Source organism: Panthera leo, chromosome C1 (assembly GCF_018350215.1).
Source record: "Panthera leo isolate Ple1 chromosome C1, P.leo_Ple1_pat1.1, whole genome shotgun sequence".
Taxonomy (NCBI): domain Eukaryota; kingdom Metazoa; phylum Chordata; class Mammalia; order Carnivora; family Felidae; genus Panthera; species Panthera leo.
The window spans coordinates 90,558,789-90,630,877 of NC_056686.1; positions in this window are offsets into that span (position 1 = coordinate 90,558,789).

Genomic DNA, 72,089 nt, shown 5'->3' on the forward strand with positions numbered 1-72,089 from the left:
AAGCTGCATAGTGTTTCCTTGTGCTAAATAATTAATTACATATCTCTAAAAATGTTCCACTTTATTGATTTACTGGGAAGGCTTTTCCATGTTTGCTACTTGGTTCACAAAGCCCTGCCATTCTGACAGCTATAATTAGGAATGAGTGGGATTTCTAAATTTGAAATATTATTTGCTTGGCAATTAACATAACTTTTAATATAAATGTGTGAGTGGGTTTGAATAAGTTCCTTTAAAAAAAACACCTCCTACAAGAATATAAAATATGAGATCCTTGAGTATAGACATTCACCACAATCTCACTGAATCTCACCCTTCTCCCACTTCTACTAGAATTGGAAAGATCAGCCTGGGGATTCTTCTACTTTGGAAAGGCAGCCTCTGCTGATGGGCTTTCCACATTCATCTCAGGTCTACCAGGCCTTGACAGGAATCTGCCCAAGGAGCAGGCCGGCTCCCATTAATCATTCAGCTCTTCAGTGGGTCACTGCCAAGTGCCAGGCATTGTACTTCCTTCTTCAAATGCAAATATGAATAAAGAAAACTTGTTTCCTAATGACTTAGGAACCTCTTCTAACGGGAACCATTGTTGCTCCCAGATTGCTAAAAATGCAAAAATTTTCTTTTTTTCTTAAAAAAAATTAAACTACAAATAATAATGCAAGTGGAGGACTTTGGGTTTAGATAAAAATTTAAAGCTCTCTTGTTTAAATTCTGCCCTGATACTTTGAAGTAATAACCATTTTTATTTGGTTTTCTGTAGAAGCTTTCAAAATGTTGTTACAGGGTAAAAGATTGAGTAGGACTAAAAGATTCTGATAAACAATGGCATCAATCGTTTAACAAAGAAGTAGGTTTTACATACAGATAAAATATCTAATGCAGAAGGACACCAAGTTAGAGTACCATCAACTTATAAAAACCAAAATTCACTTTCTGAAGACTCTGTTTATTTTTTTTTTCATTTATTTATTTTTGAGAGACAGAGAAAGCACAAGTAGGTAGGGGCAGAGAGAGAAGGAGACAGAATCCAAAGCAGGCTCCAGGCTCCAAGCTGTCAGCACAGAGCCTGACACAGGGCTCGAACTCACAAACTGAGACCATGACCTGAGCTGAAGTCAGACGCTTAACCCACTGAGCCACCCAGGTGCCCCTGAAGACCTCTGTTTATACCAATATGGATGTATATGGGAACACAGAAGGCTTGACAGTTTCAGCTCATTCATTATCCAAAGCAATTGCCATTATAAGGAACAGTCTTTGAGGTTGTTCACTATATGACAATATGTTTTGACTAAGCATTCAGTATTAGGGATAATTAAGCAAAATTAAGCATATCAAAAGCTTTCAGATCCACCAGGAGTTCCTTTAGTGTTTTAAAGACACCCCACTGAGAAAAGACACAGCCCTCTCTTCTTGTCTCAAACAGGGTTCCATCAAATCCCCTCAGCAAAAATCCTGAGAAAATAGTATGTGAGCGATATTATGAGAATATGTTGGTATCATTTCACTGGGAGATTAATAAGTTCTCTGTGGGGTGGCTCAAATTTTAAAACACATTGCATTTTTATGCTGATGATGAATGGCAGTCATTGTTCTCCTTAAAGACAAAACAAAAAGAAAATGGGATAAGAATGAACACAAAATGGTTTTATAACGTATAAAAGGAATAATGTCCTTAGAGAAGCAACCAATAATTATTGGAATCTATTACAGGAATTTGTTTCTCTAGAGGTGGCAAACTAGAAACCTCTGGACTGAATCTGGCCATCAGACACATTCCTCTTTGCCTGTACTATATTTTAAAACATTGAGAGATGCCATGTGAACATTCAGATTTCATGCTTCTATCAAATGATACGGCAGTGCTTGCTCTTATAACTGCCTGACTGCAATCAGGTGGAGCTGAGCAGTGGCTGTCTTGTACACACTGGACATGCTGTCTCTGGTTTAGCCTGGTCTGTTTAACTTCCCATTGTCTGATTCTCTGCCTGCTTCATACATATATTTTGCCTGTGTGACCCTCATAAGTAGCTGTTTTCAACCCCTATTTCTTTCATCCATCCCAGCTAGTCACTATGTGCTATATTTATGCTTCTCAAGTTTTGAAAATATATTAGTTCCTTTTCCTCTTCAATCTTCACAAAGTCAGAGAATGAAGTAGCAATGCGTTCAAAAGCTTCAGTCTCCAAAAAATGAGAATATAAGCAATACAAAGCAAACAGCCCATAAAGTCCAAAATCTCTGGGAAGCCATAGGGTTAAAATATTCAGCTTAAGAGCATTCAGTGTCTTCTGAGAACGCCATAGGAGTAGTAAAAAAAAAAAAAAAAAAAAAAAAAAAAAGGTTTTCTGTATTTCCACCTTCTTGTTAAGGGCTGGATGCAAATCAACACAGGGTGAAATCTAGGAATCTCTCAAGGTCAGATCTGTCCAAGTTCCATGTCACTCTTCAGATGTGGGTAGAAAACATCTTGTTGTTTGATAAAGCAAAGACATAAAATACTTTCAATAAATAATCCTTTCCAGGAACAATCATAGATTTGCACTAGGTAAACCCTAGACCATTCTAACATTCAAGTTCAGTTGACCAAACTACTGTCAGGAATAGAAAAGTGAATCACTGTATTGCACACCTGAAACTAATATAAAACTGTATGTTAACTCTACTGGAATTTAAAATAAAGAAAGCCAAAAAAAAAAAAAAATCTGGTACCAACTCAGCTTGTGAAGTATTTGAGGCATCTCCTAGAACAGTGCTTTGCAAGCTTTATTTTGCACATGAATCATCAGGGGTTTTTATTCAATAGGTCCAGAATGGGGCCTAGGATTTGCATTTCTAACAAACTGTCAGATGATGCTGATACTGCTGGTTCTAGAACACAAGTTGAGTATTCATGGTGCAGAATAATCTCATCTAACCTACCTTTTCCTTGATTCTTTCAGTAGCTCCCAAGGGGTTGGATAATGTCACTGACGCATGATGGATTTGACTTGTTATCCTCTTTGTCTGTTTGGGCAGCTATAACAAAATACCATAAACTGGGTGGCTTACAAACAACAGAAACTTTTTTCTCTCAGTTCTGGAGGTTGGAAGTCTAAGATCAGAGTACCAGCGTGGTCAGTTTCCAGGTTGCAGACTGCCACATTCTTGCTGTGTCTGCACATGGTGGAAGGGGTTAGGGAGCTCTGGGGTCTCTTTTTTAATTACAAAAATCCCATCTGTGAGTACTCCACTCTTGTGACTTAAGCATCTCCCAAAGGCCCCCACCCCCTAATATCATCACTTTAAGCATTAGGATTTCAACATATAAATTTTGTTTATTTATTTTTTTCATTTTTGAGACAGAGAGAGAGAGTGGGGGAGAGGATCAGAGGGAAAGGAAAAGAATCTTAAGCAGGCTCCTCGCTCAGCGTGGAGCCCAAGATGGGGATCCACCCATGACCCTGGAATCATCACCTGAGCCAAAGTCAAGAGTCAAATGCTCAACTGACCGAGCCACCCAGGCACCCCTCAACATATCAGTTTTGAGGGGATACAAACATTTAGACCAAAGCAGCAATTAAAGTAACAGAGAGAGAGAGAGAGTGCAAAATTGGGTGCTGGGATAAGCATATGTCTGAGAAACCATTCATGTAACAGTTGTAAATTGTTCAGATTGAATTTACAAACATCATAATGGTTGATGAATAAGTATGGTTACCAATATCTGATAATAAATGTTATAGTTCCAAATATATGTCTTTAGATTAAACATGATTTGGTTTAATTTCTAGTGGTTGTCATAAATAAAAATCAAGTGATGTTAATGATTTCACAGGTTTGTTCTGTGTTGTTCTGATTGTGAATTAATTTTAATGATCATTGTAAGTGATTGTTAGTAAGTCACAGTTAGGCAATTGCTAATTTTAGATCACCCCAATGCTCTAAAAATTCAAATTAATTTGCAGTTTATCAATATTTATATATTAATAAAAATGCTAATTTTTCATACAATTGACATAGCACTTAAATAGATTGTTGGTACTCTTCCAAGTTATATAAGTTAAAACAACTGGTCGGTTCTAGATTTTTTGGTGTGATAAATTCCATCTGGCTAATGCAATGGAGAGATTTCAAAGTCATTTCTTTGGTCCAGATTTCAGAATCAATCCTTTAGTATTCTTATGTCTTCCTTTCCTGCGAGGTAACCAATTTAAGTGAAATAAAGCGATTTTTAATGGAATAGACTGTTCAAATGACCCTATTTCCTGAAGAGGGCATTTTCATGAATATTTATTTAATCTCTTTTACTTTTCTCAGGTTTTATTTTAAATTATGTTCACCAGTATAACCTCGGGAGTTGAAAAATCTATTTTTTCATGAAGGCATTGAATAATAAACATATACCTGTTGCATAAGTTTCTAAGAGATTCCTATAACTTGCTTTTAAAATATTCATGTAATGCCATCCAGCCACAAATAACAGTTATACCTCCTCTTTCCTTTAGATTTTTGAAAAATAGGGTAGGAAAAAAAAAAAACACAACATAACTGAAATATAAAACCAAATAATTATATTATTTAGAAAGCTATTACAAATATGAAGTATTGATATGTTCATCATGAAATGGGTAGATATGCATATATACTGAATGCAAAATTTGTCTCTCTGAAATACATAAACAACATAAATGGTTTACATAAAAAGTTTGAAGACTGTTCATCCCATAGAGGAAGTTTGGGCAATTTTTACATAAACTTAGGGAAGAATAACACATTTATAAGTTTTCCTTACATCTGCTTAAATCAGAAACATTAAAATCTTTATTTAAATTCTAATTTGGAAGTGTTTTGAGTAGCTTAAAATAATTAGTAAGTAAATTTGGTCCATGATGATCCTTTTCCTAGAAGACCATCATTGTTCGAGTTAGTAAGAGAGAGGAAAAAAAAATACGTATTTTCCAAAAGATACTCTATTAGGATTCCTGCAAGTGCTAACAAAGAAAATAGAAAACAAATAGCACTGGGCTTGTGGATACAGATTTTTTTAATTACCATTAAGTACACACACGGCTCTGGCCAAAGCCACGATATCTTGCCCCTCCAGCTGCTGCCAGGGAAATCCTGTCCTATGCATCCTAGGCTTAAAATCATAACCAGCTCACCTTTCACAGAACCAATGTTAAAAATGGTATTTAATAAGAGAACTTGGCCTGAGAACTTTGAATCATTTTGAGCTGCTTTTTTTTTTAATTTTTTTAAAATGTTTTTATTTATTTTTTAGAGGCAGAGACAGAGCATGAGCCGGGAGGGGACAGAGAGAGAGAGGGAAACACAGAATCCGAAACAGGTTCCAGGTTCTCAGCTGTCAGCACAGAGCCCAACATGGAGCTCAGACTCTCAAACTGTGAGGTATGACCTGAGCTGAAGTCAGATACTTAATCGACTGAGCTACCCAGGTGCCCCTGAGCTGCTTTTAACTATCACTTTGTACACGTTTAACACCAGAAGTGCTCTGGGCTTTAATGAGCATATCGCCTGTACATAGTCTGGAGCCTGCTAAGTTAGTGAACTTTCCCTCTTCCCAGCTTCTGTATCTTCTATGGGTAGGACACCATGAAATGATGAATGAGCAGTGCCTAGCATCATGCCCATAAAGTAAACATTTCCTTTCTTCCTCACTCATTGTTCTCCCCACAACCTATTCTAGGAATCCCTGAAACAGATGGCTGCTTGAAGTTGTTTGTCCTTATAGTAAATAACTCACCTCTCAATTTTAGATTAACAAAGTTTTTTATTATTTATTTTTGAGAGCAAGAGAGAGAGAGAGAGAGAGAGCACAAGCAGGGGAGGGGCAGAGAGATTGGGAGGGAGACACAGAATTCAAAGCAGGCTCCAGGCTTCCAGCTGTCAACACAGAGCGCAACACGGGCTCAAACTCAGGAACCATGAGATCATGACCTGAGCTGAAGCCGGATGCCCAACTGACTGAACCACCCAGATGTCCCTCAATTTTCGACTTTAGAGCCAGAAAACCCAAATGTGAACCTTTGAGCTAACGCTGTATGAGTTACAAATGTGCTCAGTTTCCTTATTAGTAAAATAAGAAAAATGATAATCCCTACTCTGTGAGGCTGTTATGAAAAATCAAATGAGGTAATGTATGTGAAAGTGCTTGGTGAGCCAGTTCGGCTAACAATTATGAAAGCAGGCTACAAGCTAATTCTAAATTCAAAGGTGGATACCTCCGTAAGCCCTACTAGAACAGCCAGCAATGTCAAAAAATAAAAAAATAATAAAATGAAGTAACTAGCCCCTAAGCAAATTTCTGTCTTTATACATTTCTTTCTCTAGAAAACCAAATGCCGAGTGGAAAGGCGGCTCCAGCACTGTATAAAAAGCAACACAGTGCCCGATCCATTTCAATGCAAAACCTGGAATCAAATTGCTATTTCTCTTCACCTTGATATTCCATTCTCAGTACTGTGGATAAAGGCCACAGGCATTAAGTCTGGTTCACCTTGGAATTTCCCATCAACCTTCAAAAAGGAACCAAAGCACAGCAAGGTCTGAACTTATTTTGTTCATAGTATGAGATCGCAAAGAACTGACTTAACAGCTCTTCATGTGAAAACATCCTGAGGCTTTCAGTCGACTATAAATTCAATATAATCTTACTCTGTGAAACATCTGAAAATAATACTAATAAAAAATAACAATAATAATGATAACGGTTAATATTTTTGAGTACTTACAATATACCAAGTGTTACTCAAAGAGATTCCCATGCACTAACTTATTTAATCCTCCTAATTATACTATGAGGTAGGTATTATCGTAATTCTCATTTTCCAGATAAGTAATTGACAATACCAGCTACTACTGACTGCAAGCTTTTTTTGTAAGCTAACCTAGATGCTTTATGAGCTAGTTCCATCAAATTCTGTCAGAAAGAAGAAACACATACAATCCATGTCATGTATACAGTATATAAAGGGAAGTAAAATAGGAAGATGAATAACTATTTAAAAGAAAGTGACATGAAGCATAAGACATACGCAAATGAAAATGTTCTTAGAGCTTAGAGAAGAAGAGTCATTGCTATCTGGGAAGATACCTAGAAGTCTCTATGGAAAAGACATGTCTGAGACCTGGACTTTCAAGGAAGGATGGTCTCAAGTAGTCTGAAATGAAGAGAATTCTGAGGAAAAGAACAAAACAAGATATAGACGTGACAAAGTGTAGGGCATTTTGAGAAACTGTGGTAACACCATCATGACTGAAGAAGTCTGGTGTGATGGGGCATGGGGTTGCTGGAGGGTAGGGAGATGGTAATAGGAGAAAAGGAAGAGAAGATAGGAAGGAAAATCAGGGAGGATTATGACAGTCAGGCTAGAATGGTGAAGAAGTCACTAAGTAGAGGAGACCCATGACAAAAACTGTCTTTTGGAAATATTTATCTGGCAGCTGTATTAAATGTATTGAAGAGGGCACAGCTTAGAGATAGACATATGAGTATGTCTAACCAAACCAACAAGCAAACCAGAAACTAGCAATAGTGGAAAAAAGAGGTGAATTCATGAAATGTTGTAAAGGTAAGCTCAAGTCTTTGGCCACTAATTTGATGTGAGTGGGTCAGCTTCACTTATAGTGACGTTTGAGCTTAGGTGAATTTATGGAGCTATTTATTCAATCTAAAATTATGGAATATTTATGCCTACCTGGACAAAGTACTGTGTGTTAGGCACTGGAGATACAGAGGTAAATGATTCCCAGCCTTGGGTGAATGGAAGAAGATTAATACCAGGTCTAGGTGGGAAACAGTCAGAAAGAGAAGTAGATAATGGCAAGGATAGATGCAGGTATGGAAACACTGAGTTTGAAGACCTGGCTAAAAATCCAGGAAGATGTGTCTAATAAATAGATAAAACTTGTCACAGCCCAGCTTTACCATCCTCTTTAAGAAGTACTTTCCTAACTCATTCAACCAACATCTTTTTGAGTGCCATCTATGTATGTAGATCACTGCACAAGACTCTGAGGCTACAAGTATCTAAGTGCTATTGACTTTACTTGATTTATATCTCTCTGATCTGCCCATCTTTCTTTATCCCCCCAGGTATCCTACTTCAGGCCTCCATCTCCTCTCAAATCAGTCAGTACCCTTACCTGCAGTCTTAGCCCTCTACAAATCTATTCTCTATACTGGAGCTTGAGTGGTCTTCTAAAACACAAATCTGATTGTGTCCCTCCCTTGTAAAACACCTTCCAAAACACCAGCTTAAAGAATAAAGCCCAAATCGTTCAGCATGATCCACAACTCCTGCTTCCTGTTCACCTCGCCAGCATTTTCTCTCAATACGATTCTCCCCTTATGCTAGACTTTAGTAACACATTCAGATTTTTCAACTATGCTGTTCTCTCTGTTACTGCCAAGTCTCCTAGGATGCAATTCTTTCTGTATGCACTACTCTAGTTCCCTCTTCATCTGCCTGACCACATTTTATATTTCAGTTATCAATTTATTTTTTTAATATAATTTATTGTCAAGTTAGCTAACATACAGTGTATACAAGGTGCTCTTGGCTCCGGGAGTAGATTCCCAGTGCCCATCCCAACAAGTGTCCTCCTCAATGCCCATCACCCATTTCCTCTCCCTTCATGCCCTCCCAACAACCCTCAGTTTGTTCTCTGTAAGAGAACTCTTATGGTTTAAGAGTTTAAGAGTCTCTTATGGTTTGCCTCCCTCTCTGTTTGTAACTATTTTTCCCCTTGCCTTCCCCCATGGTCTTCTGTTAAGTTTCTCACATTCCACACATGAGTGAAAACATATGATATCTGTCTTTCTCTGAATGACTTATTTCACTTATCATAATACCCTCCAGTTCTATCCACAATGGAATACTACTCGGCAATGAAAAAGAATTCAGTTATCAGGTTAGACACCCCTTCCTATACCTCAAGATATAGATCAGATCCTCCTATAAAGCACTTCATAACAGTATATTTCTCCAATCATAGCACTTACCATACTAAATTTTCATTTCCTGTTAATTCTTAAGTATCTGTCACCTACTAGTTAGTATATCATGAACTCCTTGAAGTCAAGGATTACATTTTATAATCTCTGTATGCCTTATATATTTCAAGTTGACTTTACCATGGTAGAAATTCAAGTAAATTTTGGCTAAGTGAAAAAGTGAATAAAAGTCAGTGTAGTGATAGATACACTATCACATCTAATTTTCCCAGCAACCTTGTTATATTAATAGATGAGGAATATGAGACTTTTGCAGCTTAGCTTCCAAGCTAATTTTCTAAAATTCTAGCTAGATGTAATAAATTCATGATAGTTTATATCATATGCCTCCCCAAAATATTCACTCCAATCAACTCTGATAGTTTAAAACAGAATTCCTCTTGGGCAGGACATGGACCACCTTCCTAAGAACAACTTAGGGTGCTAATTAAACATACAGATTCCTGAGCCCTGCCCAGAACTCTTTCATCAAAATGTCTTGACTGACAAAGTTTGAGAAGTGCTAGAATAAAAGAACAAAAGAATTCTCATTTACACTGACCTGAAAGATTCATTTCCTGTAATGCAACAAAAATCCAAACTGTTGTCCTTGACAAAATTATAATAACATCTGTTCTCAGGAATCTCTATTTTAGGATCTAGGCATATTTCAATTACCAGTTAAGGAACAGAAATTTAAAAAAAACTGCATTCCTTGAGCACTTCTTACATAAATATTGTTCTGTCTTTATTCTGTAAGGCAATCACATTTTTGACATTATTTAGTAATGCATTGCCCCCTTGCAGGAGCATAATTGATCCTTTGATAGGACACTAAGCTTGTGCTGGGAAGAGGATGTATTTACTGTCTAAGTACATCCATATTTAGAAAGACGCAGCTGATGAGGCAAGTGCTGCCCAGATTAATAGGTCACCAAAAAACAAGAAAACTTAGCTTATTCAGAGGTCTATTAAGAAAGACCTTTGGAATTACATTTTAAGTTCATCATTAAAAATGTAGTTAGTACTAGTAAATGATCAAATTCTCATACTTTTATTGTCTATGTGTTCATAACAAACTGTGATTATGGAACTGGGTGGGAATTCCATTTATCAATAACAGAAGGTTTACCCTGTGAGAATATACCATTTGTTCTCTATTTGAATGGCTTATGAGGGAAACACCTCATGGTGGTTGGAAATTCATCAGTCACAAGGGCTTGCAGGACTACAGTATGAACGCTGGTCCTGGAGACACCATTTTGTCATTCAGTTGTGTCATGTTCTGTATTAGTAAAAGTTCTTCTGATTGTAAGCAATAAAAAGCAATTCTGGCTTACCTCAACAAAAAGAGAACTTATTGAAAAGACATTAAGATATCTCACAGATTTCAAGGAAGAGTTCAAAATAAAAATAGGCCCCTGAAGGTAAAAGATAGGAACAAGTTATGGAATTTCAGTAGCAGACCATGCTGTCATCAATGTATCTCAAAATTCAACTTAGTCTTTTTGTTTTTAAGTTCAAAAATTTATTTTTTTAAATTTTTTTAATGTTTTTATTTATTTTTGAGAGAGAGAGAGAGAGAGAGAGAGAGAGAGAGAGAGAGATGGAGCACAAGACGGGGAGGCGCAGAGAAAGAGGAGACAAAGAATCCTAAGCAGGCTCTAGGCTCTGAGCTGACAGCAGAGAGTCCAATGTGGGGCTCGAACTCATGAATCACGAGATCATGACCTGAGCCAAAATCAGATGCTTAACCAACTGAGCCACCCAGATGCCCCCTAAGTTCAAAATTTTAAATTCTAGAGAAGCAGAGTAGTTTGTTGACCCATTCCTCTTCCAGTGTGATTGAACTGAAGTGAAAGATATCTGATCAACAAGAATACTATATACAAAGTCAAGAAAGAGATGATAGAATGGGAAAAAATGTCTGCAATGTCCAAAACTGACAAGACACTTATAATCAGAATACACAAGGAACTCCTAAAAATTAGCTAAGAAAAAAATTATCTAATAGGAAAAAGGATACAAGTAATACGAAACAGAAAATCCCAAAATTTATGAAGCATGTGAAGAGATGTTAAAACATCCTAGTAATCAGACATGCAAATCAAAGCCAGAATAAGAAATCGATCTAAACCTATTAGTTCAGCACAAATTAGAAAGGCGGTAATGCCAAGTGTTGGCAGTAATGTGGGGCTGCAGGAATCTTCAGCATTATTGTTGGGAGTGTGAACTAGAGCAGCTATTCTGAAGAACAATCTGGCTCTGCACAGTCAAAATAGTATGTGTACAACTTACCATTTCCAATTCTATTTTGGCTATATATCCCCAAGAAGCTTGTACATAAGTCCCAAAGGGGACATGTGCAAGGATATTCCCTGCAGTGTTTTTTGTGGAGGCAAACTTGAGTGTCTATTACTGGAAGAGCAATAGGTAAAATGTTCTGAATGCACACCATGGAGTTTAATGCACCGTTAAAAGCAACGTCTTTGATGTAATCATAGCAACATGGATAGATTTAAAGGCATTGCTCAGACTGAAAAGCAGAGGCTAAATAAAATATGTTATACAATGCTACTTATACTAATTAAAATTGTATACTAACAAAACAAAAATACACATTTTGCCAGAGTATGTGCCAACAAAAAGATACATGTATACGTGTGAAAATTTGCCTATGGTGGAGAAAGGGAGGAAGATGGGAGTTTGGAATGGAGATACAACAGAATCATTAAATAAATGAAACAAGGAAGGGGATGTGTATGGATCAAAGGTGATAGTGAACCATGAGATAAGTAGTTAACCGTACTACTCATCACCTGCCTATGTATTTACATAGGTTTCATTAATGAAAATTGTATTAAAGAAATTAAAATAGAAGTCCATTTAAACATATGATCTTGATTATATAAAGAAGAATCTAGTTTGAGGGGTAAGGAAGCTAGATATGAACAGAGATTAAAAACAGCTACTCTCAGGGCACCTAGGTGGCTTAGTTGGCTGAGTGTCTAACTCATGATTTGGGCTCAGGTTATGATCCCAGGGCCATGGGATGGAGCCCCACATTGGGCTCCACACTGAGGCACTGAGCATGAAGCCAGATTAAGATCCTCTCTCCCTTTTCCCCTCCCCTGAGTCCATGCTCACTCACGCTCTCTCTCTCTCTCTCTCTCTCAAAACATAAAAAAACTTAGCTACTCTCAACTTTTGAAAATTTGTGTGATCCACAATTCCTTTTAATATTCCAATACATTTTACAATGGTCTTACTTTATTACCACATTTTCCTAAAACCACACAGGAACTAATTTTAATTGAACAAACTGTATACACATTTTCTTTCCAGCCTAATCTTTCCTTACATTTGTATTGATTTTTACATCCACATGATGATCAATTCAACTTTCGATATCACTTAGTGACCCTTCCATGAATCAGCCAACAGCTTCCCGTGCCTTGTGTCATTCATGCACAAGCTTCACCTTATCCTAGACCTCATTGTCTCATGGTTTTCTTCTTTAGAGGCCTCTAATAACTTCTTTACAATGTATTCTGCTACTTCCTCCCATTCATCAGCCCTGCTACTTTTCACTGTCACTGGTTGTTCAATAGCTCAAAGAATAAACTATTAAGAAACTTGATTACTATTGATACCTTGACACCATAGTCACGGAATTCAACATCTAAAATCTTACCACTTCTGTCTTAGCAGACAGCCTCATTTCAGACTTTATTAAGGATATTGAGTTCTGTAACCACCCTGCCCCTCAATTTCCCAAATGTTGATCATTATCCCTATCTACTCATCCTTTTATCACTTCACAGGAGCAGAAATCTTTTCTCGTATCTAACTTCACCTCAGTAATAAATCCCAAAACTTTCAATTCCTGAGAAACTTGCTCCCATTTTATCTCATCTCTCTTAGTGGCTCCTGTTTCTCTGTCTTCATTGGGTTTTTCTTCAAGCATACTTAAGTCTTCTCTCATCTTGAAAATAATTTTTGCACTCAAATCATCCTTCCAGCCTAAACTTCTCTCTTCCTGATCCTATGGAAGGACTGGCTATATTTCTTTTTTTATATATTTTTTTAAGTTTTTATTCATTTTTGAGAGACAGAGAGAGACAGAGTGTGAGCAGGGGAGGGGCAGAGAGAGAGGGAGACACAGAATCTGAAGCAGGCTCCAGGCTCTGAGCTGTCAGTACAGAGCCCAACATGGAACTTGAACCCATGAGCCGTGAGATCATGACCTGAGCTGAAGTCAGATACTTAACTGATTGAGCCATCCAGGTGCCCCAGGACTGGCTGTATTTCTTAAATGAGGCATTTAGACACATAGCATCGTGTTGTGGCTTAATAATTTTTTGTTTGTTTGTTTTGGGTAATTGTTCACTTTACATACCTCCCCTACCCAAACACACACATACATACATGGGCACACATACAATTGATTTCTTAGACAGAATGTGAACTCTGTGTTAAAATGTTAGGGACATTGTCTCTGTAGACATACCCTTAAATAGCAAAGACCCAGAAATATGAATTATTTACAAGTCTTTCCTGGATAATTTCCACTGCTTCCTGAGTTCTCTGTTTCTCCCCCACTCCAACCTTCTCTCTTTTTAAATATCTGTATTTCTCTATTGTCTGGAAAATAAAGTTCATCACTTTGGCGTGACACATCATCCTTTAGCATAGCATATAATCTGTTTCAAAATGTACCCCAAATCCTCTCTCCAGTTTCAGCTTCTCTCAGAACCCTTATTTTCCCCTATGTGTTCCATGTCCTAGCTGTATCAAACTAAGCATTTACTAAAAAACAATCTGCTACCTTTTTGTCTCATTTTTATGCTTTCTACATTCTGGCCTACCTACCTGGAATATCTGTTTTTATCTCTACCTAGTAAACTTGTATTCAGCCTTTAAGATCTTTCTCTAATATCGTCTTCCTTGTGATTTTCATAGGCATTAGGTGAATAGTAACATTCTTTCTGTTCCCATGGCATTCTGTTAGCACCCTGTTGTTCTGTATCATAACACGCATCATACTTTATAGTAATGACCTAAAGAATATCTGACTTAACCACCAGAATGCAAGCATATACAGTCTATCTTATTAATCACTATATCACCAGCATGGAAGTGACTGCCTATTATATAATAACCTGTAAAGCCTCATTGAATGAATAGCAGAAAGAATGAATGAATTCGTTGTATTCATCTTTACATGTCTTCCACTTTATCCACTACCCATAAAATTGTTCCAGAGCAAGAGTTAGTGCTCAATAAAAAGTTGTTGAGTAGATCAACAGAGGGATAAATGAATGTGTTTATTACATTTTTCTTTGTCTAGGCTTTATCAAACCACTCCCCTTCCCATATGAAATTGTTATTAACCATTAAAATTGATAAGACACTGACCTGTCTCAGCTTTATGGACCCCTGACACATTCAAAAATGTGTTGAATATATTTATATTTATGTAGTATGTAAATATGTAAAATATATTTATAAATTTATTTTGGGGAAGTTTACTTTTTATTGTTATTATATTAGGGGCATAGAAATGGATTAATCATAATCCTTGGTTCATGAACATTATCATTATCAGTTATTAATGTCCTTTTGAATTTGATTTGTCTGATTATTTGTACATTTATTTACTGAATGGGTTTCAATGAATCCATCAAACCAGCTAAGGATAGAGTATTGCCAGTGGCTTATATCTATCTCTGCATTACTTCTTATTCTACACCTCCCCTTCCTCACTGTGCCACAGTAACCTCTATACTGAATTTTGTTTTTATCATTCCCTTGCTTTGTTGTTTTTTGTTTCTCCTTTATCACATATAGATGAACACTTGCTTTAGAACTATATAAAAAGTGTGTCATACTGTATATATTCTTTTGGGAATTTCTTTGTTTCCTGAGCATTACATTCCTGTTTTTCCTACAGTTATATTTTTTTCTTCTGGAATGATTAAAATCCATTGTATTATAATTAGATTATTAGTTATAGGAGAGCAATGTCTCCTTTCTGAGAAGTCTGACTCCTCTTAGACATGTGATTTCCAAACACTTATTCAGTGATAAAATTAGTATATTTTTAGATTGAGACTTAAAGGTTATATCTAAACTCTAAGCACATTGCTCATTGATTTATTTTTTTAAATAAGACATAAAGTTTTAAGCATATGAGTCTGTAGCTAACTACCCAAATACATCTGGGATTACTTTATGGCTCACTAACAAGAACACAATCTCTTCTTGTCTAATTTGTACTTTCAAGAAGCATATTTTTAGCCTGCCTACTGTGCACCTGGCACTGATTATAATTTCAGGTACTCCTTTTGTTTGGTCATTTTCCTGACTTACCTTTTACCAACCAATCACATAAAGGATGAACTCTACCTGTCAGTAATCCAGTGTACGGTGGCTGATATATAATTCTCATACCCAATAGAAAATGATTTTAGCATGAGACAAAAGCAGGGAAAGCAACAGCAAATCTTAATGTGGTACCATGACATTGACTCTAAAGAGGTAAAAGGCTGCACATTGTTACAGTGAAAGACACAGGCTTTAGTACCTGGCTCTGCCATTTTTTTGTCTGAGTATTCTTAAGCAAATTACTTAACCTCTCTATACCTCAGTTTGTTCATCTATGTAAAGAGATTAACAACAGGGTTGTCACAAAGATGAAATGATTTAATATTTATGAAGTTCTCAGAAAAATGTCTGTTACATAATACAAGCCAATATAAGTATGTGATAGGTAAATAAATGATTTTACTGGTATTTCATATTTGCTTGATTCTAACTTTATCTGCATTTAGATTCCTTCTAAAAGAGTAATAATAGCAGTATGTTGGCACTCTACGAGGATTTTTTTCTGTTGGAAACCATGATATCCTATCCAACAATGCAACTCTGATATAAGACTATGCTCTTGATAATTATGGGTTGGAATTTGGTTTTGCATATATGCAAATTTCAGGTGAGGCCACTGTGTTGACCTAACTCATTCATGCAGTTATGCAATGAATATTTATCGAGCTTTTAGTTTATGCAGAGAACTGTGCAAGTGCTTCAGTGAATATAAAGATAAACCAGACATGGGACTTGACTTTGAGCTGCTTACAATCTAGTAGCACAGATGACATGAAGATGTCATATAACAAGTGAAGGTAAATTGTTATGGGACTCGGGAGAGGGACATCTTTTACCCAGATAGAGGTACCAAGAATTCCTAAGGAGAATGCAGTTGAGGTAGATCCTAAAGGATGAGCGAAGTATGTAAAGGAAAAATGTTTCCAGTGTGAGAGCACAGGATTGTGTAATTGGGCAGCAAGTTAGCCAAGTTTGTCAATATGGGAAGTAAGAATAAATCAGGCTAAAAGGTAAACTAAGACTAGATACGAATAGCTTGTCATAATTAAGCATATATTATGCTCTAGGCACTGTGCTGACTGTTCTAAATATATTCTTGTATTTAATTCTCACAATAGCCCTGTGAATAGGTACTAATATTATCCCTTTTTTGTAGATGAAGATGCTGAAGGTCAAAGAGGTTAAGAAGATCTCTAATGTCCCCCACTAGCAAGTAGGAGATTTGGGTTTTCAGTTAGGTCACTCAGAAACTAGTCTCAGATGAAACCTATAAGACACTGCCTGAAATTAGTCTTGAATTAATTTAAGATTTTCATTTTTCATTTGTGTTATATAGCTAAGGCCCCAAAAAAGGAAAGATTTGAGTTCTAAATAAGTATTAAAATCCTTGCTATGCAGAGATACTATTTGGAAAAAGGTGCCAAGCCCATATAAAAGAATGTGTATCTGGGATGCTTTTATTGCCGTTAACTCCTTGCACACTCTGATGGAGATTACCGTGCAGGACATTCCTATATAGGGAGTGTTCTTGGCATCAACACCTATGGAAGGAAAAAGATAAAAGCAGGATTGGGTACAAGAAATTTTTCTATAATGAAGTCTCAACAAAGTCCTCAGCTCACGCCTTAGAGTGCTTTGCTGCCAAGATGGCTTTTAGAGTTATCGCAACTTGAGTTGAGGGGACCAGGAGACTTTTTACCCACTTGTTCACCAGTCATTGGATGGGATCTAGTCCTAGAAGGAGTATGACCTTGGACACAGAAAATTCTTCAGTTCAGGTATTCTCAAAGGTGGCTGACAACTGGGGACTGTCTGTTGGTAGCACTCCGTGGAAATAAGTCCTTCATTGCTAAAGAAGAATCTTCTCGAAAAAGGCTTATCACCATTTCCACCACAGGTAACAGATTAACCCCCAAATCTCAAAGACTTAACACAAGAGGAATCAATTTCTTTTTCACATGAAGTCCAATTGGCATTGGGATTCAGTGGTTGCTCTGGCCATGCCATCATTCTTGAACCTAGGGTCATTCTGTCTGTGGCTTCTCCTACCTTTCCATTCATCCAGCAGAGGGTGAGGAAAGAGTAGAGAATCAAAAAGGAGATTGCCATAAACCAAGGTTGGAAGTAATATATATCACTCTTGCCCATCTTCCAGGGGGCAGAAATCACATGAACATACTTACCTGAAAGGGAAACTAGAAAATGTAGTTAATCTGTGTGCTCAGAAAGAAAGAGAAATGCATTTTGACACAGCTAGCCAGTCTTTGCTGAAAGGACTTTCTCAATAATACTAATTTTTCTGTCTTTTTATTGTACTATGCAATGTGCTTTCCAGATGATTCAGCATGGAACTCAGCATACATGGAATTCCTTAGTATTGAATGGCATCTTTGAGATCAGGGAGACCTAACGACTGACCTAGACTTCAACAGAACTTAGAAAATGTGTAAGTGCATTTACACATTTAAATGCACTTTAAATGATTAAAATGATTAAAATGATTGGTCAAAAGTGTATGTTTATTGTACTCATTTACCTCAAGTCTGTCCTTCTTCCCCAGTGCTCTCCTTCCAAAAAAATTATACTGTAAAACATTTGGTCTATTTACAGTAATATTCTCTTACAAAGATAACCATACTTATTCTTCTTTTGGTTAGACTTTTTAGAGTTTGGGGCCACGAGTTAAGAGGGTATCACCATCAGTGCTTACTACTGGAAACACTACAATATACACTACTGAAAATTCTTCAGTGAGTAAAGGGCAAGTGGCAAGAACATAGTAAATACCACAATTTTATATTCATAAAATTCTAAGTTTCTAATCAACATTTATCCTAAAGCTAGCAGGAAAAGGAATACATTACTTACTTTTTGGACTTATCTCTAGCTCAGATGGGCTGGCATGCAATAATATACCATGCTGGCATGCTTATTTCCTTGAGCTATACTATACAGCCACTTCTCTCCTTCACTTAAATCGCTGTATTTCTAAAATAACATCCTGACACTTTTTATCCTCTATGTGTATCATTCCAGCACTTTCCTCTTCCAACTGTAGCATGAAATGTGTATTAACAAGTATGAGACATCCAGGGATTGTTTCATACAAGGGAACCAGCGCTGCAGTAAAAGCAACTTGAAAAACTCAAACTTGTTATTTCTCCTCTTTCTGCCTTGAATGAGCTTTAGGGTCAGACTCTTCAGGTCCATATGTTGCTACCTTCTAAACACTGTGTGTAGGGGCAAATCATTTTACCTTTATACTCTTCGGTCTTTTTATCTATAGAACAGGGGTAATGGAATGCCTGGATGGCTCAGTCAGTTGAGCATCCGACTCGGTTTTGGTTCAGGTCATGATCTCATGGTTCATGAGATTGGTTCCTGAGACTGAGTCCCTGTCTGACTCTGTGCTGATAGTGGGAGCCCATTTGAGATTCTCTCTCTCCCTCTTTCTCTGCCCTGACCCCACTCATTCTCTCTGTCTCTCTCAATATAAATAAATCAATATAAAAAAGAACAGAGGTAATGATAATGTGATATTGTGATTTATAATAAGAAATATATATTTGGTCTTTGTTTCAGTTTCTGGCACAGAGCTCATAAAACCATTGGAATTTCCTAAGGGCCTACAGCTTCTAGGGTGTCTTTTTGTATGTTAATTAAGTGACTTTTGGAAAGCATCTAAAGATGGGTGTTGGTTGCCAGAGGACCCAGCCAAGTGATTAAAGGGCTGGAACTTTCAGTCACCCTCCTGAACTCCTGAGAGGGTAGAGGGCCTGAAGATGGAATCAATTGCCAATGGCCAATGATTTAACCAGTCATGCCTGGGTAATGAAGTCTCCTAAAAACCCAGAGTTCAGAGAACTTCCAGGATGGTGAACACTTGGAGATGCAGGGAGATGTACTTGGAGAGTGCACAGAAACTCTACATCCTTTCCCCATAACTTGCCCTATGCATCTCTTCCATATTGTTGTTCCTAAGTTATATTCTTTTATGATAAACCAGTGATCTACTAAGTAAAATATTTCTCTGAGTTCTGTGATTTGCTCTAATAAATTAATCAAGCCAAAGGAGAGAATCTTTGGAAGCTTTGATCTATAGCCTTTAGTCAGAAGCACAGGTGATAATCTGTGGGGTCGAGTGGGGGACAAGTCTTGTAGGACTGAACCCCTAACCCTTAACCTTAACCTAATCTGATGCTATCTCTGCATAGATAGTGTCAGGAGCGAGGTGAATTGTAGAACACCAAGCTGGAGTCCAAGAATTGCTAGTTGATATGTAGGAAAACAAAAAAACAAAAAAACACCTCCCAAACATTGGAATTGGTGACCAGAACATTTTGGTCTACCATCATGTAGAGCTTTTGGCGACTGTTGAGAATTAACACTCGTTATGTGCCTGCTACTGCTCCTAGTGGTTTTCTCATTTAGTTCTTGTATACCTAAACTGCATGAGGTGAAATCAGTTATCCCCCTGTCTCCTGTTTTATAGATAAGAAAAGTGACGCATAGAAATTTTAAGTAACTCTCCAAAGGTCTTACTCATACTATGGACAAGGCCAGAATCTGAGTCCAGCCAGTCTGACTCCAGAAATAACACTTTCAACCAATACACTATATACTGAGAATTGTAGCTAACTGATTCAGGGTCACTTAAAACACCCCTGTTAGGCAAAATATGACTCTGTGTCACAGAATGGGAACCTAAGTGACATCTATAACTTACTGCCTCCAAACCTGTACTTTTGCTTGCCTGTCTGAGTTAATATCAGCAGTGGAAAATCTACGTGTTCAAAATCCTTTGAATTCTCCAATAATGATGATGATACAAATCCATACAGCTAGAAGTTTACCTGCAGACTCAGTTTATTCTCCTAGAAATTATTCTGTATGAATCCAACAGGTAATTTTAAGATAGCTTTCTCTCTTTTTAAAATTTTTATTTTTATTTTAGAAAGAGAGAAAGAACATGCAGAAGAAGAGCAGACAGAGAGAGAGAGAGAAAGAGAGAATCTCAAGTAAGTTCCATGCTCAGCAGGGAGCCCAATGCAGGGCTTGATCTCATGATTCTGGGATCATGACCTGAGCCAAAATCAAGAGTCAGATGCTCAATTGATGGAGCTACCCAGGTGCCCCAAGATTGCTTTATTTAAAATATAAATAACTTAATGGAAATGATATAAATATTAACATTATAAGGATAACAAGTCAAATCAATCATGGCTTATGACATGAATAAAAAATCTCCCAAGGACTAAAGTTTGAATGAGAGAATTTTTTTTTCTAAGTACAGTTTCAGTTTCAATGTATTCTTTCTTTGTGACTCCTAAGAAGTGAAAGATAAAGTCCAATCCTTCACTTAAAATTTTCATTTTTTAAAACATAAGGAATTGGAGGTGTCTTCTTTTTTTGTTACTAAGTAAATCTTTCTCAAAAATAACTTTTCATATTTACATAGCTCACTTCTCCAAGAAACTCAAACTAAAGCACTCATTGTAACAAATTACCCATGAAATAAAATTTGAAAATGTAACATGACAAAGTATTTAAATTTAGAATTTCATTGGTAATAAAATACCTCAAAGACTCCAAAGGACTCCTGACTTAATGCTGGTCCTGAGAAAAACTGGAATGGAGTATTGTACAATAGTGACGTGGAGGAAAAAAGTTATGGTTCTACTTGTTTGTTTTTTTTAATTTTTTAAAATGTTTATTTATTTTTGAGAGAGAGAGAGAGAGAGAGAGAGAGACAGTGCGAGTTGGGGAGGGGCAGAGAGAGAGGGGCAGAGAAGCAGGCTCCAGACTCTGAGCTGTCAGCACACAGCCCAATGCGGGGCTCAAACCCAGGAGATGCAAGATCATGACCTGAGCCAAAGTCGGATGCCCAACAGACTGAGCCACCCAGGCTCTCCTCTATTTGTTGTGAATACCTGTGTGCTACTTGAAACCCACTGTTCTGACCTCTAGGATTGGCACCAGGAGTTTTTAAGGGAGGATACCTAATCCTCTTGAGTGATATACAGTGGCTCACCACAAACATTAACTCCTGCTATAGATGTTGGCCACAAAGAAGTTGTTTTCCTGTTTTCAGGTATCTTATAGCATTTTCATTCTTAATATTAAAATTCTTAATGCATTCTGCATTCTGTCATTGGTTGTGAGCCTATAACTTCCCTACTGGCTTCGAAATTCCTGAAGATAAGTGATCACGCCTTCTTCAGTTTTGAGTCTACACCATGCTTAGTAGATACTCACCATTTCTTGACTGAATGAGTGAATAAGTGAATAGATAGATGGATGGTCTGTGCATTCCTGAAGAGTGATAGTCCCTAGAATTCTATTCCAGTCAATTTATGCACATCTTTCTAATATACATGGAGCCAGCATATTCAGGAGCTGGGGACTCTTGAGCCTATTCCTGATAACTTATCACTAGCTACCATTTGCTGAGTAATAGTGTCAGGCAATGTTAAGATAATCATGACAATTTTTGAGAGAGAGAGAGGGAAGGAGAGAATATGTGTGTGCCTGAGGGAGGAGCAGAGGGAGAGAGAGAGAATCTCAAGCAGGCTCAATGCTTGAGCCCCATGTAGGGCTCAATCCCACATCACTGGGATTGTGACCTGAGCCAAAATCAATAATCAAATGTTCAACAGACTGAACTAACCAGGTGCCCTGGACAATCATCACAATTTTTAATCCTCACATAAATCTTTCAAAATAAGAGTATTAGCCCTGTTTTCCTAATGGAAAATGGGCATAGAGGGATTGTGTACCTTGCTCAACACAACTAGTAAACAACAAACCGTGGTCTAAATTCAAAGTTTGTGGTCTTAAGATGGCATTGTAAAGAAAGTCTCTTTTTTTTTTCTCTCAAAGTGTATTGTTGGTATTACCCAAATTTATAATTTATAGACATAATGTATGAAGATTAATGTAGTGTCAGTAAAGTACTTGCTGACAATTGGAAAGTAAGTGTATCTTCAAACCATTCTTTTCTTGTTGGCAATTTTTGTTCTTTCTTTCTTTAAAAGCTTCCTTTATTTCTCAGGACTCAGGGTATTACTCACTACTCCTCCTTTCCAGAAATATATGCAAAGTTTTAGTAGCCAAACAGGAAACAAAGTTCAACTTAGCAAACTGTGTTATATAAACTGCATTGATAAGCTATGGTGTATAAGCAGGCATTTAGGCCTGAGTCTGAACTGGGATTTCCTGTTCCTCCCCCTTAATTGAAAACAGAGGGAAATGGGGGGCACTTGGGTGGCTCAGTGAGTTGAGCCCTACTTCGGCTCAAGTCATGATCCCATGGCTTGTGAGTTTGAGCCCCACGTGGGGCTCTCTGCTGTCAGCACAGAGTCTACTTCGGATCTTCTGTCCTCCCATCTCTCTGCCCCTTCCCCACTTGTGCTTTCTCTCTCAAAAATAAATAAATCTTAAAAAAAAGAGAAAAGAAAAGAAAGGAAAGGAAAGGAAAGGAAAAGAAAAGAAAAGAAAAGAAAAGAAAAGAAAAGAAAAGAAAAGAAAGAGCGAGACTCACAGGATAGACCCAGCCTGACTTACCTGCCATCGCCAACAGAGAGGCTGACATGCAGAGAGAATTAGAGGGAAGATTCTGGTGACATGTGGTTCCTTCCAGCCAACTGGAAAAGCCTGCCATTCTCAGGCTCAGATAGTGAAAGAGGTCTTGTAGAATCCATTTCCTGCCTTTAGGTACAGTGATTCCTCCCGCAAGTAAATATTAGTCAAGGAAGTTCTTAACTCTTAGATCATAAGGAATCAGATAAGTCACCCCTCTCCACTGTGGAGAGGAAAAAGTAGAGGACGCAGGGTTCTGGCTTCAATTCTCTCCCTGTGGGTATACCAATGAGGGGGAAAAAATGAGAAACTCCCTTCCCACCCCACCCACGATGTAGCCTATAATACTGATATATAATCTGTTTTACATGCAGATCTCATTCAGATGTCACCTGCTCTGTGAGGCCTTTCCTGAGCACAAAATCTTAGCCAGTTCTCACTCCAGATTGCTATCACACTGCCCCATCTTATTTCCTTCATAGCATTTATTACTAATAAAATTATTTTATTTTTTCTCTAGCCTACTGTCTGATTTTTACCATTAAAACATAACCTCCACAAGAGTAAGAGGTTTTTTCTTCAGGGACTTAATCAGTGTCTGGCACCTAATGAGTATTCAGTAATTCATTTTTAAATGACAAATGCAGTCTTACTCATATGTATATACATCTGAGCTTATCACTGAGGTTGTCATTTTATGGGTAAGAGTCACATCTTATACTTCTTTTAACGTACCCATAAAATTTGCCACTTGATGAGAAGTTAATAAACATTTGTTCTTGTTGATATATTTGTTCAGGTTTTTCTAACGACTTCTTTCTTGAGCACATAGTCTTTTTCCATTAACTACTAACCACTTTTCTCAATAAGAGACATGTCTGATAATTTTCACTCAAACTGACAAGTGTGCAGTTAAATAATAAATTACTGGTAATAAATGGTTTTCACCAGGCCACACAAGTCTTCTGGGAAGAGGGACACTAATGAGCTTCTCTTCAGAGAATAAATAGTATTTCATGACTCAGCCTCACCTGTTATTATGAGATCATAGCCCTATGAAATATCTCCTCCAACAAATAAGATTGACTGTAGAATGATAGAATCTAGGTGAGTTTTTTTAATTAATAACGTTTATTTTTAGAGCAGTTTTAGATTTATAGAAAAATTGGGCAGAGAGTTCAGAGTTTCCATACATCTCCCAGCCCATCCTGCTGTACAGTTTGTCCTGTTACTAACCTCACACTGGTGTGTGGCGTTTGTGACAATCGATGAGCCAATGTTGATACAGCCGTTATTAACCAAAGCCCATAGTTTACACTAAGGTGCACTCTATGTGCTGTATTGTTCTGTGGCTTTCAGAAAACTGCATATCATATGTCCACTATTACAGTATCATATGGAATAGTGTCACTGCCCTAAAAATTCCCTGGGTTCCACTTATTCATCCCTTCCTCTTAGATACAATTAGGTTTTAAGTAATACTTGTTCATAAACATCTATTGTCAGCTGCCATTGGTGGCTTTTTTTTTATTCTCCTGTTTCATCTTCTCTCAGGCAGGTCTGTGGTCACAAGCTGCCTCACTTCACAAAGATCTAGTGCCAACACGTGGCACAGCCCTGCAGAACCGAACTACAGCCCGCTGCCCACGGAGCTCAGCAAAGTCTCCCTAATCTTTAGGAAAGAAAAGTCACCGAATTTCCTGCCTCTGTCCTTTTCTTGTGCTGTATTTGGTCACATGTGGACAAAAGTGGTTGTCTTATCCCCCAAGGTCTTAATGAATCTTCAGGAAAATCACTTTTGCAAGTGTTACTCCGCACAGTTTCTCTCCTTACTCCTGAAAGGTAGGTTCCATGGGAAAGCTGGCCCGTCAATGATTCTTGAGGCCTGGGCTTACTGAGTGGCAATGGGTTTGGTGCTGTGACCCAGAGCTCAGCAAAGGCTTTCTATAAAGGGCCAGATAGTAATTACATCAGGCTTTGCAAACTTCATATAGCTGCTGTCACATATTCTTTGCTTTTGTTTTGTTTTTTTCCTACAAAACCAAAAAATGTACAGACATTCTTAGTTTGAGGGTCATATAAAAACGGACCATGAGCCAGATTTGGCCTGTAGTTTATTAAACCCTGCTCTAGAGTCAGACCAACCTGGGTTTGGTTCTGTCTCCGCCACCCACTAAATATAGAACAGACAGGTTTGATCTCCCTAAATTTCCCCATTTCTGAAAGATGGATATTAGTTACTACCTTAATAGGGCAAAATGGAGATTAAGCAAGATAATGCTTACAAAGAAGTTCTTAGTACCATGTCTGACATTTGGTAAGTACTCAATAAATGTTACCTATCGATATTATGACTTGTCAGAGGGACATCTCCCTGACTGCTGGGTCTTTATTACTGACCAACTCTGACTGACTTCATATGCCTTTAGGATAAATTCTCTTCCAGGACTTTCCTTGTTCCCTTATGCAAATAGAATCTTTATGGACCTTCCCATCCATCTGCCAGATATGTCCAGATGTGTTTACTTCCACTACGGAATGTGCTTAGACCTAGGCTAAGACTCCTCCTACAAGAATGAAAGTAGATAGAAATAGATAAGATGGATATCACCAATTAATACGTGTGTGGCAAATTATCCAATAATGAACAGGCTGGTTGAGTTCTGAATGCCCCAATGACACCCGAATGAACCAATTAGCATAAAAATCAAGGTGAGTTATAGCTAAATCTCATTACGTAATTTCTTGCTGAATTTAGGTACTACCCCAATCAGTTTCCAGTGATAAAAAGGCACATTTTTCTCTTGGCACAAACTGCAGTTTTTCAATTCAATGAATATTTATTGGACATCTATTTTGTGAAAAGCATTGATCCAGGCTTTACAGAGGAAACAGAGAGGAACAAGACACAGCTCTACCTGTAAGGGAGGAAGAAAAAAGAAGGTGGGTCCCCAGTCGTGATAAAGGTGTTGTAGAAAAAAAAAATGAGGTGTAGGAGCACACAGTCAGGAGTTTGCAAAGCTACTCTGAGCAATGAGGTTCTCTGAGACAAGTGGTTCTAAGAAGATTTTTTGGCTGTATCTTAAAAGATGGATAGGATTTTAACAGGATGAAATCAAATCATAAGAATGGATTGAGCTACATAACAGCAAGAAGTACAGTTGACCGAAGCCCAGGGATCAGGATGGAGAGTAGTTAAGTGCTGAGGCTGGAACTGGAGCAACCTGAAAGTACGTGCGTGTTCTTTCAGTCCTAAATTCTCACCCTGCACATGATGAAACTGAATCGCAGAGAGATTAAGCGCATTTCCCATGTTGCGCTGCTAATGGCTGAGCCGAGAGGTCCCTCAGCCACCCAGCTTTCCAGGCCGGTTCACTTTTCATGACCTAATAGTTGGGGACAGATAATGGATGAAATTGAATACCACACTCAGCTTCTTGGATTTCCTCTGTTAGAAGTGATTTGACACTGGAAATCTCTGAGCAGCAGGGTGCCATGGTCAGGGATGTAAACCTCTGATTTAAGCAGCCCCGCTAAAGGGAACCAGAAGAAGAAAGAGGCTGGGGGCAGGGAGAAAGGCCAAACATTGCTGGGCTTGCTGGGGGCCTGAACCAGGGTAGTGGTCCTGGGAAAGCCTTGGATGGGCCAGACAGCAGAGTCACCATTGGAGGAAAGCCAAAACAACCAGAAGAAGGAAAAGCAGAACAGGGAAATGGGAGAGGAGAAAACGTCACACCGGCTGTGTCCCTGTGGACAAATTGGGTGACCTCTCAGTGCCTCCTGTGTGTGAAGTAAGAAAGAGCAATTGCTTCTGCCCTTCTTCTCTGCATTATCTTATCGCGGCAGACCTAATACATTACCCTATTGTAAATAGAGGAGACAGAGTAGAGTAGAGAGAACTCTGGGCTCCATCCCAGACCTGCTGCCGACTCTGCACAGCCTCTAGCCAGTCACTTCTCAGTGCTCTCATTGTCCCATCCTATAATGGGAGGCATTGCTGGACGATGCCCCTCCCAGCTCCCATGATAGTGGCTCTATGCATTCTCAGCTGTGTGAAAAAACCCAGAGGACGAGGCCTGCCAGGTAGCCATGAAACTTGGAAGCATGTTGTGTACGTCTGCTTGGAAGAAAATGAGCGCACACATCTTTGGAGCTGGAGGGGCACAGGCTGGAAGAAGTTGCTCTTCTGTCTGAGCTCAAGGAGAATCCTGCTTGGTTGTTCATCATCCTCCCTGAACACTGAAGGTAAACACATGGCATGATGAGGTAGCAGAAGAAGCTCCAGAAAGATGTAACTTAGCAGCTTGCCTGTATGCAGTAAAGGCCAGAAATAGCACATCCCATGTAGGAGGCTACCTGGCGCATGCCCTTCTTGACAGTTCGCTCAGCAAGTCTCTGATGTGTCACCTGCCATGGCAGGTAGTCAATCAGGGAGTTGTCCTCCGAGCTCAGGAAAAGGGTGTCTGTGAGCATGCCTCCTTGAAGATCAGGCTTTCTGAGTATTGGGAAAGACCTTTACTTTTCATTCTGCTATCCATAGCTTGGTGTCAGGACCCTGTAACTAATCAATGCTTACACCCAGCTCCCGTGGTCATCTGTATTCACTGTGCCGAGTCACCAACCAGAGCTCCAAACACACATTGTTCTAAGGATTTTTCTGCCTCTGCGCCAATGCAAGTGCCCTATGGCACAATATGACGGATATATCGTTCAGTATCAAATAATCAATTATGCAGAATGCTTCATTAACAATAACTACTAGAGTCAATAGCCAGGGTCATTGAAATGTGGCTCATCTGTGCTTGAATTCACTGACCCCTCCCACTCTCCTTGTCAACAGATATCAAGGAACAGATTCATCAGGAATAATGGCCAGATGTTTGCTTGTTAACGATGGTTCCATAATCAGAAATGCGATGACCACGGGACACTTAATCTTGTCAATTTTTGTGACAGAAAACATGCCTAATTTATCATCAGCTTTGAAGAAAACAGAGCTTTTGTTCATCCAAGCCAAACCAGAAAACAAAAGGACTAGAATTCAGTCTTATTTGCACTATAAGCCCAAAACAAGTTTTGCATCGCTTGGTCAAACTGTTTCTGCTTCTTGAAAATCCCATCAAACTGGCACTGGGGACTTGAACGAGCAGCTCCCAGACCCTACTCCAAGTGTTGAGTTGAGCTGAGCTGAGTGTTGTGCTAAAATGAGCTGTTAATGGGATCAATGCCACATTCTTCAATGTGGCCTGAGGTCTTCAGGCCTTGCAGGTCTTGCCTGCACAGCAGAGAAACCCCTCACCAGCTTCTGCCACTCAGTGCTCAGGATCACTCCTGCATTGCATCATGGCCCCCACCCTCTTCTCTGGCAGCCTAAACGTGTTCCTCTCAAGGTGCGCGCGTGCATGCATGAGCGTGTGTGTGTTCCCTCACAGCTAACACTAACCACAGTGCACTTCTCTTCTCCAAATATGAATGTATGTACCTTCTACACTCCACACCATTGTGTTACATGCAGTGTCATCTGGTTGTTTCATGGCCCACCTCCCCAGCTGAATCAGGCAAGGCCTGAGTGAAGGCTGTCTCATAAATTCCATAGTTGATGAACTGGGTGAAGATGGAAAAAATCCTCACAGAGGCCACAAGAAATACAGAAAAGGACTTGGAATCGGAAGTCCAGAGCCAACTTTGAACTTACTACTCACACGTCTACCAGTTGCATAACTGTGGGCAAATTATTTAACCTCTTTGAGCCCCGGGTTCTTTGTGTATGAAAATAAGTTCTTGCAAGGACCAAGAAAAATAATGTACGTGAGAAGCCTGGCACAGAGCAAAGACTCAATAAAAGTCTGTTCCCACTTCCTTTTTTTTTTTTTTTTTTTTTTAACGTTTATTTATTTTTGAGACAGAGAATGACAGAGCATGAAGGGGGGAGGGTCAGAGAGAGGGAGATACAGAATCTGAAACAGGCTCCAGGCTCTGAGCTGTCAGCACAGAGTCCGACAAAGGGCTCAAACTCACCAACTGTGAGGTCATGACCTGAGCTGAAGTCGGATGGTTAACCGACTGAGCCACCCAGGCGCCCTCCACTTCCCTTTTGAATGATCCAGTGAAAAGACCAGAATCTAGAATCTCAATCTCTCTCCATCTGTCTCTAATTGATACGCACATACACATTTCACATGCACACATACACACTCTCAGCCTCACACAAACATAATGCCCAGAAGTTGATACCTGTGTAAAAAGTATGCGCAGGAAAAAGAAACATCAGCATTGAAACCAACAACAATGTACAGAGTATACACCTGACCTAATAAAATATCTTGTTTTAATATCATCTCAATCTTCTCAGGGTAAAAGTTACACAAATACACAAAAGTCTTAGAGCCATGCTGTCTTAGTCTGTTCGGGCTACTGTAACAAAACACCATAGGCTGAGTGATTTGAACAACAAACATTTTTTCTCCCAGTTCTGGAGGCTGGAAGTTCAAGATCAGAGTGCCAGCATATTGGGTTCTGCTGAGAGCCCCCTCCCTGGCTTATAGACAGCTACCTTCTTGCAGGATCCTCACATGGCCAAGAGAGAGATTTGTGTCCCCTCCCCTTTTTATAAAGACATTAAGCTCATCATGAGGGCCCCACTCACATGACCTAATCTAACCCCAATTCCCTCCCAAAGGACTCACCTCCAAATACCATCATATTAGGGATTAGTTCTTCAACATATGGATTTGGGGGGACACATTCAATCCACAGCAAATGCCATATAAGTATTTCTCATAAGACCATAAAATATAGCCATGCCATCATGTTTCATGACCCTGAAAGTGTTATATACTTATTTTTACCAGTAAGCCATCATTTTATTGGCTTATTATTTATGAACATTATGAATATTTTATCATTGATAATTTAAAACAGAAATTATTTCTCCAACCCTTAATTTATAAATTAACACAGAGAGCTTTCTTTGTAAAGTCAAACAAATTAAGAAGCTGCTCTGATTTAGTTTTTAACTGAATTTGTATTTCAAAAATGATAGAGGCACAATAGACGAATAGAACAAAAACAGATTGAAAGAGATAATGCAGCTCCATATTTCCCCATTACCTTGGGTAATGATGTCAAAATACCTCAAAATGCTACAGTCACCATTAGGACAGCTGGAATGAAGCAGCAGAAAAATAGTATTTTGCTCCATATTTATTTACCCTTGGGTAGGAGGTTACAGCAATGTTGAAAATCCCAGTGTTCTCCATCTTCTGGAATTGAGAAATCTCTTTTACTGTTCCCATTCCACTAACCCAGCAAGCCACTGAGAAAGACTCCTCTTCCCTTAACCACATTTCAGTGTCTGGTGTCTATTTCTTTTTTTCTTTTTAATTTTTTTTAACATTTATTCATTTTTGAGAGATGAAGAGAGACAGAGCATGAATGGGGGAGGGACAGAGAGAGAGAGACACAGAATCCGAAGCAGGCTCCAGGCTCCGAGATGTCAGCACAGAGCCCAACATGGGGCTCAAACCCATGGACCATGAGATCATGACCTGAGCTGAAGTCAGATGCTTAACTGACTGAGCCACCTAGGCACCCCTGGCTAGCATCTATTTCATGGTCTAGTTTTATTATCCATCTTTTATTGTCTCACTTATGAGAGCTATCATGGAGGTAAATGCCCATGATGAAGACCTATATGCTGTGAGAGAGAAAGGGGGCAGAGAAAGAGGATAAGAAGGAGGAAGACAGAGACATCTCTAAATACCAAAAAATATCTGTATGTATAAAACCTAGCAAAAACACCAGAAGTGCAGTAGGGTGTACACAAAAGGAAAGAGCTTTCGCACTGGAAATCTATATATTTGGCACCTTATTACAAAATGTTATTAGGAGATACTTGCTTATGCTTTCCCAAATTTAAATTGGCAATGCTTGTATCAAATGACATTAATCTATTTATATAATAAAACAGCAAATCCTTACTGGCCATCAACAAACCTCATCAACAGCGATATTATTAAGTGAATACACTAGCTCATCAGGAATTGACACGTACATCTATCCACTTGCTTAAGACAAGACATCAATGGGCCTGCCTCTCTTTCACCCCCATCACCCCAATGCACCACCAACTCCTCTTTCTCCAACTTTGCAAACACATCTCTAATCCAATCCATGTCCCTGTGTCTACACTCTCACCACCCTCTCTGTTGCTTTTTACCATCTACAGTGAAGGTCTACCTTCTCTCTGTACATCCATTCTTTCCTTGCCCTATCCATTCTCAAACAGTAGCCAGAATGATCTCTTTAAATTTTTTTTTTCAACGTTTTTTATTTATTTTTGGGACAGAGAGAGACAGAGCATGAACGGGGGAGGGGCAGAGAGAGAGGGAGACACAGAATCGGAAACAGGCTCCAGGCTCCGAGCCATCAGCCCAGAGCCTGATGCGGGGCTTGAACTCACGGACCGCGAGATCGTGACCTGGCTGAAGTCGGACGCTTAACCGACTGCGCCACCCAGGCGCCCCAGAATGATCTCTTTAAAATGCAAGTCTAATTTTGTCGCTTGCTAGGCTTAAATCCCTTTAACTGCTTCATGATATTTTTTATAAAAAATGTCAAAATGTCAATAAAAGCCTAGAAGTGTCTGCATGACCTGGCCATTACTTGCCTCTGCAACTTCCTATCTTCTCTCCTCCTCCCCCTCTCTTACTGGACTTCTTCTCACTGACCTACTCTGTGTCCCTCAAATAGGCCAAATTCATTACTGCATCAGCCCTTTGGTACGCACTGTTCTCTCTATTTGAAGCACACGCCACCAGTTCCAACCTCTTTTATCTGGCTAACTCCTACTGATCCTTCAAGTTTTTCTTTGAATGTTACCTTTTCAGGGAGATCTTTCCTGACACTGGAGCCTAGTTTAGGGTCCCTATTATATTTTCTCATGGCATTAGTTATATTTTCTTTGAGTCACTTAGTATAATTGTATAGAGCTATTTGTGTGATTATTGATATAATGCCTGTCTCCACCACTGTACCCTAAGCACCATGATAGTGGACACTGGCTCTTTTGTTTGCCATTTTGCATCTCCAAGCCTCAACGGCATCTATATATAGTAGCTGTGCTTTGTGGAATTAATCCATTAGTAAATTCCATTTACTTCTCCATAATCAAGCAGCTGCATTTCCACATTTCTGTGCTAATCAATGGCTGTCATATTTTAGCCACTTATTATGTGCCAGGCACTGTGCTAAGCATGTCACATACCTTATCTTATTATTTATTATTATTATTATTATTATTATTATTATTATTATAGTTGACACATGGTGTTACTCTAGTTTCAGGTATACAACATAGTGATTTCAGGTATACAACATTCCATACATTATGCTATGCTCACCACACACACCTTATCTTTATGGCAACTATGTAATGCAATGCAGTTATCATCCCCATTTTATAAATAGGAACCTGAATCACTCAAGGTCACAGATTCATAAAACTGAGATTCAAAGCAAAGCGTTTCAGGTTCCCCTGGCCCATATTCTTAAACAATCCTCTATTCTGTTCCCTCACCAGAGGAGGTCAGTTACACTTTGTGGGGTGGGGAGAGGCATCAGGAAGCATGTGTTTTGTTAGAAGTGGGTCTATCCATTGTTATTGTTTCATGCTGACCCAAGTATATAGTTTTCCTCTGCATTTGTAATTTCCATTGACAATTGCCCCTGCCATGCCATGCTGAAAGGGCAAAATGTGTTTTCAGTTTCTGCGGGACATTAAGCCACAGACAGGAATAAATTGCAGCATGCCTCTTCCATCTCTTCCAGCTGCTTCAGCTTGTTTTGTTTGTTTTAAATATGAACATGTAAGATTTCTCCTTTGCTGCCCTCTATACTGGCTTCCCTGCTTGGCATTCTTGCTGGTCCAAGATTGTGGATGACAGAAACAGCAGTGTGTGTGTGTGTGTTGCAGGATTCACACCAGGATAAAAGAAATAGGAGTATTTACAAGGAAAATTTAATATATCCTAGGTTGGCTTTAGTCCAAATGGTGAATGATGTGGTTTAATTACTTTTTTAAAGGGTGACCAACTCCCCCACCCTAGAATTATCCCAGCCTGTGACCTTATCCATTAAAAATCCTGGAAAGATGAGGCGCCTGGGTGGCTCAGTCCATTAAGCATCCAACTTCGGCTCAGGTCATGATCTCACTCTTCGTGGGTTCAAGCCCTGCGTCAGGCTCTGTGCTGACAGTCCAGAGCCTGGAGCCTGCTTCGGATTCTGTGTCTCGCTTGCTCTCTGCCCCTCTCCTATTTGCACTCTGTCTCTCTCTGTCTCTCTCTTTCTCAAAATAATAAATAAGCATTAAAAAAAATTTTTTTAATCCTGGAAAGAGCCAATTCCTCCATCTTATAAATACCCCTTCTGCCTTTGGCCCTCCAAGACAGTTCCCTTGGTGACAAGTCTGTTCTCTGGATGATAACTGATGGATTCCTTCCTGATGTCACTGAGACGATGACTTTAATCTGAAGAAAGGCTCCAGCTCCTTCTGAGGCATTAAAAACAGGATGTAATCATGGCTCTCTGGAGAAGGAAAAATGGAACTTTCCTGTTAGCAAGGAAAAGCCCCATTCTATACTAAAACTTCAGGAAAATGCCAGTAGAGTTGCTTTGGAGAAACATTTCCACGCTCTTGTCCATTGTGGCTAGTTCTGCCCAGCATCTGGACTCTGAGCAAGGAGGAGTGAAATGTCTGCATTACACAGAAATGTCACTCTGAGTACAATTTACTTAGCTTCCTCTCATCACTGAAGTGACAGTATTTCACAATCCTGGAGAGATCCTCAAGACAGCACATCCTGTTAAGCCAATTTATGGAAGAGAGCCTTATTTTTTTTCTATTAATCTATTTTTGTGGGAGGCTTCAACTGCAGTCAATAATATTCTTTGGTGCTTATTGTTTATTTATAAAAATGTTTATTCTCCATGTACTTTTTTTTCCTGCCTATTAAATATCAGGTGTGTTTCAAGGGGAAAAATAAAGCAATTAAAAACTTTGAAGCTAGCCAAAATCATTTTTACAATACAATTATTTTTATCTGATTTCCTGCAGATGATAAAATAGCCTAGTCCACAGGGGCGGGAAAGCAAAATTGATGTCCATCTAAGACTGCTTAATGTTTTTTTTTTTTTTTTTTTACAGAAAATATTAGGAGGCAAACAAAATATCCTAGTGCTAAATGTCCATTTTGGCCCTTGTTCTGAGAATCCTGTATTATTTTTAGAGTGTTTTAGGTAGGAACGCACCTGGTACATATGTTAGCTTTCTAAATTAATTCTTTCAGATCGCAGTTGAAGTTTTATTTTCACAGCCTGTTTTAGATGCCTTTATATAACTTCACTTCAATCATTGGTGCCATTAAAAACAGGATTTTGAGAGTTCATGGGTGACATATTAAAATGCTAAATTCTGACTATTACAAAATGGATAATCTTAAAGTCACAAATGAATATATCTATTGGCTACCTGATAAAGGTTGTTTTTTTTTAATTTTTTAAAGTTTATTTTTGAGAGACGGAGACAGAGAACACACCAGTGATGGAGGGGCAGAGAGACAGATTGAGAGAGAGGGAGAGAAAGGGAGAGAGAGAGAATCCCAAGCAGGCTCTGCACTGTCAGCGCAGAGCCCAACTCAGGGCTCGTACCCACAAACGGTGAGATCATGACCTGGACCAAAATCAAGAGTTGAATGCTTAACCAACTGAGCCACCCAGGCACCCCCTTGATAGAGATTTTAATACTCCCATCCCATTGCGTTCCAACATTGTTGACTCTTCCAGTTCCTTTTAAAACTCTGCAATAAGTAATCACCTGCCAACCTTCTTTTAAGTCTTCTAAATGAATATTCCAGGGGGACAAGGAAATATGGAGGCATTGCCCCATGAGTGGCAAGGGAAGTAGAATTGTGAATCCAGAAGTGAAAAAGAGAAGAATCTAAATTCTAACCCAAATTCTGTTTCTCATTTCTTTATCTATTTTACTTTTAGTTCTCATGTTGGCTTTTCTCAGATTATGCCATGATGTCCATACTATTTTTCTTTCTACCTTATTACTACCCAGAATATCAATGCTAATATAGTACTTTGACTCTCTAATTGTGAATACAATGAGTTAGAAGCAGCATCTTGGTAATCCCATATGATGAAGAGAGAGTATGTTTTAACTCAATTTTCATTTCTATTGCTATTTCCCCAAGTCACAACAGTTATTAATAGACAAGAATAGTAAAGGTGACCTAAGCAAGCACTTCAGAGGCAGGCATTCTTTACCATTTTTGCTTACCATTACTAGGCATACAATAAGTATTTTAATAAAAACTTTATGAATGAATATATAATGGGTGAAGGGAGGGAGAATGTGATTTGAAACTTACTACCCTACAGAAACTTCTGCCTCCCAAGAGAGCAGCATAAATTCTCTCTGGAACATAGCAAAACACATTGATGAGCCATTTGGTTGTGGGAGAAAAAAAAAGCTCAGAAGATAGAGGGGAGAAATGAGAAGAACTAAATTATTTTTCTCTGCATAATTAGGTACAAGTTTGGGTGTTTCCAGGAGGATTGGGAAAGTGGAGAGAGGAAGCAAGAAGTTTGCAGAAAGGAACTGAGAAGCTAAACTTCTCAGAATGAAAACCAAGCTCTCTATGGAATAGCCATTAAGAAGAGTTCAAGGACTTTTGAGAATATGGTAAAATCTCAATTTTAAATTGTTTGTATATGGGTTGCAATGTAATCCACGGCCCACAGACCTCAGGAAATGATGGCTAATCACATAGTCTTGGGTCACTGATACCTGGCACAAGAAGGATCAAACTGTTACCCAGTTGTGGGGAGCCAATGGAAAACAGTTGCAACATATTTGCTGTGATGAGGTAATCCACAACTAAATGAATCCAATGGTAGCAGAAACCCAAAGCCAAGAGACTAAAGAAAGCCAAGAGACCAGATATTGATAACACAAGTAGTATATAAACAATAAGCATGAGAAGTAAGCCTATACTATGCAACATTTTGTTGACTCTATCTAATTGTGAGGGTTTTAGTGGTTGTTCACAGTTCTTTTGTTTGGTGGGTTTCAAATATATCTTGAATTGCATAAAAATAGCACTATGATTTAATTTAATGCTCACAAGAAGTGTATATAGTAGGTATCTGTATCTCCACATTACCAATGAGAAAATTTAGGTTCAAAAGTTAAGTAACTTGTTCAAGAGTCACATAGATAATAAGAGACAGAGTCAGGGATTGAATTCATGCTTACCTGACTGCAAGGCCTATGAGTATCCTGTTTTTGTTTTTTGTTTTTTAATTAGCTCAAAAGAGAGGAAGTATGTCATTTTAGAAAGAAAAACAATGAAGTCTCCCCCACCCTCCTCCGGAATCAATCTCTAAGGCTGAGAAGAAGTTGGTCTGTGAGAGGCCTTTGTATAGACCTGTCTTATGGAGAAAACTATGAGTCTCCCTGGGCTCAAAGAAAGAGAACTCTGAGTCTTTCCTATAATATATAGGATACCCAAAACTAGTTGGGCTAACCCTAAGAATTCAGGATGAGAAGGAAGTTAGCAATGTGGTTAAGATCACCTTGAGGCACACAGTGAAAGTCTGGGTTCAGAAGTCACTGCAATATATACTTCTCTCTGCCTGTTTCCTCATCTGAAAAATGATGAGGAAAATCCCACAGGGCTTGTGTGGATTAAATGAGATAAAGCAGCTAGGTTAGTTGGCATGTTCACACCAAATAAAGCTAGTGATGAAGACTATAATATACAACATCACTACTCCATCTGACATAAAAAAAAGTATCCTGGATCTTTGTGTTTGGATTTTTCTTTAATTAAAATTCCTCCTGATGTGTTGGATCAGGAGTTTTTATAAGGGGGTAACAAAAGTCTTTCCAGTAAGACCTTAATCTCAGTATTTTTGGTGAAGACTAAAGGCAAGAAGATCTAATATAGACAAACTGAGTCCCTCACCATGTGTAAATAATGACGGCCAAAGGCCGAGGTTACTACTGGCTATTCTAATTACATTTATTGGTTTAAATTGTACAGCAGTTTGAAGAACAATGTACTCTAAATATTGTAGCCCCCAAAGGACCAACGATATAAGAAGAAATATTTCCTGAGTGAGTAGTCCTGCTTTTGAGAGTTCTTCTTTGCTAACCTAGGAAAATCACAGCAAAATTCAAGCTAGTTAATATAAGTATGTGAAAATCCCTATATAGGTCAGTAAGAAGATGAGAAAAATGACACCTATTCCCTATCTCAGTGACAAAAACACCTTAAAAAAAAAAAAAAACAAGCAGACACACTGCTGGCTTATAGGTGTGTTTAACTAATTGGAAAACACTGAATTTTGAACAGATCCCTCTGTCTGCCAAAGGCCACGTTTTGCCACCCAGGAATACAGCTGCTAATGTGAGTTCAAGCAATGTGAGTTCAAGTTCAATCAATGTCTTGCAGAAGAGACACAGAACATGGGGGCAATGTGGTCCGTCTCTGACTGATGGACTCCAGTTTAGCCATCACATCCCCAAAGGGTTAACCACAGTGACATGCTAAAGGGGAAACAAGTTCTTAGGAAATAACCAATTTTCACTGCTGTATGGTACTTCTAAAAGGTTGCTACGGTAATCAAATTAGGATGTCACTTTATTATTGCAGTTAAAGTAATTTTATTTACTTTTTCAGTCAAAACATACACATAGGGCAGTGAGAGCAATCAGCTGCTGTACTTGTTAGCTCGCTGATTAAATATGTTGTCACCTAACACTGAACTAATTAAGGAAATTGAAGCTGTCTGTGCATTAGCCAACATGGTGTTAACATTGTTAACTGAGGTTTTTGAGCTGCCTCCTCTTTTCTCTGCTATCGTTTTTAAAATATATATTCAGCGGCGCCTGGGTGGCTCAGTCGGTTAAGCGTCCGACTTCGGCTCAGGTCATGATCTCGCGGTCTGTGAGCTCGAGCCCCGCGTCGGGCTCTGTGCTGACAGCTCAGAGCCTGGGGCCTGTTTCAGATTCTGTGTCTCCCTCTCTCTGACCCTCCCCCGTTCATGCTCTGTCTCTCTCTGTCTCAAAAATAAATAAACGTTAAAAAAAATTAAAAAAAATATATATTCAGAACATTCACATCCTAAAGCCACAGAATAAACATGGAAAATTCTCCAGAACAGATCACATACTGGGCCACAAATCATCCCTCCACAAGTACAAAAGGATCGAGATCATATCATGCATATTTTCGGACCACAACGGTGAAACTTGAAATCAACCCAAGAAAAACTTTGGGAAGACCGTGACTTCTTGGAGATTAAAGAACATCCCACTTTTCTTTTCTGTTAGCAATTTCACCCAGAGTTACCAAAACCTGTTAGAGTGATCTTTGAATCTTTGGGGTGTATTATTTATAATAGCTATTCACCTCTCTTGCCGTTTGATTGTGGAAGAAGCTCCAGATAAGAAGCACTAGAGAACTATAGAAGCCAGAAATCTAAAATTAATTTGTGTAAGTTATAACTGTTTTTCCCTACAGAATGCCTTTATTTGTGAGTGGATCTCTGAATTTCAATAGAAGTAAGCCTATGAATGGGCTTAAGGAAGAGCATTAAGCAGCTGACACTATGGAATCAACCTGAGTCTTCAAAATTATGGGACTCCACTCCCCTGACTTCTCCTTTCAGCTGCCTGACAGTATCCTTGTCAATGGTATTGCCTCTGTCCATATCCTTATTTTCAATAACCCCCAACCCAACCATCCCAATACCCAAAAGTTGATTTACCTATTTCCAAAAGCAGAAAGATATCAGTGGGTTGTTTTTCCCAAAATGCTAGCTTTGAAATATTTATTCCTTGCTTTGCTTATTCCTTATGCTAGTGGCAAAGTAACTTCAGGGCTTCAGGGATCCAAAAGGGAAAACTCTTGAAGTGCTTCAAAGGAAAGGGAGGAAAGAAAGAAAGATCTAGAACAAAAGTTGAACTACTGTGCTGTATCAAACCTGCTTCACCAAGGTTACTTTCCCAAATAAGAAAATATCAGTACTTTGTATTTGTATGATGCTTTTAACTTTTTCAAAGCACTTTTACCTATATTATCCTGTGGAAACCAGGAGCTGACTTTTATAAATGGAAAGGACATACATTAAGCGATCCTAGGGTGCTTCTAGAAGTTCCAAGTCAAAAAAAAACTATCAGGTTTAATGAAAGGAAAAGTGCCCAGAGGAGAATCAAACCAGTGTTAATCAAGCAGCATGCAGGTTATCAACAGAAGACAAAGGCTGTCCATTTAAATGGCTGAGAATTCAACAGTTTAAGTAATGTAATAGCAATTCTAAGCAGGACTAAATGTACAGGGATCAGCTGGAACCACTTTTAGCCAAGATTGATTGATTCAGTTTTCACAACAGCAGTCAGCCAAACAAGTAAACAAAGGTTTTTCAACTCCAACTGGTTATATTGACTTTCAAGTCATTGTCTGTATCTTACCAGATTTTGCAAGTTATGAGCCCAGGAGATAGACAATCTGGGACCACATTGGGTGTGGGGGATTTTAAAACACACACACAAAAAAATAGGCTACATACACAGCATAAAATAGTAAGTGGAAAATAAAATTAGTACAGATAGTGAGCAAACCACCTATTATATTAGGTTCATTTTTTTAAGAATTGCAAGTGTATGATTTAGAAAAGAAATAGCTTAAGTCATTGGACGAGGTTTTTCTCTAAGATCCCTTGCAGCATTAATAGATTATGATTCAGTAAAGAACACCTTGAAAACATGGTTTATCGGCATGTTTATCACCATCTAGAGTAGCATGTAGTTGTTTACTTTGTCAATTATTAACAGAAAATAGAATGACCAGTGAAAGAAAGAAAAGAAAAGAAAGAAAAGAAAAGAAAAGAAAAGAAAAGAAAAGAAAAGAAATGAGGGAGGGAGGAAGAAAGGAAAGGAGGAAGGAAGAAAAGAAAGAAAGAAAGAAAGAAAGAAAGAAAGAAAGAAAGAAAGAAAGGAACTTCCGAGGGGCCATCAAATCCATTTCTATACTTTGTTTGGATATAAACTCTCAGAAGTTTCCATGAGCTTACAGACACAGTCCCAATACACTCTGGTGGCTAGCCCTTGTTAGCTGCCAACTTAATCCATCAACTGCTTTAACTGGAAGCCCTGGAGAGCTGAGGCAGCCAAAGGTATTGGACTCTCCCAGCACGGCTGAGGAGACATCCCCTCAATAGCTATGGAGACATGGCCCAGGATTGCTTTTTCACTAAAAGGATGTAATTGCTAATGTAGTTATTGACTTGATGGATCTCTCCCAGCTTAGCTTATTTCATTAGGGCTGTTTCCTCAGCCATTTTAGGATGAAATTTCCTGTGTATCTTACTACAAAGAAGATGTCTGTCTTCCTTTTCTCCATTTTTTCAACATGTCATTACAATTGATTCATGTTTTTTAATGGCTCACGATGTACTCAATGCGATGTAATACATGGTTGTAATCCCTTAGTTTATATTCTAAATGTGCCTTCCTGGTGAATTAAAAACAACCAAACAAACAGACAGAAAACAAACAAACAAACAAACAAACACCCAGCCTCCATATTCGAGATCTGTAAGATGCCTGCAAAAAGCTTTACTGCTTTCATGAGTCAGTTATTTCAGGCCACTTATGGTTCATTGATCCTCTTAAACAGTTGCTTGGTCATTTCCTTCTTCATCAAAATATAGACGTCACCAAAGAAACAATTGTGGTCAAAAGCTTTGGATTTCCCTTGTGTAGGGCATGAGTTTTTGAAGTCATTTCTCAGTTGCAGATTAGAAGACCGAACTCCTTATTCCTCATTTGTTAGCCAAAGAAAGATCCCAGTGATAAGAGTCCAAAAGCAGCTCATAAATCCAAGTCTGATATTTGCTACCACAGCCTAGGAAGGTTGGTTAACTCAGAGATGGCAGATTTCTTTGATCCAAATCTGAGGAATGAAACTATTCATTATAACTCTAAAGATAGTATTTCTTGGTAGAGGCAAAGAAACTGAAATAAAACAGAACAAACTCAATGTACAAACTCAATGACTTCGAAAGACACGTTTTCACGATTGAATCACGTAGCCCACGTACATCTGAAGGCGAGTGTGAGTGGCATTAATGCCAGACTTCTCGCCCTGGCCCTTGCCACGTTGTAATTAAAGTGGTGTCAGCCTTCCACTATAAACCAGTGGTATTATTTTCAGGGGTTTATGACTCAGCTGTAAAAATTCACTCTAGGCTGAAAACTAGCACAAGGCAATGAAACTTGAGAACACAATTTTTGTAGAGAAAATTATTTCAGCTCTTAAGGTTATAGAAACTGTTTTTTTTTTTAGTCTTCGTTCTCATATAATGAAAATAAATCTGCTTTATATATACACATTTTCTATGGGTTTATTGAATTTCAATAATCTATGATGTTTAAGGCTCTAAAATATTTATTTTTATGCTCTTCTTACTCCTGAATAAAAGCTTCTGATGCAAGCAAGGCTCAGTCGGTTAAGCGCCTGACTTCAGCTCAGGTCATGATCTCAGTTTATCGGTTTGAGCCCTGAGTCGGGCTCTGCGCTGACAGCTCAGATCCTGGAGCCTACTTCAGATTCTGTGTCTCCCGCTGTCTCCCCTTCTCCCACTCTCACTCTGTCTCTGTCTCTCTCTCAAAAATAAATAAACATTAAAAACTTTAAAAAACACACACACACAGTTACTTTGGCTGTTCTGGATGGTAAAAAAAAAGTTTTCCTTTGGAAGGAAAGAGTCCATCCTGAAACAATGGAATCAGAAGGATGGATGTATTTTTCAGATAGAGGAGTTACAAACTATTGTTAACAGCAGTTTCTTCAGATAAAGCCCTTATAAAGTCTCCAATCATTAGATGGCATTTGCTTTACATGAGCTCTCACTTGAAGAAGATTTTAAAATGTATGAAGATCCATTTATGAATTAAAAAACTTCTCCCTTGAAATTGCAAACAAATATGATTAACAACAAAAAAGAGAAATTCTTTAAATATGTTGGTTTCTCTATTTCTGTAAACACTGTAAACAAGGAAATCCAGTCCTAAATCTTTTCTCTGATGAACTGTACATCTTTCCCTATTAAGCATGCTATTTTATTTCCATTAATTTAAAACAATCTGAAAGGTAAAGGATGTATTATGGAAATCCTTCAGAGAAAAAGAGAAAAGTAATTATTTTAGTTATTTTAAAAGATGAGCAAACTGGAAGAAATGAAATAACGTTACCATTTAATCAGCATCTATTATGTGTCAGGCAGTTTGCTAGGCATTTTACATTTACATATTACACTTGTTTACATAACAAAGGCAAAAGAGTTCCAGTTGAAGCAGATGCTTTCTCTAAGGGGTTAAGATCTGGTGAAAGCTCCAGATCAGAGTAAAATTCAACATTGCCATTGAAGAATGCTTTTATATACTTTTGTATAACATAATGTATGCACCAACTCCACAGGCAGAAGGCATAGACTGTCCTTGGAAAGTACATGGGAAAAATTAACCCCTGTTCCAAATCCATCAAGCCATAGGCTTGCGGTGACTTACACTCTCCAGATAGTGTGAGGGCAATGAAGGAAAGCGCTCTGACATTCTGGCTCCCTTTGCAAAAGCCTTGTCTCCAAATGGCGGAGTTCCATCCTGACTCATTCTTTTAAAGTTGAACTTCCTCTCCCAGGAAAAGGATGGAATACTCCAAGGGATCAGAAGAATAACTAGAGGAATCTGAAGGAGTTTTCGCTGGTGTGCAGCAGGCAAGAAAAATGTTTCCAATGACCCAATTTAAAAGACTATAACCTTGTAGGGCACAGAGAAGACACAACAGCCTGCAGGACAAGTGAAAGTTCCTTGATCAGAGGTGAAACAATTCAGTTTGACATCACTCTGACTTTGAGGCCAAGACCACCAACAGAGCGCTCTTGGCAAGCTGCACTTAGAATCCTTGCTCAAAGGACAGAGTGGACTGGAATCTGGAGTGTGCAAACATTGCTGATTGGCCACTGGGATTTTCAGCCACATCAGCACACGCAGGAAAGAACACTGTCAACCTGTCCTTCTCTAAATGTAATGGACAGAGATGGAAAATGAACATAGCTTTAAAAAACAGGGGCAGATCCTCTGAGCAGTGTTTGAATACCAAAACTATTTTTCTCCCAGGTGGGACTCGGGCTTTTCTTTCTTTGTTGCTGTTGCTCTTTGTTTTCTGTTTGTTTGTTTGTTTTTTAATGTATTCCCATCAATTTGCCAAATGAGAGCATGGACTTTACACTTTTGTTCTAATAGTATTTTTCTAAAGGTTTGTTCAACACAAAAAGGCATTTATTCAAAGGATGTATTTTAAGCACTTTTTGCCTTCATTTCAATCTAAAAATTTGGACAAAACAGGATTGAGCTTATAGACATGGCCTCCTTACATTCTGAATTTTCTCATCATCCCTGAACTTCTATAAGGTTTTCAAGTAAACTATTTGTGAGATCATTATGCACAAATAGATCAAAAATACTTTGATATCTTTTAAGGTCTTTTTATTCACAAATCAATTTAGATTTTGGCTCATGATTTATATTTTGATATTTGGTAATTAGGGCAGTTGTCGATTTTTAGATGAGTTCTGAACAGATCTTTCACTTTTAATGGATACCAGCAAGGAGAAATTATCATTTCATTGTTTGTTCCTGAATCTGTTCAGTTCTCCTTGACTGGAGAAGCTGCAAGCTGCCCAAACTCCTTAACTGTCGACTCACCCAACTTTCCTCAGTCTAATTCCTCCTCACCATTTATGTCCACAACATCTTGGAAGCAGGAAAGGAAAAGTGTGAAGTTTTAAGCATGATACTTCCCTCTGCCCTCTGTGACAATGACAATATCCATTATCGGTGCTGAGCATCGAACTTGCATGCTTCCTCTTTCCCATCATGGATCACATACCCCCACAACTCATTACTCTGGATCCCTGGCATTGGATTTCTCCTCTCCATTTCTATTTCTTGGTTTCTCCTTCTGATCCTTATAAAAAAAATATTTTCTTTAAGCTGTCACCTTGGCAAAGATGAGATCAAGTAAATCATCAACAGGCTAGCACTCAAACTTCAGGTCTCTAATTAAATTCCATTCTAGGAAACTTTCCTAAAATTTCAGATTATATGAGCTCTTACTATCACGTGCTCTGAAGACCTTGTCCTTTGCAGGACTCACCCCAAGTATGACCATGTAAATATTTATGTAATTATTTGTGTAATGTCTGTCTTTCCTATTGTCCTACAAACTGCCTGATAAAGGGAACTTGGTTTGTCTTGTTTCCTGCTGTGCATGCCTTCAGCACCTAGCACAGTGCCTGGAATAGTAGGCCCTCACAAAATTCACATCACTGCTGTCAAGTCATTAGTCACTGGTGATTTCATATATTATTCTTCACATGGAGTATTTTTCCCTTAAAGAAAGAGAAGGGAAGCATGTGTATTGGCTTCTTCATGTGTCAACACTATGATAGGATCAAGCCTTACCTCATTTGTCCTCTCCATAAACCTCTGAGGAATAGATTTTTCTCATGTGAGTTCCTTATTTGAAGTCATATAGCTAGGCTAGGGCTTAAACCCAAATCTGGCTGATTCCTAAGTATTTTTGCTACATCTTACTTCTTTTGTTCCCAAAGAAAATAATCCCCATGGGGCTCCTGGGTGGCTCAGTTGGTTAAGTGCTGGACTTCAGCTCTGGTCATGATCTCTCAGTTCATGGGTTCAAGCCCCACGTTGGGCTCTGTGCTGACAGCTCAGAGCCTAGAGCCTGCTTCAGGTTCTGTGTGTGTGTGTGTCTCTCTCTCTGCCCCTTCTCGGCTCCCTCTCTCTCTCCCTCTCTCTCAAAAATAAATAAATGTTAAAATTTTTTTAATTATATTAAAAAAAAGAAAATAATCACCATGACAGACTACAAGACATTCCTTTTTGACTTTTCTTTCACATTACAGAGATCATTTATGTTATTTATGAGCTTTTAATTGGTGTCTCTTTGCATACCCTCCCACCTCCTAAAATCCTTTGTCTATACTACAGCCAGAGTAATCTTCTTAAAATATAAATCAAGCCTGTCACTCTCCTGCCTGGTATCTCCCAGGTTTTTTTAATGTCTAGAATGAAGTTCAAATTCCAATGGCCAAAAAGGCCTTCTGTGATCTGGCCTCCACCTGCTTCTCAGACCTCAACTCCTACCACAATCCCTTTTGATCACTATGCCTCAGGCATGCTCATCCTCTTAATTCTCCTAGGCTATGCCAAGCTCCTTCTCTTTGGAAACTCTGCTGTCCTTGCTTTCATATATGTGGCTGCATCCTTCTTGCTGGTCAGGTCTCAACTCAACTTCTACTTCTTCTGACCCCCGGTCAGAAACAGCCCTCCTACCTAGATCCCTGTCATTCCCACTGTACTATCCTCACATGTTTTCTCAGCTAACCAAATCTTCACCTAGCTAATTCTTTACACCCAGGTCTTAGCCTAATTGTCACTTCCTTAGAGAAGCCATCCTTAAAACTACAGAGAAGGGAGGTCCTCCAAGTGTAGACTATAGAGAATCATTCTTTTTCATGGAATTTTGAGTGTAGGAAATAAGTATTTGAAATAGCTATTTAGAGTAATTATTATTTTAAGTAATTAAGTATTTATTATTATTTATTATATATAAAATATATAATTTATGCTTATTATGAGTATAATTATTTCAAGTATTTCATATTTAAAATAATTATTTTAAATAGTTATTAAAAAACTTTAAGTAATTTAAAGTATGATGAGTATTACAAAAGAGAAATCACAAAATTGAGAAATTACAAAAGAAAACTCTAGGGACATGAGAATAGGAAGGCACCTATTCTAGTCTGGATAGAGGAGAGGTCACAAAAAGCCTTCCAATCAAGTGATAACTAAGTTAAGACCCAAAATATGAGTACAAGTTAGTCAGGCATGGGGTAGAAAGTGGGATGGGATAGTGAGGGAAGAATGTGAGAATATTCCAGGCATCTATAAACGCATGTATATCCTACCCTCTACCCCAGACATCCACTCACTCTCTGTCCCATTGTCCCATTCTCTTCATATAACTGACAACCATCTGAAAATACATAATTTTCTTTGTTTATGGTCTGTCTCTCTAAACCATTAAAAGAAAAATTTCATGAGAGCGGGACTTGGTCTGTCTTGCTTACTACTATACTTGAGAGCTTAGAAGAGTGGCTATTATTTAGGAAGTGATTGATTACTGACTTCTAAATGAATGTGTGAAGGTCTTGAAGCAAAAAAGACAAAAGCAGGACACTACAAGAAAGGCACTATGTCTGTGACATAAGATGGAAAGAGATAATGGCATAAGGTAATTTGGGGTTAGGGGCAAATGAGTAAACAAGAGAGCAGAACCGGTTAAGGAAATTGGGCTTTATCCAAAAGTAATGAAAAGACGTAAATTTTAAGCAGCTGTGTTATACGATCAAATATGTGATTTTGAAACATTGCTCTAGCTAAAGTATAGAGAATGGATAGAAGAAGAGCAAAACTCAAAGAAGAGTAGCCAGTATTAGAAAAAGTTACAGTTGTCCACATGAGAAATGACAGTCTCTTGGACCAGGGTGGAGGCCATGGCAATAGAGAAAAGCAATTGGATTTAGAAAGTATTTGAGTAATAGAATTGAATTGATGTAATAGATAATTGGGCGTAGCAAGTGAAGAGAGAGAAGGCCGCATTGATTCTTAGCCTTGAGCCATAGATGAATGATGGAGCCATTGCCTAAGGAGGAAAATCACTGGAGACTGAGCACATTTGGTGCACAGGGTGAGAGTTCAGTGACTCTGTGGGAGCTGGGGTGGGGGGAGCACTCTGAGACTTTCTAGTAGATAAGTCTAATAGGAAGATGGACATACATGCCTAGACCTCAAGGTACAGGTAAACACATTTAGGAGTGATCTGTATTATTGCTGGTTAGTTGGCTGGATTTGTTTTCACTGTGTATTGATAAGGGTCTGGAGTCAAATGGTCTGAATTGGAATCTTAGGTCAGCACCACTTTTGCTGAATGGTCTCAGCCAAGTTACTTATTACCTGCAAATGTCAGTTTTCTCTTCTGAAAAATAAATTTAAAAAAGGATCCACCTCACTGGATTGTTTTAAAAGTGAAATGAGATAAAATGAGTCATGAGCATAAAAGATAGCCTCATATAGAGTGAACTCTTAATAATGTTAACAATTCTTAGCCATTATTAGCCCTTTGGCATTCAGAGATTTTTGTTAAATGTTACAGAGATAATGCAAAGCCAACAGAATCTCACAGGTTAAGTTTTTATAGACTTCATCCAAATATAAATCACATAGTTCAAATCTTCAACAATAGTGATACCTAAATTCTTCTTTACAGGCTGATGTCTTTAATTGTAACAGCATGTACTGATACCATTTTTGATATATCCTATTTTATATTTATTCTATTCATCAGATTATGCTCTTGTCATCTTTAGTAATTAGTTACTGGAATATGAATATGCATTTCTTTAGTAAGAAATTAAATCTACATATCCTAAATTCCTGTCATAATTATTTTCCTGACCAATCAATAAAAAAAAGCATTCAAAATGTAATATTATGCTTCCCAGAGGTATACACTGAAATCTGCCACTGAATAAGTGATTCCCTTTTTAACTATAATAGATAATATATATCTAAAAGAATAAGTAGCTTTATCAACTGTCATTATCTTGCTCCTTTCCTTCATCAAAAAGACACTATGGAATGGAGCAAAATGCTAAGTGTAAGTAAAGATATGGATAGAAGTGTGTGTATGGATGTGTACATACACACACATACATATTCTCATACATATACCCATATACATATGGATAGAGTAAATTAAAATGGAATGTGAATGATAAAAATAGAATAGTTTTTAAAAGGTAATGAATCTCTGCCCTGGAAGGGACCCTAAAAGTCACACAGTCCAGGGGCCCCATCATGTAGATGTAGTATCTGAAGTCCAAAAGAGGGGATACATTGCTTGAGATCATGCAATAATATATGTCAGGGTCATGATAGGATGTTGGTCTCCCAGCCCAGGGTTTCTGCACTATACTATGATTGACATATTTACTATTAGATTTTACTTAAAATTGATTCTGATGGAGTCATAAATATGTTTTTTGTGTTCAACCTTCCATATCTCTACTATAGTAGCTAAACAGACTCAAACTAAAGTGAAACTCATTATCTATATCTTCTTTATTTAACCATATATTACAGTGCTAAAAAATAAATAACCCAAGATACACAATTAAAAGATTCATACAGCAAGTCATTGTCTACAAAAGATTTGAAAATAAGGTTGACATCTGTTACAAAAAAAGGATTAATTAGGTATTACTTTAAATGATGAGTTCTGGCTCCATTTCCCATGAGAACAGTTGGTAAATGTACTGTTCTAATTAGGGATTTGGATCAAAATATCATTTTATTCTAATCATGAAGCCTATTAAGATTTTTATTAATACTATCAGTTTTACTAACTATGTACATCACACATGTTTATATGACAAGCACAAATACTTTTCCCCTGGTAAAAAAAAAAAACAAAAAAACATATAAATGATGTAACATTTACAGTTGAGGGTTATTAACTTAGGGCTAAACTGCTACATTATAATACTCTTTCATCATAACATGCTCTCTTCATGATATGTTAGTAAAGATATTATGCTCCTAAAATCTTGTAAGATACTGTAAAATGAGTGACAGACAAAGCAAGGCTATACCAAGAGGTTTAAATCATACGTGTGTTTGCTGTGTTTACTTCCTCCAAAAGTATTTTCAAAACAAAGCACGTGCACAGGCCACAACTCTCATCTACTATATTCCCATTGCAACCAAATCTTGTCACATGACTTGTCCCGGCTCCTACAAAACAGCATTCAGAAGGGGAGTGCAGATAATAAAAAGAACAAAGAAATTTGAATGTGGAGTTCTGGGCTTCACTCCTGCCTTTACTACTTAGCACCTCTGTCACTTGAGGTTTGTGACTCAAGCCCCTAAACTCTTCCTATCTTCATTTGATGATAACACACCCATTTCTCAGGGATTATTGTGAAAACTACATAAGAAAATTTATGGGTATGCCATACAGTGTTATTCATTTATTCAATCATTATCAAGTACTTCTCACAGAATTTGTGAACAGCTCTTACACATATTCCAAAATTGAACTAAGCCACCAATAGGTGAGGGGAAGAATGGGGGAAGCTAAAATACAGACATATGTATGTGTATAAATAAATATTAAACTGCTTGCTTATTTCCACTGATAACATGCTTATTTTTTAATGAATATATGATTATTTATTTATGGAAAAGAATTATCTTAATCTTACTTAGAGCAACCACAGAAAATTACCTCTGTTTTAAATTTTTCATTGTAATGGGAAGGAGGGTAAAACACCAAATCACACCATTAAATAACAGACATCTGGAAATGCTAGTTACATGAGGAGGCCCGCTCTGTTGTACGTACATCCTCACTGCCTCCACTGCATGCTGTCACCTCAAAGGAGGTAATTGTGGCTGAGATAGAGGTCAGTCAGGGCTGGATGGGAGAGGGGTAACTGCTGGATGGATTTTCACAGACAGAATGGAGGGAGACTTGCAGGAGGGACGTGTATGTAAGAGGGAAATTAGTGTATCTTACAAAAAAAAATCTATCAAATGTACTTCTTAAGGGAGAGTAGATTGTGAGCAGGAAAATATCCCAAAATGTTAAAAATCCGTTCCTTTATGTGTACACTCTGATATTCATATTTAGACTTATATTTTTAAGTTTCTTGAAGCTGATTTGTAACATTTTTCATGTAGTAGGCAAAATAAGCATTTGTGATATCCAGTGACAAGAAGTTTCTGGAAGCAGCCCTTTCAGAAATGTGTTCTTAGTGAAAGTGGCTTCCCCAAAGTCATTGCCCACTTCTCCTCTGAGCCTGTTGTTCTTAACAGCGACCATGCCCTCAGTCTCAGCAGTAAGTTAAATTTTTGCATGAAGACCAACTCAGAATAATTTTTAAGCCTATTCATTTAGAGAGAGAGAGAGAGAGCGAGCAAGCACCTGTGTGCACAAGCAGGGGAGGAGCAGAGAAAGAGAGAACCCTGAGCAGGCCCCATGTTGACAGCATGGAACTGTTGCTGTCGGGGGGCTCAATCCCATGAACCCAGTGAGATCAAGACCTGGTCTGAAATCAAGAGCTGGACACTTAACCAACTGAGCCACCCAGGGACCCCTCAGAATAAAATTTTTAAAGGATTTTTACAAGACCCACTTTTAGAATTCAAAGTGAAAATAATGTTTATATAGATCCATAAAAACACGTATTCTTACAACTTAAAGTACTTACTTTGCTGAAGAGAAGAATGGCAAGGAGAAAACTTGGCACAACTTTTTACCTACTAAAATGTTCATATCTAGGTGTTTCTCAGAAATAGCAATAAAGAAACAGGTATTAGCCTTCAAACTGAATACACATCACAGGGCACATCTCAAAAGTAGTTAGGCCACATGCTGCTTACTGCTACAGACACAAAGTCTGTAGCAGTCTATTATCGAAAGTCCCAAGTTCAACCAGCCATAAGAACTCCCTTGTAAATTGCCATTGTTGGTCCCTCTCCATCTCTTGAACCTGCTCTGGCAAAACTCTACATTGGAGTTCGTTACCTGCCTCTAAGCTGTCCTTGAGGCTGGGCATCAATGAAGAGATTTATACAGCTGGGTAAATTTATATCCCCATATTTTTATGATTATTAACCTTTCGGCTAACAGAGTCCTCTGCTTCTATTCTGAATCCTAGGCTTTCTTGCCTTCTCAAGGAATTTACTTCTTTGGTTATTCTTTCCCCTTCATCTCAAACTTCTCTCAATTGGATTATTTCTATAAACATATAAATAAGTGTCTTCTATTATTTTTGGATCATTAAAAAAATTTTCAAGCATCTCATCTCCCCATAATTACTGCTCTAAATTTCTGTTTGTATCCAAATCTTTAAAAAACTTTCTTCTTGCCTTGGCTTTACTTCTGCACCTTGTTTACCTTTCAGCTCACTTGAATCTGTCATCTGCCTGCAACACTCCAACTCACTCTTGCTAAAGTTGACGCTGACCTCCATAATGGATTTTAAGATCTAACCCAAATGGCCACTATTTCTCAAAAACATGGGTTTCGTCGACTCCTTGATACCACAGTTCCTCCTACATCTCTGTCAATGCTCAGTCTCCTTTGCTATAAACTCTTTTTTTCAACATCTCAATGTTGAAGTTCCCTGGGTACTTTTCTTAGACTCTCTACCTAGGTGGTCTCATTCATTCTCATGATTTTAAAAATGCTGTCTGTGCTAATGATGCCCAAATTGATATGCCAGTCCTAACCCCCCAGAATGATAGACTCATACCCAATTAACTACTTGACTCAGCCATTTAAATGCCTCAGGGTCATTGCAAAACAACTTGTCCAATATGAACAAGTTCCCCTCCTCTATCCCTTTCAATGGGATTTCCATTTCAGTTAGAATAAAATCCAGTCTCTTTAACATGGCCCTCAAAGATATTCAGGATTTGGCCTCTGTCCAGATCTTAAAACTCCATGTCATGTCTTCCTCTGGCAATTTCACTGAGCCAATTTTAGAAAGGTTTCTGGAAAACACCAAACTTTCTGCCTGCCTCAGGTTTTGCATACGTTATTTCCTCCATTCAGACAGCTCCTTCACTTCTTCTCACCCACCCATTAACAGTCTTCACTTGGCTAACATCAATTCATCTATTGAGATTCAGTTAAAATATTATACACATTAACTCTCCAATCCAACTTAGCTCCCACTCCCCAGCTGTTACTCTGTCTCTTGGAAACCAGTTAATTTGCTTCATAGAAGTTATCACAAGGTTTAATTATATAATTATGTGTTTATGTCCAACTTTTCTAGTAGATGGCAAATACCATAAAGCAGGGACATTTTCTGTTTATTTACCAAAGTAACATAATTGTCTGGCTCAATATATGTGAGTTCCTGAACCCAATGAATAAAAGTTCATTATTAGCTACTTAGATTAAGCCGTTTCATCTTTGTAATGATTGTACATAATGATGTACATAATGGTGGTCATGTATTAGAAATATAAAACATTTAGTATTTGTATCTCATATAATATCCAAATTTACACAAGATGTGTGACATGGCATAACTACCTCACTACATTCTCCAGGCTAGAGAGAGTCTCCATTTGAATTATTGCATTTGAACTCCCAAACATCATTTCTGTTAGCCGATAATGCAGCTGAGGCTTAGAAAACTGAGATGAGGAGGGGGAGGAGCCAAGATGGTGGAACAGCATGGAAGTTTTTTTTGGGTCTCGCGTCCATGAAATACAGCCAGATCAACACTAAACCATCCTGCATACCCAGAAAACTGATTTGAGGATTAACACAATAATCTGCACAACCTGAACCACAGAACTCATCAGGTACGCGGCGCGGAAAGGTGAACTGGGGAAGAGAGAAGCCGCAGAGGACAGGGAGCTATTTTTGTGAGCATAGAGAGAACAGAGTCGGGCAGTGGTTGGGGGGGGTGGGGGGAGGGAAGTTTGGGAAAAGCACCCCTCCCCCTTAAAGTAGCTGGAGAGAAAGTGGAAACAGCTACAGGACTGAAATAAAAAGGGAGAAAGGAGAAAGTAGAGGGTTTAAATTCCATTAAGACTCTATACATAGGGAGCACAGAGTCTGAAACTCTGCAGCTTGATACCTGGTGATACTCTGGTGAGAAGGGTGAATCCTCAGGAGCAGAGTGAGTCCGTGGGGGTCCTCAGGCCACACGGGAGAGGCAGTTCCCCTGATGGAAGGACATCTGGTAGAGGCTGTGTGACACTGCCCCAGGCAAAGGCCCCAGTGGACCCTGGAGAACAACCACATTTGCTGGTGTTGGAACAAGGTCCTTAAGGATGAATCCTGGTGCCAGATGTGTGTTGTGATTTTCCATAATCGCTGAAACGCTGCTACTACACGATTGTGTGAACTTTTTCTGGGGCGGGATAGCACCCAGCAACAGCCTCTGGGCATTGGCAGCAGCACGGTCCTGTGAACGTTCCTGGGTGCAGTCGGCACCCGGCAGTGCTCGGTGAGACCCTCCTGCAGAGGAGCAGAACCAGTCAAAGCCACAGTCCCTCAGAAATAAGGGGTCGGGAAAAACAGCCACATCTGAGATGAAACTCAGGAGGGAGGTGCTGCCTAGGGCCTGGTCACGGACAGGGTAAAAATGGGGGCGTGACCAGAAGCCAGAGACAAAGGACTGGTGTGCCGATGTAGATCCGGGAGAACAGAGTTCTGAGACCGGGTATCTGGGTGACGGCATTTTCACCCCTCCCACGCATGCGCATACACACCTACAAGCACCACAACAATCTGCCCCAGTGGGCTAAGCAGCGCCATCTAGTGGAAAACGGAGCCGTTACACTAAGCCCTGCCCACCTGGCCCAACCTCAATCTGATCTTCAGGAACAGAAGTCTCTCCACCTGCTCAGTTTATAGACTGTGCTGTAAGTGGTTCATAGTTTGACTTCCTGGGGAAAACGAAATAATTTCAATCATGTTTCAGTCTGTTCGCTGGTCCCTCTAGTCAAGGTTCATTTTTGTGTGTTTGTTTCTTTTCTTTTTCTTCAATACAGAAGGAGAAAAAATTTATTTTTATTTCCAATTTTTATTAAAAATATTTTTCTTTAATTTTTTCTACTATATTTTTTCCTTTTTTTGTAATTTTTTTCAAATTCTATTTCACTTCCATCACTTCATTTTATTCTATTTCAGTGTATTCATTTTTTTCAAATTTTCAAATGATTTCCTTCCCCCCTTTTTTTATCTAATATGTCAAGCCATTTCAACACCCAGACCAAAACACACCTAGGATCTAGCATCATTTATTTGATTTGTGTGTGTGTGTGTGTTCTTTATAATTTTTTTATTTTAATTTTTTTGACCTCATTAATTCCTTTTCTCCCTTCAAAATGATGAAACAAAGAAATTCACCCCAAAAGAAAGAGCAGGAAGAAACAACAGCCAGGGAATTAACCAACACAGATACAAGTGAGATGTCTGAACCAGAATTTGGAATCACAATAATAATAATACTTGCTGGGGTTGAAAATAGATTAGAATCCCTTTATGCAGAGATAAAAGAATTAAAAGCTAGTCAGGACAAAATAAAAAATGCTATGACTGAGCTACAATCTCGAATGGATTGCATTCGAAGGATGAGGCAGAACAGCAAATTAGCATATATAGAGGATTATAGCATATATATAAACTTATGGAGAATAATGATGCAGAAAAAAAAGAGGGAGACTAAGGCAAAAGAGCATGATTTAAGAATTAGAGAAATCAGTGACTCATTATAAAGGAATATCAGAATCATACGGGTCCCAGAAGATGAAGAGAGTTTTAAAGGGGTAGAAGGGTTATGTGAGCAAATCATAGTGGAAAACTTTCCTAACCTAGGGAAAGACATAGACATCAAAATACAGGGAGCACAGAGGACTCCCATTAGATTCAACAAAAACTGACCATCAACAAGGTATATCATAGTTAAATTCACAAAATACTCAGGCAGGGATAGAATCATGAAAGCAGAAAGGGGAAAAGAAAAGTCCTTAACCTACAAGGGAAGAGAGATCAGATTCGCAGCAGACCTATCCACAGAAACTTAGCAGGCCAGGAAGGAGTGGCAGGATATATGCCATGTGCTGCTCTGGAAAAATATGCAGCCAAGAATTCTTTCTCCAGCAAGGCTGTCATTCAAAATAAAAGGAGGGATTAAAAGTTTCCCAGACAAACAAAAAGTAAAGGAGTTGGTGATCACTAAACCAGCCCTGTAAGAAATTTTAAGGGGGACTCTCTGAGGGGAGAAAAGATGAAAAAAAAAAACAAAACAAAACAAATAAATAAAGACCTAAAGCAACAAAGACTAGAAAAGACCAGAGAACACCACCAGAAACTCCAACTCTACAAGCAACATAATGGCAATAAATTCATATCTTTCAGTACTCACTCTAAGTGTCAAAGGACTAAATTCTCCAATCAAAAGACATAGGGTAACAGATGGATAGGAAAACAAGATCCATCTAGATGCTGTTTACAAGAGACCCACTTTAGACCTAAAGACACCTTCAGATTGAAAGTAAGGGGATGGAGAAGCATCTATCATGCTAATGGTCAAAAAAAGAAAGAAGGAATCGCCTTCTTTGGAATCACGATAATACTTATATCAGACAATCTAGACTTTAAAATAAAGACTGTATCAAGAGATGAAGGGCATTATATCATAATCAAGGGGTCTATCCACCAAGAAGACCTAACAATTGTAAACATTTATGGGCCAAATGTGGGAGAACCCAAATACGTAAATCAATTAAACACAAATATAAAGAAACTCATTGATAGTAATACCCTAATAGTAGGAAACATCAACACCCCACTTACAACAATGGGCAGATCATCTAATCAAAATATCAACAAGGAAACCATGGCTTTGAATGACACACTGGACCAGATGGACCTAACAGATATATTCAGAACATTTCATCCTAAAGCAGCAGAGTATACATTCTTCCCCAGTGCACATGGAACATTCTCCAGAATAGATCACATACTGGGACACAAATCAGCCCTCAGCAAGTACAAAAAATGGAGATCATACCATGCATATTTTCAGACCACAATGCTATGAAACTCCAAATGAACCAAAGGAAAAATTTGGAAAGATAACAAACACTTGGAGACTAAAGAACATCCTACTAAAGAATGAATGGGCTAACCAAGAAGTCAAAGAGGAGATTAAAAAGCACATGGAAGGCAATGAAAATGAACACCACAGCCCAAAACCTCTGGGATGCAGCAGAGGCGGTCATGAAAGGGAAGTATATAGCAATCCAAGCCTTCCTAAAGAAGGAAGATCTCAGATACACAACCTAACCTTACGCCTTAAAGAGCTGGAAAAAGAACAGCAAATAAAACCCAAAACCAGCAGAGACAGGAAATCATAAAGATTAGAGCAGAAATTAGTGCTATCGAAACCAAAAAAACAGTAGAACAGATCAATGAAATCAGAAGCTGGTTCTTTGAAGAATTAACAAAATTGATAAACCACTAGCCAGTTTGATCAAAAAGAAAAAGGAAAGGCCCAAATAAATACAAACAAGAATTAAAGAGGAGAGATTACAACCAACACAGCAGAAATAAAAACAATAATAAGAGAATATTATGAGCAATTATACACCAATAAAATGGGCAATCTGAAGAAATGGACAAATTACTAGAAACATATAAACTACCAAAACTGAAGCAGGAAGAAATAGAAAATTTGAACAGACCCATAACCAGTAAATAAATTGAATTAGTAATCAAAAATCTCCCCAAAAACAAGAGTCCAGGGTCAGATGGCTTTCCAGGGGAATTATACCAAACATTTAAGGAAGAGTTAACACCTATTCTCTTGAAGCTGTTCCAAAAAATAGAAACGAAAGGAAAACTTCCAAACTCTTTCTATGAAGCCAACATTACCTTGATTCCAAAACCAGACAGAGACCCTACTAAAAAAGGAGAACTATAGACCAATTTCCCTGATGAACATGGCTGTAAAAATCCTCAACAAGATATTAGCCAACTGGATCCAACAATACATTAAAAAAATTATTCACCACGACCAAGTAGGATTTATACCTGGGATGTGAGGCTGGTTCAATATCTGCAAAACAATCAATATGATCCATCACATCAATAAAAGAAAGGACAAGAACCACATGATCCTCTCAATAAATGCAGAGAAAGCATTTAACAAAATACAGCATCCTTTCTTGATAAAAACCCTCAACAAAGTAGAAGGATCATACCTCAAGATCATAAAAGCCATATGTGAAAGACCCACCGCTAATATCATCCTCAATGGGGAAATTCTGAGAGCTTTCTCGCTAAGGTCAGGTACATGACAGGGAGGTCCACTCTCGCCACTGTTATTCAGCATAGTATTGGAAGTCTTAGTCAGCAATCAGACAACACAAAGGAATAAAAGTCCTCCAAGTCAGCCAGGATGAAGTCAAACTTAAACTCTTTGCAGATGACATGATACTCTACATGGAAAACCCAAAAGATTCTGACAAAAAACTGCTAGAACTGATCCATGAATTCAGCAAAGTTACATGATTTAAATTAATGCACAGAAATTGGTTGCATCCCTATACACCAATAATGAAGCAACAGAAAGAGAAATCAAGGAATTGGTCCCATTTTCAATTGCACCAAAACCCATAAAATACCTAAGAATAAATCTAACCAAAGAGGTGAAAAATCTATACACTGTAAACTATTGAAAGCTAATGAAAGAAATTGAAGATACAAAAAAAAAAAAAAAAATGGAAAAAGATTCCATGTTCCTGGATAGAAAGAACAAATTTTGTTAAAATATCAATACTACCCAAAGCAATCTACATATTCATTGCAATACCTATCAAAATAATGCCAGCATTCTTCACAGAACTAGAACAAACAATCCTGAAACTTGTATGGAACCAGAAAAGATCCCGAATAGCCAAAGCAATCTTGAAAAAGGAAACCAAAGTAGGAGACATCACAATCCCAGACTTCAAGCTGTATCACAAAGCTGTAGTCATCAAGACAGTATAGTACTCGCACAAAAACAGACACTCAGATCAATGGAACAGAATAGAGAATCCAGAAATGGACCCACGAATGTATGGCCAACTAATCTTGGACAAAGCAGGAAAGAATATCCAATGGAATAAAGATAGTCTCTTCAGCAAGTGGTGCTGGGAAAACTGGACAGCGACATGCAGAAAAATGTACTTGGACCACTTTCTGACACCATCCACACAAATAAACTCAAAATGGATGAAAGACCTAAATGTAAGACAGGAAGCCATCAAAATCCTAGAGGAGAAACCAGGCAGAAACCTGTTTGACCTCGGCCGCAGCAACTTCTTACTCAACATATCTCCGGAGGCAAAGGAAACTTAAGCAAAAGTGACCATTGGGACCTCATCAAAATAAAAAGCTTCTGCACAGCAAAGGGAACAATCAGCAAAACTAAAAGGCAACTGACAGAATGGGAGAAGATATTTACAAACGACATATCAGATAAAGGGTTAGTATCCAAAATCTATAAAGAACTGATCAAACTCAACATCCAAAAAACAAAGAATCCGATGAAGAAATGGGCAAAAGACATGAATAGACACTTCTCCAAAGAAGACATCCAGATGGCCAACCAACACATGAAAAAATACTCAACATCACTCATCATCAGGGAAACACAAATCAAAGCCACACTGAGATACCACTTTACACCGGTCAGAGTGGCTAAAATGAATAAATCAGAAAACAACAAATGTTGGCAAGGATGCAGAGAAAGAGAATCTCTTTTGCATTGCTGATGGGAATGCAAACTGGTGCAGCACTCTGAAAAACAGCATGGAGGTTCCTCAAAAAATTAAAAATAGAATACCCTATGACCCAGAAATTGCTCTACTAGGCATTTATCCAAGGGATACAGGTATGCTGTTTCGAAAGGCCCCATGCACCCCCATGTTTATAGCAGCACTATCAACAATAGCCAAAGTTGGGAAAGAGCCCAAATGTTCATCGATGGATAAATGGATATTGAAGAAATACAATGGAGTATTACTCGGCAATCAAAAAGAATGAAATCTTGTCATTTGCCACTACGTGGATGGAACCAGAGGGTATTATGCTAAGTGAATTTAGTCAGTCAGAGAAAGACAAAAATCATATGACTTCACTCATATGAGGACTTTAGGACACAAAACAGGTGAACATAAGGGAAGGGAAGCAAAAATAATATAAAAACAGGGAGGGGGAAAAACATAAGAGACTCTTAAATATGGAGAACAAACAGAGGGTTACTGGAGGTGTTGGGGGAGGGCGGATGGGCTAAATGGCTAAGGGGCATTAAGGAATCTACTCCTGAAACCATTGTTGCACTATATGGTAACTAACTTGGATGTAAATCAAAAAATAAATGAAAATTAAAATTAAAAAATAAAAAAAGAAACCTAAGAAATGAGTAAAATTCATATTTCTAATAAGATAGCAGATACTCAAGTGTTCCTTGCATTGTATTACATTGCTTCAAGAATAAATTTTTGGGGTGACTGGGTGGCTTAGTTGCTTAAGCATCTGACTTCAGCTCAGGTCATGATCTCATGGTTCATGAGTTCAAGCCTCACATTGGGTTCTGTGCTGATAGCTAGGAGCCTGGAGGCTGCTTCAGATTCTGTGTCTACCTCTCTCTCTACCCCTCTCCTGTTTGTGCTCTGTCTCTCTCTGTCTCAAAAATAAATAAACAAAAAAAGATTTTAATATTAAAAAAATAAATTTTAAACCCTTAGAGAAATAGGGCAGAAGCACAACTTTGCCATTTATTCCCTTGAAAGACAATCACAAGAAACATTAACTTTGATACCAGTAATAAGGTCACATTTTCAAATTTGCCCCCACACCCCCCTCCCACCACCAAATAACTTGGCATAAGAATAAAAACATTTAAAATTATTCTATCTAGGGACAAAGTATACCATCTTGATTCTCTGCTTCCATTCACTCATTAAAATAGGATAATGTGCTATAGGAGGAATCCCCTTAATTTTTAGGGGGAAGTATGATAAGCATTGTAGTTGGTTTGGCCTATCTATTAAAACACCGTCTTCTACATACTTCTCCACTCATCAGGTAAACCACACATTTATTTTGATAGTTATTTTCCAAGTGTACACATACAGGCAGCAAAGTCTTATTTATACAGTGATGCAGACAGGTTTTGTGGTATTAGCAAACGGGCTCACATGGAGTAATCTCTCAAAGAATTACTGCTTTACCTTATTGTTAATGTGAACAATAACAGTAATAGATAACATTTACTGAATACTTACAATGGTCGAAGCACTATTCTAGATTTCTTAAAGTGCTACCTTATTTTATTCTCTAAACCCTATTTTATTTTATCCTCAAATGACTCTTTAAGATAGACATTATTTTTCCCATTTTGTTTATAAAGAGACTGAAAGTCATGGATCATGAAAATGGGTTTCAAAATTGCTCAGCTGGTATGTTGTAGAGCTGAAACGTTAACTCATGTTTATCTACTTAAGACTCATTTTCTTTACATGCTGGCAACACAGAAGTCTGTCCTTAGCCATGGGGATATGTTCCAAGGCCCTCAGTGGGTGCCTGAAACTGCACACAGTATCAAACCCAATGTACACTGGGTTTTTTTTTTTCCCATACAGACATACCTATGATAAAGCTTAATTTATTAATTAAACTTACTGTGCCTACTTAGCAGAGCAAGAGATGATAATAAAATACAATAATTATAACAATATTCTGTAAATAAAAGTTATGTGACCTTGGTCTCTCTCTCAAAATAACTTTATACTATACTTACCCTTCTTCTTGTGATGATGTGAGATGATAAAATGCCTACGAGATGAGATGAAGTGAGATGAATGACATAGGCATTGTGACGTAGCATTAGGCGACTACTGACTTTCTGACCATTCAAGGGGAGGATCATCTGCTTCTGGACCCCACTGTTGATGCTGAATGTGAGTAACTGTAGCCACAGAGTGTGAAACAGCAGATAAGGAGGGGGAGGGTCTACTTTGGCCACCCTTTGTCCTTTTTGATTAGCTAACCTTAGTTTCTTTACTTTTAAGGTAATGATTTTGTTTGTTTGTTTGTTTATCATTTATTATTATTGTTCTTTTCCTGTGCATCTCACATTTTCTTAAGAATCTTTTAAAACTTCCATTAAGAATGAGTATAGTCCAGTATCATTCTTCTGCATGTTGCCTTCCAACACCATTTGTTGAAGAGACTTTTTCCACTGATATTCTTTCTTGCTTTGTCAAAGATTAGTTTACCATATAGTTGGGAATGGGGAACAAAAGAGAATAGAGGGAAACAAACTGCAAGAGACTCTTAATGATAGAGAACAAACTTAGGGTTGATGGAGGGAGATGGGTGAGAGATGGGCTAGACAGGTGATCGGCACGAAGGAGGGCACTTGTTGTGATGAGCGCTGGGTGTTGTATGTAAGTGATGACTCACCGAATTCTACTCCTGAAACCAATATTGCCCTGTATGTTTAACTAACAATAGCAACAACAAGATGGTAATTATATGAGGCAAATGATGTGCTAACTAACTTTATTGTGGTAAACACCTTGCATTACATGCATATATCATATCATCACACTGTACAACTTAAAATTCCATAATGTTATATGTCAATTATATCTCAATAAAGCTTGGGAAGAAAAAAAAAAGGAAATGAGTGAGCTATGAGCATGTGGTCAGATAGAAGCAGAAGCATGAAATCCAATTTCTTCACTTACCAGCTGTTGATCTCAGGCACATTATATTACTTCAATAAGCCTCAATTTCCTTGTCCATAAAACAAGAATAACAATAATTATAAGCCACTTTATGGCTTCCTTTGAGAAATAAGTAGTGCATATCATGTACCAAATATGGTCCCCAGTCCATAGGAGATGCCCAATAGAAGCAATAGTTGTTATTACACTTAAAAAAAATTTTTTTACTATCATTTTGGCACTTGTTAGCTGTAGAATTTGAGGTTACTTAACCTCTCCAGGCTCCATTTCCATTTATCTAAAATAGCAATTATAATATTATTATCTGCCTAATCATTTTGTCCAAATTAATTTTTGTTCAAATTGGGATAGTTTTGAGAATGAAAAAAGGCATCAAAATAACTCACATAATATGAGTTATGAAATATTCACTAAAATTGGTTTCATTTATAATGGTAGACCTAGAAAATAGTTCGGTACAAAAATAGTATAAAAATAAATTATATCTAAAACCAAATAATACATATTTGTGTTTTTAAACCAAAGTAAAATGTTTTTTTCATAGTATCTCCTAGAAGCATCCTCAAAATTACATTTTTTGGCCAATAAATTTGAAATTGTTGATCCCTCTAATTGATTGTTCTATGTAGAACATAATATTTGAGAAAATATTCTGTCTATAAGCACTAAGAGATATGGTCTGTTTACAGCAAATTCTGCTAAATGTGGATGGTCTGAATTTTATTTTTCATATTCAAGTGTGGAAATATTTCATCTCAAATATCTCTTACCTCCATTCAAAGTAACAAGTTCAGGGGCACTGGGGTGACTCAGCTGGTTAAGCATCTGATTTCAGCTCAGGTCATGATCTCATGGTTTGTGAGTTCGAGCTCCACATTGGGCTCTGTGCTGACAGCTCAGAGCCTGGAGCCTGTCTTCGGATTCTGTGTCTTCCTCTCTCTCTGCCCCTTCCCTGCTCATGCTCTGTCTCACTCTCTCTAAAAAATAAATAAACATTAAACAAAGGTTTTTTTAAAACAACAAAAAAAACAAAGTAAAAAGTTCAACAAATAGTTGAAAATAGTCAATAAGTTGACTCTTTTTATTATTCATTTGAATGTTTCACCAAACTTGGATTCTCCAAAATCACTGATCCTCTCAATTTCATTTTATTGTGATACAGAATATAAATTTAAACAAACTAGAAGCTCCGTCAAAAGATTCTTCCCACCAGATGAGATATTCTAAAATACAATTATAGGATTTTAAAACAAAATCATGTACAACACTTACATTCTCATCATTTAATCTTTCCAATTGTTTCCTTTGTAGGAATAAAATGCAATTACTCCTGTTTTCATGTTTTGTCTTCAAAAATTGCAGTTCCCTTCAAAGCTTCAAAAGTTGCAATTCCACTCTAATGCTGTGATTAACTACTTCTAATTGTTTTTTAACAACATGAAATATTAGAAAAATTGGTTACAAGAAAAGCAATATAACTAAAGGACAATTAGAGTGATTTACAAAATCATTCAATTTAAGCTCAAACATACCTGAAATTGAATTTGTGATGTGTCATAGGAAGAGAAAATATAGACTGTCATGATGATGTGTGTGTTCAGTATCAACTCTTTCAAAAAATTTTTGTGTTTTTTTAAATTTAATGTTTATTTATTTTTGAGAAAGAGAAAGCATGAGCAGGGGAGGGGCAGAGAGAGGGAGGCACAGAATCCTAAGCAGGTTCCAAACTCTGAGCTGTAGCACAGAGTCCAACGCAGGGCTCAAACTCACAAACCACGAGATCATGACCTGAGCCGAAGTCAGATGCCTAACCGACTGAGCCACCCAGGAACCCTATTCAAAAAATTTTTGTAATTCAGTTCCCTGTGTATGTATAGAATATTTGTAAATTTGGATAATTATTGCTTTATTTCAAAGAATAGAATTCTATATAGCTTATTTGAATTATAAATTATGAATGTACCATAACAAATTTCCTGTATATAGCTCCTCCATAAATTTCTTAATTAATTGGGAAACATTTTTTTACCATATAATTATACTACATAAAATTTGTAATCATATTATCTCCATGAAAAAACACCTCTTCAGTGTTCACCTTTACAAATAAATTAACAAAGATGTGGGCTGCCTGGGTGGCTCAGTCGGTTAAGCATCTGACTTCCACTCAGGTCATGAACTCTGTGAGTTCAAGCCCTTGTCAGGGCCCGTGCTGACAGCTCAGAGCCTGGAGCCTGCTTTGGATTCTGTGTCTCACTCTCTCTGCCCCTCCCCTGCTCTCTCTCTCTCTCTTTCCCTCGCTCTCTCTCTCTCTCTCTCAAAAATAAATGGACATCAAAACAATTTTTGTTAAATAAATTAACAAAGATGTTCGAAATAATGCTATTTCACTTTCAATATAATGAACTTCCAGAAGTTTTACTTAAATTCTGTGAATTGGATTGAAAAAGAATCAATCCATTCCCAGAATATAGCTGATTTCTAAATTTGAAATTTGATGACTGATATAAATGTATATGAGCTTATTCTACTATAGAAATGACATCTGTGTCTGTTTAAATGGGAATGAAATTCTACTATGAAAGCAACATGGGAACAGCTATCACTGCACATTTCATAGGCATACAGGAAATCTTAGAATTTCCACAGCAAAGTTTTTTTTTAAGTTTATTTATTCATTTTTGAGAGCAAGAGAGAGAGGGGGGCAGAGAGAGAGGGAGACAGAGAATCCCAAGCAGGCTCTGCACCATCAGCACAGAGCCCAACATGGGGCTCGAACTTATGAACCATGACATCATGACCTGAAGTTAAACCAAGAAACAAACGCTTAATGGACTGAGCCACCCAGAGTCCCCAACAGCAAACTTAATTTACAAGAATCATGTGATCTAGATGAAAACTCATGTGTCTCAAAGTGACACATAAGTGTACCTTCTATAGCTATATGTGTTAAATCATATTTTGGCCCAGCATTTGTAAACTAATAATATGGGAGGTTATTCTTATTGTGGCATAATGTGCACAACATAGGATTTACCATTTAACTATTTTTAACCATCAATTTAGTGACATTAAGTACATTCACAATGTTCTGCAACCATAACTATTATCCAATACTTTTTCATCATTCCAAACAGAAATTCTGTGCCCATTAAACAATAACTACCATTTTCCCTCTTCTGGACCCCTAATACACTCTATTCTGCTCTTTGTCCTTATGGCTAGGTACCTCATATAACAGAGATCATTTTACTTCTTCCTTTCCAGTTTGGATGTTGTTTATTTCTTTGTCTTGTCTGACTGCTCTCGCCAGGACTTCCAGTGATGGGTTGAATGGAGATGGTGATAGCGGGCACCCTTGTCTTAGTCTTGATCTTAGAAGGAAAGCTTTCAACTACTCACTGTTGAGTCTGATGTTAGCTGTGGGTTTATAATACAGGGCCCTTACTGTGTTGAAGTATGTTCCATCTATACACAATTTGTTGGGAATTTTTATCATCACAGCGCGTTCAATTTTGTCAAATGCTTGTCAGTTGTAACAATATGGACAAAACTTCAGGGCATTATGCTAACTGAAATAAGTCAGAGAAAAGCAAATACTGTATGACCTCATATATGGTCATTTAAAAAATAAAGTTCATAGAAACATTGTAGATTGGTGGTTGCTGGGGCAAAAGTGTTTGGAAAACGGGTGAACGTGGTCAAAGTACGATGTTCTGTTATATGACCAGTAAGTTCCGGGAGTCTAATATACAGTATGGTGACTATATTTAACAATAGTGTATTGTATTTTGGAAGTTGCTAAAAGAATAAATTTTAAAATTTCTCGTCACACATACAAAAATATAACTGAGATATGACCTTATTGTAGTAATCATTTCACAAAATATATGCATGTCAAATAATTTTCTGGTACATGTTAAACTTAATGTTATATGTCAATTATATCTAAATAAAATTGGAAAAAATAATAAATTTTAATTTTAAATATTTCTGGCACTATATTTCAACATCTAAATAATTTATTTTTTTTAATTTTTTAATGTTTACTCATTTTTTGATAGACAGAGACAGAGTGTGAGTAGGGGAGGAGCAGAGAGAGAGAGAGGGAGACACAGAATCTGAAGCAAGCTCCAGACTCGGAACTGACAGCACAGAGCCCAATGCAGGGCTCGAACTCACGGACCATGAAATCATGACCTGAGCCAAAGTCAGACGCCTAACCGACTGAGCCACCCAGGCACCCTTCTAAATAACTGTTTAAATTAACATTGCTTTAATTTAAGGTTTTCTGTTCTCAAATGTCTATATGGTAGAGACCATTTTTACATGGAATTGAATTATATAACCTTATCATAACTTATTGCTTTATAATAATAATAAACATGTGTTTATTATAACAGTTTCTTACCACAGAAAATCTATGAAAATTTTAGTATAATCCTATCACAGAAAACTGATTTACCATTATGGTCACTTATTATTATTTAAAAACACAAAATAACGTGTTATGAAAAATACAGAATAACTTAGGATTTTTGTGAAAATTACCATCAATTATTATTTCTAGTTCCTTAATCCCAAAGACTAATATCACTTTGGGACTTGGAAACATTATTAGAGAGTGGTCTTTTGTGTATCTACTACAGGTTTTTATTCTGTGGTTACCATGAGGTTTATATTAAATATCTTATAGTTATAACAACCCATTTCAACCTGATAACAACTTAACTTCTATAGCATATGAAAACTATATACTTTTACTTCTTTCCCTTTCATCACATTTTAGGCTATTAATGTTACAGTTTACATCCTTTGTATACAATAACGAATTATTGCAGTTGTAGCTATTTTTAGTGTTTATTTTTCTTTAACTTTTAAACTAGAGTTGTGATTTACACACCACCATTACCATGTTAGGGAATCTGATTTAACTATATTTACCTTTACTGATGATTTTTATACATTTGTTTTTCCAATGTTAATTAACATCACTTCAATTTAACTAGCAGAACACTGCTCAGTATTTCTTATATGGCAAGTCTAATGGTGATAAACTCCCTCAGTTTTATTTGTCTGGGAAAGTATTTTTCTGTCTTTCATTTCTGAAGGATAACTTTGCTGGACATAGCATTCTTGGTTGATAGGATTTCTTTTCTTTCAATATTTTGAATAAATCATCTCACCCACCCTGGCCTGCAAAGTTTCTGCTGATAAATCCTCTCATGGCCTATTGGGTGTGCCCACATAGGTGATGAGTTGTTTTCCTATGGCTGCTTTCAAATTTTCCTTTTTATCTGACTTTTGACAATTTAATTATAATGTGTCTCAGTTTAGCCTTTTTAGGATTGAAACTTTTGGGGGTGTTTTGAGCCTCATGAATCTGGATGTACATTTATTTTCCTAAGTTTCAGAGTGTTTCAATAGAAAGCCCGGTTTTCAATAGTTGAAATACATTCACTTCCTCTTTTTCTCTCTCTTCTCCTTCCAGGATTCCTATAATGCATAAATTTTATTTTATTTTGCTGATGTCCCATAAATTCTATAAATTCTCTTCACAGTGTTTCATTCTTTTTTCCTTTTTGCTCCCCTGACTGGATAATTGCCAATAGAAATTGGAAATTGATCTTCCTTCTGCTTTTTGAAGTCTGCTGTCAAAGCTCTCTGTTGAATTCTTTAGTTTAGTCATTGTATTCTTCAGCTTTGCTATTTCCACTTAGTTTGCCTGATGATTTCTATTTCTTTGTTAAAATTCTCATTTTGTTCATAAATCCTTTCCCTAATTTCATTTAGTTGTCTGTTTCTATATTCTTGTAGTTCACTGAATTTCTTTAAGAGGATTATTCTAATGTTTTTGATAGTTCAATGATCTCCACTTTTCAGGGTCATTTAGGAGAGCTTTATTAGTTCTCATTGGTGGCGTCATATTTACTTGACTCTTACCTCATATCCTTGTGTTGGCATCTGCATATTAGTAAACAGTCTCCTCATCCAGATTTTGTAGGTTTTGTTTCATCCAGGAAAGGCCTTCACCATCCAGCTCAGCTTAGGGTACTGGATCAGCTCGTAGCATCTGTGAGCAAATGAAGCTTGCCACTGTGGTCTAGTTGAGTGAGGCCACTGCCCTTGCCCTTGCCCTTGGCGGGATAGAGTTTGTCGCTGGTTGAGTTGGCCTTCAGGCTGGACTCTGTATTCAAGTAGTGCTGCTATATGTACTACCTGGTTGGGCAAGACTTCTGGGTTGTTTTCCATGTTTAGATGATGCCATTCTCTGGGGTCTGCAGTTACCTCTGGTTGGGTAGGGTTGTAGGCTGTGTTCCCCACAGGACAGTGCCACTGGTGAGATTTTGCAATGGGATAGGGTTTTGGGCTACACTCTGCAATCCTCCCTGTTCAGGTAATGCACCTCAGGCTGTCCTCACCAACCTGGATGTTATAGCTGCCTAGACTCTGCATTTAGGCACAGCCACAGGCTGGACTTCATGGTCAGATGGGCCTCAGTTTGTGTTCTGCAATTAGGGCAGCAGACTGTGTCTCTAATACTGAGTAGGCTTGTAGGTTGGGCCTGGCAGCTGGGTGGTTACCATAAGCTGGGCTCCAAAACTCCTCAGGGAATTTCAGGCTCCCTGCCTATGTGGGGTTAGAGGCTATGTTCAACAGTTGGGCAGGGCTGCTGGCATGACTCCCTGCCAGGCAGAGCCCTAAGATATCTTCTGCTGATTTAGGGTGTTGTGGCCACTATCCCCAGAGCAGTGGGTCTGGATGCTATGCTCAGCGGTTGCTTTGAATTTATTCTTCTGTTCAGGCAAGGCCATAAAATGTGCTTCACAGCCAATGTGGCCCTGTGGCTGGAGAACCAAATTAGGCTGAAATGCCAACCGACCTTCCTGGCCTGACAGGGTCACTGGCTTGAGTCTGCTGATCCACAAAGCTGCTGGCTGGGATCTCTGCTCAGGTGCTGCTGCAAGCAGGAATGAAACCTGCCAAGATGTAAATACTGGATGCTTTAAGCCACATTCTGCTTATCTGCCTCTACCTTAACCCCAGTAGCTGAGCTTCACAGATTCTCCTCATGATCCCTGTGAGGAAGGACCCAAGTGGGCCTCCTAGGAAGCATCCCACAATGCTGGGGAAGTTGGATGTCCACCTTAGTTCCTCTTTTTCCCACTGGAGATACTGTAGGGCCAAGGAGACCCTCCCAGTATGGCACTGTGCCCTTCCAGGGAGGGGCAATGTGATTAAAGTGAAACCATTCCTCTTACCTTTCAAATGCAGTCCGGCTCAGGCTCTATTGTACAGGGGTACAGGCGAGTGCTACAGCCCCATCCCTGGATGCTGCAGTTTCACAATGGTGCCCTTTCTATGCATACTGGCTAGTTGGTCTTCATATTAAAAGGACTGAAGTTAGGAACTAGTATAATGACCTATATTACATCTTGATGATGTCATCCTTTAAGCTCCTTTAAGCTATTATTCTTAAAATGAAATTTTAAAATACACAAAGCAGGGGCATCTGGGTGACTCAGTCGATGAAGCATTCAACTCTTGATTTCAGCTCAGGTCATGAGCTCATGGTTTTGTGAGTTCCAGCCCTGTGTCAAACTCTGTGCTGACAGCATGGAGTCTTCTTGGGATTCTCCCTCTCTCTCTCTGTCTCTCCCTCTCTCTCTCTCTCTGCCCCTCCCCCACTCATGTTCCCTCTCCCTCTCTCTCTGTCTCTCAAAATAAATAAACTTAAAAAAAATAAGATAGAATAAAATAAAATACACAAAGCAGTAATTCCTTGATAATCTTGACCTTTGTTTTATGTAAAAATATTCCAGACATAAAACATGTTTCATTTTGCATTTTTCTTGATTGGATTTTTAAGAGTGGCTCTAAAAGTATCTTCAAGTTAGACATTGTAGTATATATTCTTTCATAGAAGTTTATTTCCTTTTGTAAAAGTGAAAATCTCTTTTCTCTTTTCTCTGATTTTGGTTTTGTCATTGAAGTTAATACTGCTTTTGCTAATTCAGAGTTTAAATCAATTTCTGATTTCATTTAGAGAATTCCACACAATGTTCACAACTTTTTCTCTTCACCTGTCCTCCTTTAAAGTATTTAAGGTGCACCTGGGTGGCTCAGTCGGTTGGGCATCCAACTTGGGCTCAGGTCATGATCTCGTGGTTTGTGGGTTCAAGCCCCACATCGGGCTCTGTGCTGACAGCTCAGAGCCTGGAGCCTGCTTTGGATTCTGTCTCTCCCTCTCTCTCTGCCTCTCTCTCTCTCTCTTTCTCTCTCTCTCAAAAATAAGTAAACATTTAAAAAAAGGTTTTTTTAATAACAAAGTATTTAAAAGAACTGTGGCCTACAGAGAACATTCAAACCCTGGGAAATGACAGTGAAGATTATTGAGCTGTATTCAAGTACCAGATTATTCAGATGGCCTAGCAAGGCGACAGCACTACACAGAATATCACACATCAAAATTGCTAATTAAATAACTTATTTTGTTTTCAGAATTTGCTGTTTCTTGGAATGCCATTTAACTGTCTTGGAACTCCACACATAAGTTTTGTGTATTGTGTGTTGTTAAGTATAAACTTATGCCTTTTTTTTTTTTTTTTTGCAAGAATGACTCACCATTAGTGGCAGACAGGGTCAAGACCATACACTTATGAAATGGCAGTAACTCCAAGCATGACTGACTGATGAGATCATGACCACCTTTCTCCATCACGTTCTTGTCCCTCCTCCCTCAGGTTAGATGACTGCTGTTCAAGTGTCCAGAATAGTTGCTCTCTACCTTCCCTGGTTCTCAGACTCCACGATTCTCCGGTGACCCATGCCAGTTAACACATTACACAAATGCACAAAAGTGGGCATGAGCCGACTTGTCAGTCTTCCTGAAACAGAGGACAAAATTATACATTTAATTATATATTTATTCCACTTTCAGAGTAGTTGAACCCCAGGAAAAAAATTGCCCAGGGAGACACATTACACTGGAGGTTTGAAATATTGGATTGGGGAACTATTTGAATGCTTGTATATCACGTCAGGAAAGGAAATCAAATGACCTTGAAGCCACTTAGAGCCTTAAAATACTGCTAAGGTTTTGATGCCAGGGATTAGCCTGTTAAGCCACTGCCACTGGCTGTAAGCGTTATGATATTCTGAGGCTGATATGAGCCTCTGTACTGTTCAGGGCTTAGTTACTATGGAAAAAAGAAAAGTCAGATTAAGCTGTCAGACCCACAAAATTAACATGTGCACCTAATTGGCTTAGTTTATTATTATTATTATTATTCATACAATTACAATTTGTGTCTATAGAAAATATGGCCATTATTTTTAAATTGCTATTTTGGAAAGGCAAGTTATCAATATTAGCATTGTGACAGAAGTAAAGAAAATTCATAAAATGTACAGAAATACAGCTAAATCCAAAATGGGCATATCAGTACATAAGTAGGAACACATTTTCAAGTTTCTTGATATGCTTGGCCTCTATCCCATACCACTAATTACTTCTTAGCTCAAATGGGCAAAATCGTTAGCAATTTGCTTGGCAATAGGTGAAAAGATATGTTTCTTTTTTTCTTTCCCTGTGGAAAATTGTCTGCATTGTACTGCAATGCTGAGCAAGTTATTCTTAGCAGCACGTCTCCTCAGACATTTTATGGCAGCTTGGGGAATATTAAATGTATGATTAATAAATAATTACAACTATGTGTCCAATCTTTAGCTCCATATTCAAAAGGAGCTTTGACTGTGTGAGGCATTTGAGAGGGTTTCTGAAAACAATATATTTATACATTTTAATTTAGATTTATTCCAGCGTTAAAGTACAAATATTTACATATTCTGAGCATATTTTACATATAGAATTATTTTAACCATTATCAGTATACAACTACCTCCAGGGAGAAATGCAGTAAGGAATTTAGCAGCAGGAAAACATAGTAAACAACAATTTAGGACAGAAGGTAAAGAGCATCGTAAACATGGAGAATCTGAAATTAGAGAAAGAATTTTTAATTAGGTGGAATGTAATCACTCAGCTGGAATTTGTCTACGTTACCAAAACAGGAGCATTTCGTTATTGTTGCGGAAAGTGCTTTCAAGATATTTCATTAACAAACCAAGCAGAAAATCTTATTTCAGTCTTTCAGTCTTATTCACTGCCTCTCTCTCTCTCTCTCTCTCTCTCTCTCTCTCTCTCTCTCTCCCCACCTAAGAATACAGTGCAATATGAGCTTAGCTTATCTGTTATTGTGCAGTGATATGATATTGGAATGATTATATCATTTGCAGCATGCTATAATCATGGTGAGCTTAGTTCCTGCATTTTCTGGAAAACTCCCAAATTCCTACTTGATCAATTCTATATGTTATCTTTAGGTTCCAAAGTTAAGGTCACTACTTGACTATAAAACAAAAAGCTGTCCCTGGATAAGAGAACACTTCTAGTTCCAGCTATACCACTCAGTTTATGCTCAAAAATGTTTCTTAAGCACTTTGGGTTGCAGTCCCTACCCCCCTTTTTATGCAAAGGCATGAATGCTAGAATACCAAACAGCC